General features: G+C 42.5%; 2 protein-coding genes across 6 annotated transcripts in view; both read left to right on the forward strand.

Moving 5' to 3' along the window:
* Window positions 1-4706: 4706 nt before the first annotated feature.
* On the forward strand, window positions 4707-36710 carry LOC118391267 (UDP-glucuronosyltransferase-like). Of its 5 annotated transcripts, none has more exons than XM_035782493.2 (6): window positions 4707-6444; window positions 8468-8660; window positions 15420-15551; window positions 33077-33164; window positions 33349-33568; window positions 35077-36710. In XM_035782493.2, exons 2-6 carry the CDS (start codon window positions 8538-8540, stop codon window positions 35360-35362), a joined length of 849 nt encoding a protein of 282 aa, XP_035638386.1. In that variant the 5' UTR covers window positions 4707-6444; window positions 8468-8537; the 3' UTR covers window positions 35363-36710. The 5 variants fall into 5 exon arrangements, with proteins under 5 accessions (XP_035638386.1, XP_035638387.1, XP_035638385.1 ...); XM_035782494.2 differs by lacking the exons at window positions 4707-6444; window positions 8468-8660 and adding exons at window positions 7334-8109; window positions 11450-11617; XM_035782492.2 differs by lacking the exon at window positions 4707-6444 and adding an exon at window positions 7335-8093.
* A 25519-nt stretch (window positions 36711-62229) lies between these two features.
* The window catches only part of LOC118391798 (sacsin-like), a 24620-nt gene continuing 14760 nt past the window's right edge, over window positions 62230-72089 (forward strand). The window contains 3 exon segments of the mRNA XM_052457566.1: window positions 62230-62489; window positions 62799-62886; window positions 63080-63191. Of these exon segments, the coding sequence (XP_052313526.1) occupies window positions 62230-62489; window positions 62799-62886; window positions 63080-63191 (460 nt within the window).

Consider the following 72089-nt stretch of genomic DNA (forward strand, 5'->3'; position numbering starts at 1 on the left):
AATGAACAAGACATAATGGACTGTAAAGGACAGTGGCGGCTCAGGTGAGAGACATTATCAAGGGCCATCCACTTTGAACATGTGCCATTGGGAGGTTGAATTGAAACACTATCTGAAGAAGAACATGAAGAAACACCAGAAGGATGATTGCCGGATGGGAGGGGGGTGGTCAACCGTGCCTGTAATTGATTTAGGCTTATCCAAAATTGTTTATTTGGGGTATCAGGTTGATTGTGGAGGTCTGCACACTGAAATATATAGTAATTTAGACTGTGAATGCATTGAGATACCAATCTGTCATTACCACAAGTGATGAGAAAGTTAATGCTAGAAATATAAGATAAATATACTGTATGTAAATGTACATTCTGCCAGTATCGGCGTGTGCTCAGTTGTGCACCAGGGCCTCCCACTCCTCTTTCTATTCTGTTTAGAGACAGTTTGCGCTATTCTGTGAAGGGAGTAGTGCACAGCATTGTACAAGATCTTCAGTTTCTTGGCAGTTTTTTGCTTTGAATATTCTTCATTTTTCAGAACAAGAATAGTCTGACGAGTTTCAGAAGAAAGTTCTTTGTTCTGGCCATTTTGAGCCTGTAATCGAACCCACAAATGCTGATGCTCCAGATACTCAACTAGTTTAAAGAAGGCCAGTTGTATTGCTTCTTTAATCAGGACAACAGTTTTCAGCTGTGCTAACATAATTGCAAAAGGGTGTTATAATGATCAATTAGCCTTTTAAAATGATAAACTTGGATTAGCTAACACAACGTGCCTTTGGAACACAGGAGTGATGATTGCTGATAATGGGCCTCTGTACGCCTATGTAGATATTTCATTAAAAAACCAGCCATTTCCAGCTACAATAGTCATTTACAGCATTAACAATGTTTACACTGTATTTTTAAAATCAATTTGATGTTATTTTAAAAATGGACAAAACATTTGCTTTTCTTTCAAAAACAAGGACATTTCTAAGTGAGTCCAAACCTTTGAACAGTAGTGAGCCTGGGATTTTAGTATGGGAACTGGTAGAAAGATATATATATATATATATATATCTATTTGGATTTGTAGAAATAAGTAAATAAATAGTTGCAACATTTGTGAGAAAAAAATAGTAACAATAGTTCAAATTGGAGTGTATTAGAGTGTGAGTGTGGAGATTTAAACACCCTGGATACCGTTTGGAGAGGTTTAAACCCTAAATTAGTAGATTAGTGCTCAGCTGCAAAGAGACTGGGTTCGTGAAAACATTGATAGAATATGTACGTCTGCTTTGATGGCAGGTTTGAAACCTGTTATCAAAACGGAAAATGCGGGGTTATTGGATGAAATGGAGCAGGATGCTTTGAGAGTGGAATCTAACTCTGCTCACTGCGCAGTCATGTGAGGGGTTAATACAGCCACAGTAAAAGTCACTAACAGTGGTTTCAATGGCCAAGGTAAGACAAACGTAGCGAAAAAACATCAAGGCTTAGGGAGATAGATCCCTGTCTTAGATATGTGGCCGTGGGTCATTGGAAGAATGAGTGTAGTGGTAATGGAGTCTACTACACCCGGTGCATTCGGAGGGAATGTAGCAATACAAGGGTTTTACATCTTTGACAAAAGAACAGAAGCAAACACTGTTAAAGGCAGCGGGACAGGAACATTTTAAATAGTGGTGCATGGCCTCGGTTCAATCAATATAGTGGTGCATGGCCTCGGTTCAATCAATATAGTGGTGCATGGCCTCGGTTCAATCAATATAGTGGTGCATGGCCTCGGTTCAATCAATATAGTGGTGCATGGCCTCGGTTCAATCAATATAGTGGTGCATGGCCTCGGTTCAATCAATATAGTGGTGCATGGCCTCGGTTCAATCAATATAGTGGTGCATGGCCTCGGTTCAATCAATATAGTGGTGCATGGCCTCGGTTCAATCAATATAGTGGTGCATGGCCTCGGTTCAATCAATATAGTGGTGCATGGCCTCGGTTCAATCAATATAGTGGTGCATGGCCTCGGTTCAATCAATATAGTGGTGCATGGCCTCGGTTCAATCAATATAGTGGTGCCTGGCCTCGGTTCAATCAATATAGTGGTGCCTGGCCTCGGTTCAATCAATATAGTGGTGCATGGCCTCGGTTCAATCAATATAGTGGTGCATGGCCTCGGTTCAATCAATATAGTGGTGCATGGCCTCGGTTCAATCAATATAGTGGTGCATGGCCTCGGTTCAATCAATATAGTGGTGCATGGCCTCGGTTCAATCAATATAGTGGTGCATGGCCTCGGTTCAATCAATAGTGGTTCATAGAGATTACGTTATATGTGAAGGGAGACATCTCACACAACTTTTTAATTGATGCCTGGGATCTATTTACCATGTCTTTCAACATAGGTCCAGTAACAATACACAGAATGAAGAATGGAGACGACTTTGGGGTTGGAAAATCCTTGCGAGATTCAAAGACAATGGAGTCTAAAAGGTCAATTAGAATCAGAACGGAAAAATACTCCTTGTAAACTCAGAAAAGCTTGTGGGGTTTCTAATCTCGTGAGACATTTTATTTGGTATTTTTCTGAAATAGATTTCTAGAATTGACAAAAGGGTGGATGGGTCAATGGAAATTAGATGAGAGTTAATATAGGGAGAAGGTCACAAGAAATTAGTTGGGGTAGCCAAACCTATAATTACCTTTTTCAAATGTTGTACTGCAGTGGTCATGGAAAATCATGGAGAAGAGAGACCAGTCATTACGGGAGTGACTCGGTGGCTAAATAAATGTCGCCGTGTCTAAGGGTAGTCATGCTAAATTAAGTCCATATAAACAATGGGGTGGATTAAAACAAATTATTAATGATTGGAGGGAGGACAGTGGATTTATCATTGAGTTTGGTTTGTAATTAAAACGTACGAGTTGCTGATTAAGATGTAGCATAGTGAATGCCAAGGAAGTGTACACTTTCTCTTCCAGGAGAGGAGAGGGTGTCATTAATTATTTTTTGAAGGATTAGGCCTGTAAATGAGCTCCCAGGTAAGTAAGGCCTGGCCGTGTGTGTTTTCACCATACGGTTTAACACACACACACCAGCATGCAAAAACAATTTACTGATAATGAATATGGGTTAGTGGTGTTACTATTGTCGGATTTATTGTTGGGGTCTTAAATTTAGATGGTTTCTGAAGGATAGGGAAAGAAAGCGAAAGAAAATAACTAATGGTGGTGAATGACCTTTGTCCTGACTTTCTGGTTAGGCCTGATCAATCTTACTAGAAATAATGGACTTATGGGATAAAATCATTTCCTTATGGAGTAATCAAGAGTTGTAATTCTAATTGGATGTTAATAACCTAAGTTGTTTATCTTTGATTGAACAGGCAGTGTTATGTCGGTTAGTGTTTCTGTATTTGTTTTGATACATATTTCACCAGATTGAGGATGTTGTATTGTTGGGATTTCTCCCGAGAGGTTAGTGATGTAACTCCCTGACCCTGTATCTGCTGTGATGTAGACACTATGATTAGGGAGTATAGGACCATTTGGAAAATGGTTTTAACAGTGTGTGGTTACGCTCTTTGGCATTAACGTTATAGGGAATTGGGAAAGCGAAATTGAATGTGACTGGCGGTGGCTCATACATTAAGTGGGTAATAGAGTCTCTGGGAAAAAGTACCACTCTGTATATTATTACAGGATATAACACATAGGAGAGGACAGCTAACTGCACAATATAGAATACAGAGACTAATATAAAGTAATCTGAATGTCACACAGACCCAGATCATGGTGACAGTAGCAGAGATACTATTGTCAACTTTCAATGAGGGGTTTGTAAAAGAAGGTGTAACGATTAAAATAAAAGCAACAACTTCCTGTATATAGCAGGTCACATCAACGGAAAGGAAGTTTGCTGTAATAATATCATCACATCTCCTGAAGAGTGTGATTAAGGAACATATGACTCAGAGTTTGTTAGGTTGGATACGATTCCAACGCTACCATAGGACTCATGCCACATGAAGGGTTAAGTGGGAGAACGATGGGACTACCGGGTGCTGTTATTCACATCACAAATGAGTGATTTGGACATGCTGGGAGAGTCTATGTTGTCATATTGTCAGGAAATGACCCATGCGTTGCAGTGTATATCTTCCCAGGTGAAAGAGGCCCACCGTAGACTCCCTCAGGATTGGAAAGCACACTCACTAGAGCCGGGAAACTACGTGTGCTTGAAGGTTCATCAATCGGGTACCTTTCAGCCCAGGTGGACCAGACCCCACACTGTCCTACTAGTGACTGACACAGCAGTGAAGGTGTCGGGAAGGAAGGCCTGGATCCACGTGTCCCAGGTGAAAGCTGTATCAACACCTACTGACTTGGGAGAGGCTAGAGCAAGTTTTGATAATTGATCATTAATTGTTTTGATAAATTGAGGATTAATTGTGACAGAAGCGGAGGGATGCCTTTCCGGTAAATTAAGAAATGGGTGATATTGTCACGCCTTGGTCTTAGTATTTTGTGTTTTCTTTATTTATTTGGTCAGGCCAGGGTGTGACATGGGTTATTGTGGTGTGTTTTTGTCTTAGGGGTTTTGTGGGGTGTCTACGTAGTCTATGGCTGCCTGAGGCGGTTCTCAATCAGAGTCAGGTGATTATCGTTGTCTCTGATTGGGAACCATATTTAGGCAACCATATTCTGTGAGTGTTTCGTGGGTGATTGTTCCTGTCTTTGTGTTTGCACCAGATAGGGCTGTTTCGGTTTTCGTTATTTCATTTAGTTATTTTTGTAGTTTCTGTATGTATAGTTTTCCTTCATTTAAATATCATGAATCATCAACACGCTGCATTTTGGTCCGATCCTTGTTCTACCTCTTCGTCAGAGGAGGAGATAGAAGAGAGCCGTTACAGATATACTCATTAGAGAATGATACCACTCCGCTGTGTAGAGTTATACACGGAATAGTGCGTTGTGTGGGAAAGACAGTGGTCTGTGTAGAGTTATACACGGAATAGTGCGTTGTGTGGGAAAGACAGTGGTCTGTGTAGAGTTATACACGGAATAGTGCGTTGTGTGGGAAAGACAGTGGTCTGTGTAGAGTTATACACGGAATAGTGCGTTGTGTGGGAAAGACAGTGGTCTGTGTAGAGTTATACACGGAATAGTGCGTTGTGTGGGAAAGACAGTGGTCTGTGTAGAGTGGAAGGACGACTATGAGGATAAGCCCAACTTGGAGGACTCTAGCAGGGTGATCATAACCGTTGCTGAAATATTTTTACAATTTCAGACTTTAATAGCCACATATGGAGACGGTTTTACTGATGAGGGAACAACAATTGAGAAGGTTGCCACAGACCCATGTATACGGGAAGCTGTATTCCCAGAGATAATGCTTGCAGTAGTGGTGGGCAGCCCATCTGTTTCAGGGGATGATCAGGAAGCATGTGACCCAGAGATATGTAGAACTGGACACTCTCTCAACCCCACTGCTCTCTCCTCCATGTCAAAGGGCATATAATTCATTGACATACCTCTCAGAGAACTGGGACCAAGACACGGTAACAAATCTGTAGAGGGATTGCGGAAAAACAATGAGGGTTTTCACAGGGGGTGGGTATGCTGTGGGATGAGAGATGTGATCCAGATCGGAGTAATGGTCATTATTGCCCGCCAGTCCCTACTGTAGCACCACATAAGGAGGCAATAGATAAGCTGGTCAGGAAAAGGTTAGGAGAGGACTGGGAAAAAGGCAGAGAATATCACAAACTCAATCATAGATCTAACGGCAAAGCCGTTACTGACAGTGACAGAGTTAATGATGTAACAACACTTACTGCTGTTACATTGGGAGTAATAACAAAAGAGACTCAAGGTTGTGGAAGGTGTTGTTGGAACAGCATGGTATTGGACTATTGATCAAATAAGGTGGATGTTGGAATATGCAGCATGGGCAGTGTTGGCAGTTACGGGTGCAGCTATGATGGCATTGTTAGGATTCCATATAGTAAAGCTTTGTTGTTCAAACACACCTATTGTGCGGATTTTCCACAAGATGAGGTGAAATTGATTCAGGCTACGGCTTGCGTCTTTAGGGCAGCTTTAGGAGGTGAACGCAGTGAGGAGGACTTGGCTGAAAAACATATATTGTGATCCTGTAGCCCTTGATGGAAGACTGAGGAAAAGCATAATGGGGATATTTAGAGACCTACTTTTTGTGGACCTGAGCAGAAAAGCATATCAGTTGGTATAGGGCTCAGGGGTAGCAAGATATTTTGTCAGTTGTGTCCCTCAAGCTGTGGTCAGAGATTTAGTTGTACATGTATCTACATAGATGCTTATGATAATCAGTAGAATTTAGGATTGTTTTAACTCAGTTTGTTTGTTTTGTGTCTTCTAGTCTTTTCTATGTCTATCAAGTCGGTTTCTATCACACTCTCAGGTCTGAAGAAAACCAAAAGAAGTAAGTCTACAGCTGGCAGTTGAATGATTGTTTAGTGATATTAAACAATAAGAAGTGTTTATGGTTTTAATAGGGGGGACTGATGGATTCTGTCAAAAATGTAATGTTTCAAATTAAACTGTAGTTTGTTTTTATCCTGTTTAGTGAATGATTACTGTGAGTTTAGGCCATGAAACTGTGTGTATGCTCATTTAGAAAGATTAGGTTAATCAGATAAGAGGAAATTGCCCAGGGTCAGAGAGCAGGGTCAGGCCCAGAACAGAAGATAGACGGGGTGTGATTCTGACATCTGGCTAAACAAAGAGAGGAGCATTGGACATTCCACAGGGGAAAGGAGGGACACTCATTGGGGTCATAAAATGTATGGCTGACGAGGTGACACCTACAAGGAATGAAGAGTATAAGATGTTTTCTGAACTTTCTAAATATATGCCCTCAGCTGACTATTCTTGGTATTAAACACTTGAAACTTCAAGCTTTTGGTCTCAATTCCTGATTGCAAAGAGGTTGTAATAGCATTTTTATTTTTAACATTACTTAAAAAAAAAAAATCCATTGTATTTTCCACTTGGATTCCACGTCACAATATGTTGACAAATTCCTGAAACACTTGATTCAACCAGTTTCTGCACAGAATGAGTATGACGTTGCATCTTGGTGCAGACAGATCCTTCTACAAACCCTGCATCAGCTCCCATTTGACAGAATGACACCCGGTTGTAGTAAACACATTTCTGAATGCACAGCTCACTGTTTGGCACTATGGCCAATGAAAAAAACTGTCAAACAACGTTTTGTATGTTTAGTGGTGAAGTCTTGATTTCAGCCGGTTGAATCAGGCCAGCCCCTGATAAGGACACACCCTTTTCTATTTAAACACTTGGTTCTCTGCTAGGAAGCACAGTTCAGTTACTCTAATTGGGTATACTGTTCTGTCTATCCTACAGTGTGACTGTACTGTACTGCTGTGTTATGGCTGGAGGAGGGGTAGGGTTGAGGGGAGCAGCAGCAGGCCTGGTCCTCTATCTGTGTCTGGTGGTGTCCTGCCGGGCCGGTAAACTCCTGGTGATCCCAGCCGACGGCAGCCATTGGACGGGCATGAAACCATTGGTGGAGGAGCTGGGTCGCCGCGGAAACCAGGTGGTGGTGGTGATTCCAGAGGTAAGTGGCTCTCTGGGTCCATCGGAACACACCATCACACTGACCTACCCCGTGCCCTACACCCGGACACAGCTCCAGACCATTCAGAGGGCCAATCTGGACACTATCATGGCTTCCGACACCTCCAACGACATCAGCAGGATGTGGAGCTACTACCAGACCCTGACGGTTCTCAGGAACTACACCCGTAAGAATTGTGACAGCTTGCTATCCAACCAGGACATGATGCAGACTCTGAGGGAGCAGCGGTTTGATGCCATACTGACTGACCCCTTTGAGCCATTGGGCGTGATTGTAGGAGCACTCCTCTCCCTGCCTGCCATCTACATTCACAATGGCCTGCCTTGTGGAATGGACTTTGAGGCCTCCCAGTGCCCCAGCCCACCCTCCTACACCCCTGGACGCTTTACTCACTTCACTGATCACATGACCCTGAGGCAGAGGAGCGTCAACTTCCTTTGGGCGTTGCTCCGCCCCCTGGCTTGCAGGTACCTGTTCTCTGATGTCAACCCTAACCCTAAAACAGGGGTACTCAAATACCATTTCAGAAGGTCTGGTCAGACATATTTCCTAGGTGGCAATGGTCCGGATGGATATTTATCAGTGTAGTAACAAACCCGCTCCTCGCAACCCATGCGATCCCAAACTGTTCACACCCCTCTTGTTGGCAGACAAAAATTGCAGTTTTATTGCTAGTTTCCTACAATTCTACACATTATGCCATGGAGCGAAGGAAATAAATCTTGACCAAATATTTTTTTTTAGGACCCACGGTCCGGTTTGACCCAGTTTTGGGTCTAGATCTGGTCCGTGGTCCGCCTATTGAGTATGGCTGCCCTGACCTCAAACCCTTGTCCTGCAGGTACCTGTACTCTGATGTCAACGTCATCGCCTCAGAGATCCTGGGGAGAGAGACCACCATCCCAGAGCTGATGAAGAAGGCATCACTGTGGCTGGAGCGCAACGACTTTACCTTCGAGTTCCCCAGGCCTCTGATGCCTAATATGGTGATGATCGGAGGAATGAACTTTGAGGAGCCAAATGAACTGCCAGAGGTAGCTATAAGCTAAAGACATTTTACATTTGTCATTTATCCAGAGCGACTTCTTATTCAGTGCATGTAACCAAGGGTTCTATTCAATCCGTATTGCAGAAGTTCAGTGCGATTGCAATATTCCTGCATTCACGTAGACTGCAATCACTGTAAATGCTGCATATGTCGGCACAATCGGAAATTACCTTTCAATTTCAATCACATTGAACTTTCGAGGTAAGGATTGAATCGAGTCCTGAGGTCAATTAGACAATAGTCTGAACTGATTATTTTTTGTCACTATAAAAAAAGGCCAGATAATATAATGATGTGTAGGACAATTGCAGATGGTGACTGATTGTGTCCTAAATGGCACCCTCAAAAGTAGTGCCATTTGGGACATATTCACAGTCTATTGATCAGATGAGCCAAACTTTTAGCCCTCTTCGCTTCTTCTCAATCATCGATTTATGTTTGTGTACACACATTAGGAAAAAAACCCAGACAGAGGCCCAACCTTTAGAACCGTCCAGAATAGAATCTCCAGCCTGGCCTCAGGGCATGGACAGATGTGTGTTCTGAATTAGACTGTTGGTTAATTGGGTGTTCTGTGTGGTCTCTCTTTACTCTGTTGAAGAACCATCATCTCAGTGAAAACAGATGGCCATTGACTTTATTGACTGTTGTATTGTCCCTGGGGGCCTGGCTGTATTCCTCAGCTAGTTGTTTACACTGTAGTGCCCCGATACCCCAGATACACAAACAAACATGGTAACAACACCAGTAAACGGTCTGATCATATCCAGAATGATGGGCACTGAAAGTCATTTTTATATTTAGCTTCCATCATTAGAAACCATCACAGTGAGTTAGTTGATCACCTCAACAGTTCCTGTTCAGGGAGTAAATAGAATGTGGTGTAGAGAGGCTCAGTCTGTGGGTGGGACTGTACTCAGGATAACAGTGTTATTATTGATTACAGTCCTTCATCTTTAAAATAGTTGATTAGCACTGTATACTGTATTTTATTGTAATATGTACTGTAATTCAAATATGGTTGATTACGTAACACTCAGCATTCTTTCAATGCTGATGTATTTTTGTTGATGTTCAAGGAAACAAATCTTTTATTCTTCATTAACATAGGAGGACAAATGTAATGTATTTGTGTCACTGTGATTAAAGGTGGTTTGTCAATAGTAATATTAGCTTTAACCGTAGGTGAAATACTGGTCTATATATCATATGTTAGATGTTATCTCCGTGTGAGTGTTTGTTTCCCAAGACAGCTGCCTTCGCACGCCACTGGTCTTTTTGAGTGTGTGTATGTGTGTTTGAGAAAGTGTGTGAAAGTATGTGAAAAGTATGTCAGTGTTTTGGGTGGGAGGAAAAAGGGGAGGAGATGAAGTTAATGTACTAGATTCCTCACGAAACATGAGGTCATACTCTGAGCTTGAGGATTAGAATACCACCATGACTCCTCCCATGGTACGGGTAACTTTGATTTACATGCTCTGTAATGACTTTTTTTTTCATTATCATGCTGCTCAATGGGAAATTAATAGTTTATTTTGTGGAAATAAGAAAACACTTTAAACAAGAAAACAGCCCATTTAAATTAGCCATGTTTACTTTTCTTGTTTCAGTACTTGTTAAAAAAATCTAATTGATCATAAATATCTCTGGTACAGTTTTGCTTTCAAAACTATTGCTTTATAAGTCACAAGCTTGCTAATCTCGGCACCTAGAACCAACTCAGCTAACCCACTGTTAAGGTTGTCACAAGAGATTACTGGCGAGCCAATCTTGTACCTCTCTCAATTGATCTTAAGGAATCATGAACCATTCAGCCTACAGATAAACTTTAGCCCACAGGAAGGACTGTCTGATCTTATATAACAGCCTGCCCATAGAGGCAGCGAGAATGAGCAGGGAGACACTCACCAACCCACCCATCCACAGTTTACTCTGAGGTCCAGCCCCCTCTCAGTAGCACTCAGTGCCAGATCTCAGGGAGGTATTGTCCCTTCTCACAGCAGCTCGCATTACTGAGCTGAAAGGCAGAGAGGCATGGGTTGGGGGGAGAATGTTCCTGTGCTGGGGTTGAGGACGGGGCTGAAGATGGGGCAGTGTCTGGGACAGGGATTGCTGGCCCTGCTGTACTGCCTGGCCCTGTGTCCGGGGACCGTCCAGGGGGACAAGCTCTTGGTGATGCCTGTAGATGGGAGCCACTGGCTGAGCATGAAGCTGCTGGTGAAGGAGCTGGCGGCCAGGGGCCATGAGATGGTGGTGCTGGTCCCTGAGACGTCCATCCTCATCCAGGGCTCTGACTACTACAGGACTGAGACTTTTAGGGTCCCTTACAGCAAGGCCCAGCTGGACGAGAGCGTCAACAAACTGAAGGACGGCGTGTTTCTCAAGATGCCGGAGGTAATGGATATATTTGTGAGCGTGCAGCATCTGGTTGACTTCACCACCATGCAGGTGAAAGGCTGTGAGGGTCTGCTGTATGATGAACCCCTGATGCAGCATCTCAGAGGAGAAGGGTTCCAGCTGATGTTGACGGATCCCTTCCTACCCTGTGGATCCATCATTGCTGACTCCTTCAACATCCCAGCAGTGTACTTCCTGAGGGGGATCCCCTGTGGGCTGGATGACAGGGCTGCCCAGTGCCCCACTCCCCCCTCCTATGTACCACGCTTCCACTCAGGCAACACTGACCACATGGACTTCCTAGGGAGGTTGAAGAACATGATGATGTACAGTCTGGAGAGCTACCTGTGTACATTCATGTTTGCCAGCTTTGACAAGCTGACCAGTAGGTATCTGGAGAAAGACATGACATACAGGGAGCTCCTGGGAAACGGTGCTATCTGGCTGCTGAGGTATGACTACTCCTTTGAATATCCCAAACCCAGGATGCCCAACATGGTCAACATAGGAGGCATCAACTGTGGTAAAAGAGCTCCACTGCCACCGGTGAGTGCCTTGTAAAGAAAAATAAAACAAACAAGTGGAGAAACTTCCACTTTGCGGAGTTGTGCACCTTATATGTTGTATGGATCCAGGTACAGAAACCTTAACGGAAAACTTCACCCAAAAACTATTTTGGTATTTGTTTCATTAGTCCATTCTTGATATAGTCCCAAAATGTTTTGCATGTCAGCAATCACACTTTCAAGATATATAACTTTCATAATACAGAAATACAGCCGGTGTGCGCGTTTTGCATCATATGACGTTAAATGCCACAAACCAGCTGTATTTCTGTATTTTGAAAGTTATACATCTTGAAAACTTGATTACTGACATGCAAATCATTTTTGGGACTATTCAAGATCTTTATGTTCTAACGTGTTCTCTGAATCACTTTTTTCTTTTTAATTATTTTTTTGGGGGGGGTGTTGTCAGACACTCAATTAGCAACCGGCTGTAACCTGATCTGTGTTTCCTCCATGAGGATTGACTTGACAAAGCTCAATGTTTGTGTACCATGTTCAGCTCCTCCTCACGTTATACAACATGCATTCCAACCTAATTTGCCTTCAAATCTGTGAACCGATCTAGAAACATAGTGTAGACTAGAGAACCAGCTACTTTCCTGTCAATTCTAAGTATCATGCATTGGGGAGAGTGAAGTAAGTTGAGCCACCCTTTTCCTCCCAAACACACACACACAAAATTAAGCATTTTACCAAATATTTAGGAAAGAGGTCATCATTTCATGAATCTGAAGGAAGAAACCACGTGGAAAAAGTGGTAAGCAAGTTAAGTCCAAAAAAAATGAATTTCCCCCAAGCCAATTGTGTTACAGGCATCATTACAACCTCTTATCTAAACCAAAGTAGATTATTTTAAGATTGTTCTATACATCAGTTGGGGTCTTTATAAGCTTCAATGTGAGGAGCTTAGACCTAGCATGAAAGTACATCCTTGTAACTTGGGGTAAGTTGAGCCGATGGTTGAGCCAATGGTTGAGCCAATGGCAGGTTGAACAAATTGATGCGTTTTCTTCCCAGGCATAATGCAAGGCATTATCGATTGGATATGAGGTAACAGGGCCTATGGCCTATGTTAAAAGTGGTCCAAAAAAGTGCAAAGTGTTTGTTAGGTGTTATTAAGCCTGTATTAATAGATGCTTAAAATGATCAAAAGACAAAAAAATGCGATGTTGTATTTGGGAAAGGTAGTGATAATATTTCATTCAGGACAGAAATTTGTGGGCACCTTAACTTACCCTATCCTGCAGTTCAACTTACCCCATACCGGTGTAAGTTGTGCCAAGTGACCACCTTTTTTAGACAAGCTATGTTTTCAAATTTGTAATGTTTACATTAATTCTGATTATTTCCCGATATACACAACGATAGTTGACAGAGTGATGCTGAATCTGAGAAATGGCTCAACTTGCCTCTATTGATAATGGATTTTTTTATTTAACTAAGCAAGTAAGTTAAGAACAAATTCTTATTTACAATGACGGCCTACCCCAGCCAAATCCAGACAATGCTGGGCCAATTATGCATCGCCCTATGGGACTCCCAACCACAGCCAGATGTGATGCAGCCTGGATTCAAACCAGGTACTGCAGTGACGCCTATTGCACTGAGATGCAGTGCAGTGTTTTAGAACACTGCAGCACTTGGTGTGCCAGAGTGCTATAGGAATCATGCGAAACATAAGTTATCCTGACAATGTTTTAGGCATAAAATAATCAATGCACCAATAGAAATTCTGTGTAATTACACTTTCAAATTGAGTTTCTGAAAACAGTTCTAGTTAAATCGAGATGTGTGTGGTTCTTCATATTTTGTAGAAAGAAGTATTGCTCAACATTAGTTTTGGGAGAGTATTCCTCGCTCTTCTCTAAACATTCTGGTTGTATCCCAAATGGCACCATTTTCCCGATATAGTGCACTATTTTTGACCGGGTCCATATGCTCTAGTCAAAAGTAATGCACTATATAGGGAATGGGGTGCCATGTGGGACACTGGCTCTGTGCAGCCAGTGAAACCTGAGCCAGGAACAGCAATTATTTCCTCCTGGACTGTGGCCATTATAATCTAACAGAGGAACTGAGGGGCCCTATTGTGTTCTTTCAACACTACAAACCTCAGGAAGGGAAACTACTCTGCAGGGATATTTCTGTAGGGTTGGGGTTAGGGTTTAGTATGCCTTTACCTTGTATGACTACAGGGTGTGCTTTCAAAGCATGGCCTCCTTTCATAACCTCACTCTTCAGCCAATGTTTTACTAACTAGACCAACTACTGTTGTAACCCTGATGTATGGAAGTTAAGACACATTGTCCAATGTCAACTATATGATTTAGTCCCCTACATGTTTTATTTTGTCCAATGTGAAATGTTGATGGCTACTATGAGGGAACGTTTCAGAGTCAGAGTACACACCAGTTGCTGTCCGTTTTCTGCCTGTGGACATACAATTCCATTGCATGGTGTGAAGATATTTCAAAGGATCTAGTAGCATAACTGTGATATGTGGTTGTACTTTCCCACTAAACTTAGTGGCAAGAAAAAGTATGTGAACCCTTTGGAATTACCTGGATTTCTGCATAAATTGGTCATCACATTTGATCTGATCTTCATCTAAGTCACAACAATAGACAAACAGTCTGCTTAAACTAAAACATTTATACGTTTTCATGTCTTTATTGAACACACCATGTAAACATTCACAGTGTAGGGTGGAAAAAGTATGTGAACCCTTGGATTTAATAACTAGTTGACCCTCCTTTGGCAGCAAAAACCTTAACCAAACGTTTTTTGTAGTTGCGGATCAGACCTGCACAATGGTCAGGAGGAATTTTGGACCATTCATCTTTACAAAACTGTTTCAATTCAGCAATATTCTTGGGATGTCTGGTGTGAACCGCTCGAGGTCATGCCACAGCATTTTAAAATCGGGTTGAGGTCAGGACTCTGTCTGAGCCACTCCAGAAGGTGTATTTTCTTCTGTTGAAGCCATTCTGTTGATTTACTTCGGTGTTTTGTGTTGTTGTCCTGTTGCATCACCCAACTTCTGTTGAGCTTCAATTGGCAGGCAGACAGCCTTACATTCTCCTGCAAAATGTATTGATAAACTTGGGAATTCATTTTTCTGTCGATGATAGCAAGCTGTCCAGGCCCTGAGGAAGCAAAGCAGCCCAACCATGATGCTCCCTCCACCATACTTTACAGTTGGGATAAGGTTGATGTTGATGTGCCGTGCCTTTTTTTCCTCCACACAAAGTGGTGTGTGTTCCTTCTAATGCCTGTGTGTGTGGTGTGTTCCTGAACCATGCCTTTGTTCGAGGCATGGTTCACATCAGGCAATGCTTCTGGTGAATAGCAAACTCAAAATTTGTCAGTGTTTTTTTATAGGGCAGCTCTATCCAACATTTCCAATCTCGTCTCATTGATTAGACTCCAGGTTAGCTGACTGGAAAAGTCATTATCCTAGGGGTTCACATACTTTTTCCAACCTACACTGTGAATGTTTAAATTATGTATTCAATATAGACAATACAAATACAATTTGTGTGTTATTAGTTTAAGCAAATTGTGTTTGTCTATTGTTGTGACTAAACTAAAGATCAGATCAAATTTTATGACTAATTTATGCAGAAATTAAGGTAATTCTAAAGGGTCCACATAGTCATTGCATTCAACTACAGTGGCAAGAAAAACTAAGTCACTGGATAAGCGCAACTGCTAAATGACTCAAATGTTAAATGTAAAATGTCCTTGTTAAGTAACCATTCACCCCCGTGCCTCTTCAGGACCTGCAGGAGTTTGTGGATGAGTCAGGAGAGGATGGCTTCGTGGTCTTCACCCTGGGCTCTTTGGTCTCCCAGATGCCAGAGGAGAGAGCCAAGCAGTTCTTTGATGCCTTCAGCAGGATCCCTCAGAGGGTAAGGACAATGCAAATACATCCCAAATGGTACCCTATTTTCTACATAGTGCACGACTTTTGACCAGAACTGTCCAAATGTAGTGCACTGTCGTTCTACAGAAGTGGTGTAAATCTAACAAACTTTCAGCACACATCTTCCAACATACAGTACGTCAGGTAGACATATACTCACACAATTTGTATAGCATATTTTAAATATTTACCTGAATTCCTTACCACTCCACTAAATGTGTCACTACTGAAACATACCAAAAAAGTTGCAATAAAGGGAGAACCATGCACAGTAGTGATCATTTTGATTTATTAACCTTCTATTAGATTAATTGTAATATTTTTATTTGCATAACAAAATATTAAAAAACATGATTTTTAACCTGATTTTAAAAACCTTTAAATCGAATGTAATTGTTTTCTGTTAAATGTTCAATGTTGATTAATTGTTAGATGTTTAAAATATCACTTTACCCATCTTTATTTTGGCAAAACAAACTGCAGTTTCAGTCTTAAGTGTCAATCATAGAGATAAAAGAGCACTCTAGATGGAAATAACTGTTCTGTTGTAGACATTTCCATTGAGGGCTTCCACCATTTAAAGAGGAAATGCCTCCTAGAACCAACTTCCCTGGTTATAAATGGCCTATGTGGCATCGATAGGAATCAGAAACATTCATTATAGTGTCAACATTTACTACAATGTGTAAAGAGGATAATTTTGGTCATAAAGTGAGTCTCGCCCAAAACGAGATTTGGAAGTCAATGGGTCACAACGGGTATGGATGGGTAGGTTTTAGATTACTTACATGTCGAATTTTGTCAGTGATGTCCAATTGCCCAGAGACGACAAGGTGTGGTCCGCCCCCAGCTGCCATGTGTAACGCATGCACACTTGCAAACTTCTAATGCATTCAACAATATTGCAAGGAATGGATTACAAACGACAAGATGACTGTGATGTGTGTGGTGAGTAGCTAGCTAGCTATGATACTGTGATGTAACTAGCTAAATACATATCCTCTCTTTATGTGTAATGTCATATAGAAAAATTTGCATAGTCAGTTTGCTATCAATAAGGTTTCAACTTGAATTGGCTAGTTAAGCTCCCTATTAGCGAACGTATGCTAATTCATTTAAATTAGGATAAAGATATAACTAACCTGGATTTGCAAGTTATGTAGCTAGCTAATATCCTTTTTTTAAATTTTTATTATTTGACCCCTTTTTCTCCCCAATTTCATGGTATCCAATTGTTTTTAGTAGCTACTATATTGTCTCGTCGCTACAACTCCCTTACCGATACACAACCCAACCAAGCCGCACTGCTTCTTAACACAGCGCGCATCCAACCCGGAAGCCAGCCGCACCAATGTGTCGGAGGAAGCACCGTGCACCTGGCAACCTTGGTTAGCGCACACTGCGCCCGGCCCGCCACAGGAGTCGCTGGTGCGCGATGAGACAAGGATATCCCTACCGGCCAAGCCCTCCCTAACCCGGATGACGCTAGAGGTCAATTGTGCGTCGCCCCACGGACCTCCCGGTCGCGGCCGGTTACAACAGAGCCTGGGCGCGAACCCAGGGTCTCTGGTGGCACAGCTGGCGCTGCAGTACAGCGCCCTTAACCACTGTCTAATATACTTTTTTGAGAACAGGAATGTTATTTGGGTGTTCTCTTGATAACTCTGGCCCAGACGGAATTCTGCCTTTACTGTAATGGATCTCGGAGTAATGATCAATGGCTAGGTTAGTTAGCTAGCTTTCAGGGGCTTCGTCTGCTACTAGTGCTAAAACAAAATGCCTGTTATCATAAAAGTATATTGTGTATTTTCTAGCGCAAAAATAAATGAAGGATGGCATTTGTCTAGCCCGAGTACCAGTCTTTTTAGCGAGCATGCTACAAATGAGTGTCAGCAAGCATTCAGCAATGTAACTTTACACACCTGGTTGCATAGAAATGACGTCAACATCACTGGCCTGAATCTATTCTGTACTTACTCACTATTTGTATAATTACTTCCAAACTAGAGAAAAGTATTTTTTCTTCGCTGTATGTTTATTGAGTGATGATATTTTTATTCTATTCACAGACTACTTACAAAACCTGGTGGATTTGTTGTTCAGCAGTGTTATGGGAACCCTCTTACCATATCAGGAGCAGAACGCCCCAGTCTCTTTATTGTACATGAAACTGTTACACTTGAAAGTTATCAAAACACTTTGTTTAGAATATCTGTAGTGCCTCCATAAAGTATTCATACCCCTTGACTTATTCCACATATTGTTTTACAGCCCGAATTCTAAATATGTTTTCTTAGCCATCTACACACAATACCCAATAAATTACAGTGAAAACAAGTTTTAGAAATGTTAGCTAATTTCTTGAAAATTAAAGACAGACATATCTAATTTATCCAACTATTCACACCTCTGAGTCAATACATTTCAGAATCACCTTTTGCAGCAATTAGTCTTTCTGGGTAAATCTAAGAGCTTTGCATAGCTGGATTCTTCAATATTTGCCCATTGTTCTTTTCAAAATTCTTCAAGCTCTGTCAAATTGGTTGTTAAATCATTGCTAGTCTTGCCGAGCAATATGTCAAAAATATAATTCTATCACTCAGGAACATTTTATTAGCTTTATTAGGATCCCCATTAGCTGGCGCAATGGCGACAGCTAGTCTTACTGGGGTCCGACATATAATGAAAGACAAAATACTTTACATACATTTAAATCATTGACATGTAGTGTGTGCATGCATTTATCAGTTACACATGCATGTCAGTACAAACATACAACAAGTAGGTCACATGTGGGAGAGGCCTTGTGCCGTGAGGTGTTGCTTTATTAGTGTTTTGAAACCAGGTTTGCTGTTCACTTGCGCTATATAAGATGGAAGGGCACTCATGGCTCTGTATAATACTGTACGTTTCCTTGAAATTGTTCAGGACCTGGGGACTGAAAATACCCCTGGTGGCATGTCTGGTGGGGTAAGTGTTTTCAGTGCTGTGTGTAAGTTGACTATGCAAACAATTTGGACTAACACGTTTATTATAAAAAACAAGTGACGCAGCCAGTCTTCCCTCAACTCTTAGCCAAGACAGACTGGCGTGCATAGTACTAATATTAGCCCTTTGATTACATTGAAAAGCAAGATGTGCCACTCTGCTTTGGGCCAGCTGCAGCTTCATTAGGTATTTCTTCGCAGTACTTGACTATATGACTGGGCAATAATCAGGATAAGATAAAACTAGAGCCTGCAGGACTTGCTTTGTGGATTGTGGTGTCAAAAAAGGAGAACATCTCTTTATTACGGACAGACATCTCCCCATATTTACAACCATTGAATCTATATGTTTTCACCATGACAGTTTACAATCTAAGATGACTCCAAGTCATTTAGTCTCAACTTGTTCAGCAGCCACACCATTCATTACCAGATTCAGCTGAGGTCTAGAATGATTTCTACCAAATACAACCAAAACAGACTGAACTCTTTAAGGGTTTCATTTACTTCATTAGTTGTGGCTGCTGATGACTGACTATATGGTTGAATCGTTAGCAAACATGGACACACATGCTTTGTTTAATGCCAGTGGCAGGTCATTGGTAAAAATAGAAAAGAGTAGAGGGCCTAGAGAGCTAACAGTACAGCTCCCACAATTTCTTTCAACCCATCAGTAATTTGTGTCAGTGCAGTACATGTTGAGTGCCCTTCTATACAACCATGCTGAAAGTCTGTTGTTCATTTATTTACAGAGAAGTAGCATTGTATTTGGTCAAACTGTTTGCTAAGAGTTAGCAAGTTGATAGGTCTGCTGTTAGAACCAATAAAGGCCGCTTTACCACTCTTGGGTAGTGGAATGACTTTTGCTTCCCTCCAGGCCTAAGGTCAAATAATTTCCACCAGGCTTAAAGATTAAGATGAGACAGATAAGAGTAGCTAAAGAGTCAGCTACCATCCTCCGTAGCTTTCCATCTAAGTTGTCAATGCCAGGAGTTTTGTCATTATTGATCGATAACAATATTTCCACCTCCCACACAAACTATAAAATTCAAACTTGCAATGATTTAAAAAAGAAATTATGAGAGTGATGGCTCATTGTTGGCATTTCCTGCCTAAATATGCCCACTTTGCCAATGAAGTAATCATTAAGATAATTGGCAACATCAAAATTGTGATGAATAAGCCATCTGATTCGATAAAAGATGGAGTTGAATGTCTTTCTGCCCATCATTTATTTTAAAGTACTCTATTTTTTCCCATCATTCTTTATCATTGATCTTGACTTCATAATATACTTTATTATTTTTGTTGAGTTTAGTCACATAACTCCTCAATCTGCAGTAAATCAGACAGTCAGATTAGCAACTCCTTTTGCCCCATCTCTGTCAACCATACACTTCTTCAATTCCTCAATCTATGGAGACTTAACAGTTATCAGTCAGTTTCTTAACAGGTGCATGTTTATCAATAATTGAAGAAGCAATTTCATGAATTCATCAAGTGCAGCATCTGTATGTTCCTTATTAAATCACATCAGACCAACAAATATTTTTAACATCCACATAAGTCACAGCTAAATCTTTTGTATGATATCTTACACTATTTTAGGCCCAGATTTGTATTTTTTTTTTTAACTTTGGCTTTCCTGGATATTGCCACTGCATTCAATGGGTACAAATACAAGTTCTACAGTATTTGTAAAAATGTTATCAGTACATGTGGATGACATTCACTGTCTTCTTGGTAAGCAACTAATGTAGAATTGGCCTTTTGTTTTAGGTTATTGTCCAGCTGAAAGGTGAATTCATCTCCTAGTGTCTGGTGGAAAGCAAACAACCAGGTTTTTGCCTGCGTTTAAATTCCATTCAGTTTATTTTTTATCCTGAAAAACTCCCCAGTTCTTAATGATTACAAGCGTTAGGTTCTTATTTTTCAGAGTAAATAACTCACGGACACTAGAGAAGCTTTAACCACATTTAATTATTCCGAAAGGTTCTGTACAGCTGTAATGAGACAGCAAAACATTTCTTTCTTCACATTTATATACATCCTACTTAAAACACATCCTTACAGTTTATGGCTCCACAAGAAGCTAATACAGAGGGTAACGGGATGACAAACCTTTATTACTGCCTTAAGAGAATCTGTCCTCACCTCCTGACCTCAACACATTCCTTCATCTAATCCATAGATGTCCATTGTTTTTCTTCAGAGAACCATTAACTTCTGACATAACACAATCTAAATTATCAAAGTTTAGCCGATTCCAGCACAAGCATACCCATAACATGATGCAGCTAGCAGTATGCTTGAAAATATGGAGAGTGGTACTCCGCAATGTATTGTATTGGATTTGCCCCGAACATAACACTTTGTATTCAGGACATAATTGTAATGTCTTTGCCACATGCTTTGCAGTATTACTTTAGTGCCTTGTTGCAAACAGGATGCATGTTTTGGAATATTTTTATTCTGCACAGACTTTGTTCTTTTCACTCTGTCAATTTGATTAGTTTTGTGGAGTAACTACAATGTTGGTGATCCATCCTCAGTTTTCTCCTATCACAGCTATTACATTTTACATTTACATTTAAGTCATTTAGCAGACGCTCTACGTGGGGCGGTAGCGTCCCACCTGTCAACAGCCAGTGAAACTGCAGGGCACCAAATTCAAATCAACAAAAATCTCATAATTAAAATTCCTCAAACATACATGTATTTTACACCATTTTAAAGATAACATTCTCGTTAATCCAGCCGCAGTGTCTGATTTCAAACATTCTTTACAGCGAAAGCACCAAACTATTATGTTAGGTCACCACCAACTCACAGAAAAACCAAGCAATTTTTCCAACCACTGAGAGGAGTCACAAAAAGCAGAAATATAGATCAAATTAAATCTCTCCATCAGATGACACTCCTAGGACTTCATGTTACACAATGCATGTATGTTTTGTTCGGTAAAGTTCATATTTATATCCCAAAATCTGAGTTTACATTGGTGCATTATGTTCAGTAGTTCCAGAACATGCAATGATTTTTGCAGAGAGCCACATCAAAATGACAGAAATACTCATAATAAACATTGATAAAGATATACGAATATTATACATGGAACTTTAGATAAACATCTTCTTAATGCAACTGCTGTGTCAGATTTAAAAAAAACTTTACGGAAAAAGCCAATCATGCAATAATCTGAGTACAGCGTTCAGACGACAAAATCAAGCCAAATTGATATCCGCCATGTTGGAGTCAACATTAGTCAGAAATAGCATTATAAATATTCACTTACCTTTGATGAAAATCAGAATGCACTCCCAGGTCCATATTAAATGTTTGTTTTGTTCGATAATGTCCATCATTTATGTCCAAATAGATCCTTTTTGTTAGCGCATTTGGTAAACAAATCCACACTCATGAAGCACGTCCACCAGTTGCAGATGAAATGTCCAAAAGTTCCGTTATGGTCCATAGAAACCTGTCAAACTAATTATAGAATCAATCTTTAGGATCTTTTTAACATACATCTTCAATAATATTCTAATTGGAGAATTCCTTTTTGTCTGTAGAGAAGCAATGGAACAGAGCTCGCGAGATTGATGTCGAGGCTGCTGGCAGACACCTGACTCAATCCCCTCTCATTCGGCCTCACCTCACAGTAGAGGCATCAAACAAGTTTCTAACTAGTTTCATCTAGTGGAAGCCTTAGGAAGTGCAACAACCAATATCCCACTGTAAATTCAATAGGGGCTGAGTTAAAAAACTACAAGACTCAGATTTCCCACTTCCTGGTTTCTTTTTTTTCTCAGGTTTTTGCCATAGGAGTTCTGTTATACTCAGACATCATTCAAACAATTTTAGAAACTTCAGTGTTTTCTATCCAAATCTACTAATTATATGCATATTCTAGCTTTTATGGCAGAGTAGCAGGCAGTTTAATTTGGGCATGCTTTTCATCCAAAATTCCCAATGCTGCCCCATACCCTAGAGAAGTTAGTCTGCAACTGTTTTAAAGTCACTATTGGCCTCATGGTGAAATCTGAGCAGTTTCCGTCCTCTCTGGCAACTGAGTTAGCAAGGATGCCTGTATCTTTGTAGTAACTGGGTGTATGAATACACTATCCAAGGTGAAGTTATTAATTGCACTCTTTTTTTTGTTGACCCATCTACCAATAGGTGCCCTTTGGATTTATTAGGGACCCCATTTGCTGCTGCTAAGGCAGCAGCTACTCTTCTTGGGGTACATATACAGTACTAGTCAAAAGTCTGGACACCTACTCATTCCAGGGTTTTTCATTATTTTTTACAATTTTCTACATTGTAGAATAACAGTGAAAACATCAACACTATGAAATAACACAGTAAACAAAAAAAGCATTATAAAATATAGTTTGATTTGATTTTGAGATTCTTCAAAGTAGCAACCCTTTGCCTTGATAATAGCTTTGCACACTCTTGGCATTCTCTCAACCAGCTTCATGAGATAGTGACCTGGAATGCATTTCAATTAACAGGCGTGCCTTGTTAATGTAATTATTTTGAATTTCTTTCCTCCTTAATGCATTTGAGCCAATCAGTTGTGTTTTGACAAGGTAGGGGGGTATACAGAAGATAGCCCTATTTGGTGAAAGACCAAGTCCATATTATGGCAAGAACAGCTCAAATAAGCAAAGGGAAACGAAAGTCCATTATTACGTTAAGACATGAAGGTCAGTCAATCCGGAAAATGTCTAACTTTGAACGTTTCTTCAAGCGCTATGATGAAACTGGCTCTCGTGAGGACTGCCACAGGAAAGGAAGACCCAGACATACCTCTGCTGCAGAGTTAACTGCACCTCAGATTGCAGTCCAAATAAATGCTCAAAGTTCAAGTTGCAGACATATCAAAATCAACTGTTCATTGGAGACGCGTGAATCAGGCCTTCATGGTCAAATTGCTGCAAAGAAATCACTACTAAACGACACCAATAAGACGACACTTGCTTGGGCCAAGAAACACGAGCTATGGACATTAGACGGGTGGAAATCTGTCCTTTGGTCTGATGAGTCCAAATTTGAGATTTTTGGTTCCAACTGCCGGGTCTTTGTGAGACGCAGAGTAGCTGAACAGATTATCTCCGCATGTGTGCTTCCCACCGTGAAGCATGGAGGTGGTGTGATGGTGCTTTGCTGGTGACATGGTCAGTGATTTATTTAGAATTCAAGGCACACTTAACCAGCATGGCTACCATAGCATTCTGCAGTGATACGCCATCCAATCTGGTTTGGGCTTAGTGGGAGAATCATTTGATTTTCAACAGGACAATGACCCAACACACCTCCAGGCTGTGTAAGGGCTATTTGACCAAGAAGGAGAGTGTTGGAATGCTGCATCAGATGAGCTGGCCTCCACAATCACTCGACCTCAACCCAATTGAGATGGTTTGGGATGAGTTGGACTGCAGAGCGAAGGAAAAGCAGCCAACAAGTACCCAGCATATGTGGGATCGCCTTCAAGACGGTTGGAAAAGCATTCCAAGTAAAGCTGGTTGAGAGAATGCAAGGAGTGTGAAAATCTGCCATCAAGGCAAAGGTTGGTTACTTTGAAGAATCAAACATATTATTTTGATTTTAACACTTGTTTGGTTACTACATGATTCCATGTGTTATTTCATAGTTTTGATGTCGTCACTATTATTATATTATGTAGAAAATAGTAAAAATGAAGACCCTTGAATGAGTAGGTGTCCAAACTCGACTGGTACTGTGTGTTTAATATACTACCCAGATACAAAAGTGTCTGATCACAGAAAATTCCATAGAACTCTAGAAAAATACCACCATTACTAAAACATTTAACTCATTCATAATAAAAGCTATTACTATTCTGATTTCAGATTATCAATCCTTGCAAAATAAGGAAGGCTCAATATGCTCCATCTTCATTAGGGAGTTGTGTTAATTGTAGTTTGGGAAGAAAGCGTATAAGACACACTGTTCCTGTTATTGTCTCCTCCCACCTCCAGGTGTCACATGTTTTCCTCATTAGTCCCTGGGTATTTATTCCTGTGTTCCATGTTTGACTGTTGCCAGTTTGTCTGGTCAAGTCAACCAGCATGTTTTTCCGTGCTCCTGTTTTTCCCCTTCTCTGTTTTTGCAAGTCCTCACAGTTTTGACCCCTTCCTGCCTCTACTCTGAACCCGCCTGCCTGACCGTACTGCCTGTCCTGACCTCGAGCCTGCCCGTCACCCTGTACCTCCTGGACTCTGACCTTGTTATGATCATTTGCCTGTCCACGACCCTTCTCTTGCCTGCCTTTTGGATTATAATTAATATCAGAGACTCAAACCATCTGCCTCCCATGTCTGCATCTGGGTCTCGCCCTGTGCCCTTATAGTCGCATAGTAATGAACGTGCCGGGACGAGATAGGCAGGCAACATGACCCTAAGGAATTACCTTCCAGTGCATGCATTATAACATTGGCTGAAATAGTACTCACACACAACTACTTCATGTTTCTAAATTATTTCTTTATTCAGATGAAGGGTACTGCTATGGGATCCCCCATGGCTCCTTACTATGGTAATTTGAGTTACATGGAGAAACCATCTATTTTCAATCCTCTCAAAACTGTTTTCTTGCCTAACATCATTATTTGGAAACGGTATATTGATATTTTTATTCTATGGAGGGGTGATGTAAAACAGCGCCAGGCGTTCCATGCTTTTCTTAACTCCTGTTCTGAGCATCCTACTGATTGTAACAATTTGATGAGTGCTGATAGCAGTCACCCACTTCCCCTGAAAAACAGCTTGCCCTACAGCCAATTCTGTCGAGTCAAAATAATTTGTAAAAAAAACAGATCGACATAAATATGGCTGAGACTAAGAAAATTGAAGGAGAGGGGGTACAAAAATGGTCAGATTAATACTACGAGACATGACTGTTTCAGTATGATATGTTAGATAAAGGAATAACGACAGACACCAATGTCAGGTTCAATAGCCTTGTTTGTGCACTGTACGAATGGCTACAACTGGAGTCCGGGGAACAGTCCGGCTAGTCGATTACCTATCAACTAGACTCCGTAACATCATCCTTTTCAGTAGAAAGTGCAAACATAAAGGCATAACATTAAATTCTTAACAGTCAGGTCATAACAATACATTACATTTTCTTTTTTACTTCAGTTGTCATCTTCCTTTTTTAATTTCAATTTAATTATTTAAGAACAAATATAGATTTTAATTAACCGAGGGCAAGTTAACAGTCCCTTGCTTACAGAGTAAGCCTGTCCGGTGGCTTGCACAGCCGACCCACCCGTGAGTAAGTATTGGCTCTGACAGGGGTAGGATTAGGGGCACGAGCTGGAGAGCTTGGTGGGGTAGAAGCCTCACCTTCAGTTGGCCCATGTCTCAATTCTGCACCCCTTACCCTTAGGCCTGGACTGTGATCCAGCTCATCTAGGTGAGTGTATGGCGTGTTCTGGTTTGTCTGCTCTGCTACGCGCAGATCCACCCGATTGCGATGATAGAGGGAGCCACCAACATCCACCAGGTAAGAACGTGGTGCAACTCTCTGCAGGCATGTGCCCAGACTCCAAAGTCCTGGGTGGTCTCCCGGCAGCGGTTTCATCCTTATCGTTTCACCCACCTCCAGCTCTGGTAGGTCCCGAGCAGTCCGGTCGTAGAAGCACTTAGCGAGCTGCTTTCTGTGACGCAGTTTGTCCGTGACGCCAACCATGACACAGGGCTCAAGTAGCTTGTTAGCTACGGGGATGGTAGTCTTCAGACGTCTGGACAGAAGGCGTTGTGCTGGGCTGCTGTCCATGTTTTCAGTGGGTGTGTTCCTCCACTGTAAGATCGCTTTCCATGGGTCGTTGCTTTCGCGCAAGGCCCTGCTTAACAGTTTTTTTGCAATCTTGACAGCTGATTCTGCCTTGCCATTTGCCTTTGGGTGTCTTGGAGAGGAGGTCACGTGGTCAAACTCCCATTCCGAGGCGAAACGCTTGAACTGTGCAGTGAATTGTGGGCCATTGTCCGTGATTACCTTGTCAGGCTGACCTTGCCTTTATGACCGTCTCTGCAGACAAGTCAGGGAGCAGTTCAATTTCCCAAAAGTCAGAGTAGTGATCAACGATAAGAAGATAGTCCTTTTGTCTGTGGCTGAATAAGTCCATGCTGACGATTTGCCAGGCCCTTGTGGGCAGTTCGTGTGACATCATGGTTTCCTTTTGCTGTTCATGAGCGTACTCGTTGCATGTGGTACAGTTGCTGACAAAGTCTTTAATTTCTGCTTGCATGTTTGGCCAGTATGTTTCACGAGCCTGGCGGTAGCATGCATCACCTCCAACGTGACTGGAGTGTATGCGGGTAAGCATCTCTGGACGTAGTGATTTGGGAATAATGACCTTCTGACCTCTGAACAAGACGCCGTTTCGCACGCTGATCTCATCTCGAAAGGTCCAGTATCCTCTCAATGTGAAAGGTGTCTCCTCTTTCAGGTATGGCCAACCTGAGAGAGCCATGGACTTCAGTGACTGTAGGCGTTCGTCCTTGTCAGTGTGTTGCCTTATCTGGGCTAGGCGGTGATCTGTGACGTTTAAGTAGTCTGCCTGATTGATCTGTTGAACATCTTTTTGTTCCTGCTGTTGCGAACAGATGGCCTGCCGCTGATAGACAGTGCCTCTGCCTGTACATTGTATTGTTGCCCTGCTCAGTGTGTCGCTGATGTACATCTCTGGTCCTGGCTTGTAAATTACCTTCAGGCTGTAGTTTTGCAGAGTCAGGAGCATGCTTTGAAGCCTCTTGAGCGCATTGAGGAGAGGTTTACTGAATATGGCAATGAGTGGTTTGTGGTCAGTTTCAGCGATGACCAGGTCTCGCCCATATAAGTAGTGATGGAATCGCTGGCAGGAGAAGATGATGCTGAGGCACTCTCTCAATTTGTGCATAGTTTTGTTCGGTGGGGGTGAGCGCTCGAGGCAAACGCAACGGGCTGGCCTTCCTGCATAAGGCAGCATTCAAGTCCCCTTTGGCTGGAGTCGCTCTGGATTGTGACAGGCTTCATGACGTCGTAGTAGCGCAACACTGGCATGGATTAAGCCAGAGATTTCATCTCCTGCACTGCGGCCTCGTGCTTGGGTAGCCAGTGCCATGGTGTGTCTTTGTCCAGCAACCCGCGCAGAGGCTCACAGACTTCTGATAGGTGTGGTATGAACTTTGCAAGATAGTTTGCAAAGCCGATGAGACGCTGTACTCCTTTTGCATCAGACGGGTTTGGCATGTCGAGGATCGCTCTGACCTTGTCTGGGTTCAGGCCTTTTGCCGAGAGAATGTGGCCATGGAAGTGGACGTCTTTCACCTTGGACTGCAGCTTCTTCAGGCCAAGGCGAAGCTTAACTGATCGGCAGCGCTCCATCAGTGCCAGGAGCTTCACATCGTGGTCGCATACTGCTTCTTCGTCTGTGTCACCACAGCCTACGATCAGGACATCATCTGCGATGGGTTCAATGCCCTTGAGCCCAGCCAGTAACTCGTGCTGCTTACGTTGGTATATCTCAGGCGCCACCGAGACACCAAACGGGAGCTTGAGCCAGCGTTTCCGACCCCAGGGGTCCAGAAGGTAGTCATGAGGCTGCTTTCTTCATCCAGCTTGCATTGAAGGAATGCATCTCGGGCATCCACCAAGGTGAAAATCCTGGCCTTGGGAAGCTTATAGAGGACATCCTCTAGTGTCGGCATGATGTAGTGGGATCGTTTCAGTGCTTGGTTCAGATGCTTTGGGTCGATGCAGACCCTCAGCTTCTCTGGTTTTTTCACTATGACCATATTGCTGATCCAGTCAGTTGGTTCAGTCACAGATGTCATGTGGACGTCGGCCTCATACTTGTCCAGCTGGGCCTTCACAGCCACTTTCATTGCAATGGGCACATTGCGAGGAGCACACTGGACTGGAGTGATGCTCTCATCCACTTCAAAGTGTACCTCCCCAGGCACAGATTCAACGGGCATGTTGAATACATCGTCATATCTGCTAAGCAGTTGTTCTTTGGATAGGAGTCCATGCTGGACATGATCCACAATGTGCAGGTCATTTGGTACAATGAACTGCATCAGTCCCAGGCGTTCGCATGTAGAGTCTGAGAGGAGAGGATGTTGACTGGTTTTTACAATCTCAAACTCCAGCTTGTGTTTGCGTCCCCGAATAACACATTCGGTCTCAAAGGTGCCCATAGAGCTCATTAGCTCTCCTGAGTAGAGCTTTAGTCTAGTATCGCTGGGCAATAGATGTGTCAGGTGCCAGATTGGATTCTGGTGCTACATGCAACGTAATGAGCTACAAAGACAAAATCAGTTGACATTGTTGTTGCTTGTTGTGTAATCGTAGTGTCACAAACCATTTCTTCCCTCTTGAGTGTACAGCCCCAATGGATTCATGCATGTAAATGTCACTTTCACTTTTCAGCTCTGAACATTGAATGACATCAACACAGTGAATCTTGCCCTCACTCACCCTTCTTTTGCTTTTGAGACACACTTTTGCAAAATGATTATTAGTTCCACAAGCTCTGCATGGTTTTCCGTAGGCAGGGCAGTGCTCTTTGCCACGTGTGTGTGTGTATTCCCACAGTATTTACATGCTACGGGGCTCTCTGTGTTCACCGTTCGTGGTGAATTGCTCTGCCTCGATTGGTTTAGTCTGAATGTCTGCCTAGCAACAGCGTGAACGGTATCAACGTCGGAGCGTGGGGTTTCAATTTCCATTGCTCTCATTCTCATGTCAGTGACTTCAGCAGTGCGGCACATTTCAATGGCAGTTACTAATGTTAAGTCTCCCTCTCTCAGTAGACGCCGGCGTGTATCCTCATTTGCAATTCCCAGCACTATTTTGTCACGAATCAATTCATCTTTCAATCCCCCGTATTCACAAGTGGCGGATTTCTCTCTGAAACGGGTTACAAAGTTGTGTACTGACTCACCCTCTTCCTGTTTACAGCTTCCGAAAACGAACCGCTCATAAATGACGTTTCTGGCGGGTTTCAAGTAATTCTCCAATGCATCCATATATAGCCTTTGCATCACACTGTTGACGTGCTGTGAGGGTGAGATTGTGCCGGTAGATATGCCTGCATTCGCTGCCCATTAAACTCCTCAGAGTTGCTGCTTGTACCTCATGTAGACCGGTCGCCAGCGCATAGTCCTCGAATTCATCCCTGAAGTTGTCCCAATTAGTATTCCAGCCCCCTGTGAGAACCATGGGATTTGGTGGCGGAATGTTCGCTGCCATATCAATGGAATATGAGATTTCTTTGCCTTCAGTCATCGACGTAGGTCGTGATGCTAGCTAGGCAGCTAACAACGAGTTGATCAGTGTTGTGAGTAGGAAACGGCGTGTGTTCGCATATGGAACGTAACTGCGCCTATACTGTACTTAGCTACAAAAATAACAAACGTGTGTTTTCCGAGCCACTTCTGATACCATGTTTCAGTATGATATGTTAGATAAAGGAATAACGACAGACACCAATGTCAGGTTCAATAGCCTTGTTTGTGCATTGTATGAATGGCTACAACTGGAGTCCGGGGAACAGTCCGGCTAGTCGATTACCTATCAACTAGACTCCGTAACAATGACCTTTTAAGGTCAGTCTCGCAAAAGAAGCATCCTTGCGTTCTAGCTACCCGCTATTCAAAGTGCTCTGAGCAAGTTAAGGGAATCATTCAAACATTGGCACATTCTAAGATCCGATGATAGTATTGGTAATGTGTTTTCGGACCTTCCCTTGGTTGTATTCTCGCAGGGGCAGAAATCTCAGATCAATTGGTAAACTCTGATTTATCACCCCAAGATATCCCTGCACAACGTGCATTTGCGCCCCTACTGGATGGAAACTACAAGTGTAATGGCTGTGCTCAATGCAATGGCACTTAAATGTAGATCATTCAAATACCCCCAAACAGGGAAACAGATCACCAATCAAAAGGTGTTATCAGGTGCTCCACTAAGGCAGTTATGTATCTTATAACTTGTCCTTGTGGTAAAAATGTGGGTAAAACAAAGCGCAAATTAAAAGTACGAATCTCTGAGCATCATTAGGTGTAAAAACTCGACTTACCCAGTTGCGGCACACTTTTTGGAAGCAAACCACTCGATTTCGTCTCTACGTTATATTGGCATCGAACATGTCACCCTCCCTAGGAGAGGGGGTGACCTCGACAATTTATTGTTTAAACGAGAGCCTGCCTGGATCGTTAATTTAAAGACCCTTGCTCCCTTCGGTCTCAACATAGACTTTGATCTGAAGCCATTCTTGTGATTTTGCTATTGTAAATGGTTGTTGGCTTCTGTAGCCAAATTGTATCTATGATCGTACACTATCCATTTGTTTTTTGTATGTTATATGAGAATTAACTAATGACACCAGGCCACGATTACAGACAACTGAGTGTGTCTTGACATGTATATATTTTTTAAGCGAGTTACCCTGCAGTGTGTCATTATACCCTGATGAAGACAGCTTCTGTCGAAACGTTGGACAATAGATTTTTTTGCATCTGAGCTCCTAGACTGTGCGGCTCTCCTTTTATTTTTTTTTAGGCAGCGTTTCTCAGCCAGTCGAAATCATGAATCAGCTGGCATCATTTTTATGGATATATACAGAGAAATGTAAATTGAAAAAATGTAAAACGAAGTGCATCTAGTTTGCAGTTTTTCCAGCTTCAGTTTGAAGTGATTGTGTTAGCTGTGTTGTTGGCTAGCTCCACTGAACAACAGTGTACTGACTGGTGAGCACATTTTCTATGCCAGGTGAAATCGTGCCTCATTATTAGGTCATTGTTATGGATGTATCCAAATAAATGTCACTAGAAAACAGCTCAAACAAATACAAATGCAGCTACTTTGTTATTTTGGTTGCACTGTTTAACGTGACTGTAAGAACCGTAGTTGGCGGGCTAGCAAGCAAGGGATAAGAACGTGGCCAGCCAGCATGGCAATAGAACTTTTAGGCCGAACGACTGTCCATGGATACAGAACAAAAAGATAACTACTGGGTTGCATCTCTGGCATCCAAACCGATATAACCCTAGATGTGTGTCGGGACTATATCTCGTGGAAGGATGAAATATTACGAATGAATTCATCAAAATAATGTTAATGAAAATGTTGGTAACCTGTTGTATAAAAATGATAATGCACTCAACAGGTTCTATTTAAGTGAATGCGCCAAAGCCGGTGTTGAGGATATTTTGTCATGGTTATATCGTGCCAATATATCCTCCAAACACCGGCTTCGAGGGCATTATCACTTAAATAGAACATAAGTTATATTATTACATTGAAAGATATTGATCTAATTATTAGTTTGGTTTATTTTTAAAAAATTTCTCTGAAAAATGATGTCCCCGCTAAGTCAGCAACGAAACACACACTTTAAAAGACTGTAGAAATAATGTGCCACAATCCTACAAATATCACTAGGTAGACACTTAAAACATTAGTGCCTTGAAAAGCACCAGAAATGGACGGCTTTCCCATAGAATTATATTTACAATTTTGGGACAAAGTAAAGACCTTTTTACACATAACACGTCACTCGATTCCGTGCTTCCTAGTTTCATGTATCAAACAATTATTTCAGTTATATTTACTACCAGGAAAATCTGGAGAGTCCCCTGTTAATTACAGAACCATACATTTAATAAACTGACAAAATAACAAAGCTCATAAGCAATAGAATGTCAAAAGTCTTACCAGACTTGATACATAATCAAACAGGGTTTATTAGAAATAAACACTAACAAACACATAAGAACATGTTCCAGCTGAAATACATTATATGATAAAATTGCTTTTGAAAGGGGCACAAGAGGGATGTCTTCTCTTTCTCCCCCAATTCTCTTTGCTCTGGCAATTGAACCGCTTGCAGAAATAGTTAGACTGGACCCAAAACGTATAGGTTGACATGAATATAAACTGAACTTATTTGCAGATGGTCTTCTGATACATCTGACCAATATTGAGAACTCAATGCTCCCCTTGCTAAAAAAAAAAAAAAACACAGAACACTAAAATCTCAGGATATAAAATTAACGTGGAAAGAAAACAAAATGGCAAAATGAAAATAACTCAACTCAAAAAATCTAATGCTTAATAATTGCCCAAATAAATGTAAAACTGTATCCCATTAACAATATGAAAGCAGATGTCATTAAATGAAACAATGTTCCCATAAATCCACCATGCTGCCTTGTTGACAAAATGACAGTGGCACAGATTACTGTTTGATTTGAGAATGGCACTTCTCCCTGCCCGATGGTCCTTTGCCTGGCCCTGCATCTCAGCATAATCAAATCCACCCAATGATCATAAGAGCAGCTCCTCACCACTTTGACAGCTCAAACACAGTTACCAGTGATTTACACCCCCAGACACTGCCAAAACAACAGCTATGCGGGTGTCGTCTGTTGCCGATTAACACTTGATCTTATTGAATCTAAGCCTTGATTAGCTAAATAAACTGTTGTCTCTGTTTTTCAGGTTGTGTGGAGGTATACAGGGGTGGTGCCTGAGAATGCTCCAGCCAACGTCAGAGTGATGAAGTGGCTTCCTCAGAATGATTTGCTGGGTTGGTTTAATCAGTTAGTGTTATATATTTATAATAAACCATATAGGGGAAGTTACAGAAGGGCACTTCTCAGTGAACCCAACACACTGTTTATGTTGTAAGATAAATAGTTAATCTTCTCGTTTATTTTGATGTCAACACCCTTGTGGTGAATGTTCTGTGTTCATAAGATTTTATGTTCTAGGCCACCCAAAGGTCAAGGCCTTCATCACCCACGGAGGAACCCACGGTATTTACGAGGGGATCTGTAACGGCGTTCCCATGGTGATGCTGCCATTGTTTGGTGACCAGGGTGACAACGTACACCGCATGGCAGTGAGGGGAGTAGGGGAGGTGCTCAGTGTGTTCGACGTCACCTCAGACAAACTGGTGGAAGCCCTCAACAAGGTCATCAATGACAAGAGGTCAGACATCATGCTAACATAATACTAGGACATCATGTTATAGGAGAGAGAGAAGTGAGATTGCGGGGTTGTCCAGACTGTTTTCACAGTGTTGCTTTAACCATCAGACGACAGAAAACATTTGAGCTGAACAAAGTATGCCAGTGAAAGGGAGGACAGTAGCATGTGACCCAACTGTGGCTTGACTACTATGATTTTGCATGTTAGCCAATTTAATTGAAAATCCGTTAATTTTCTTTCTGTAATTCCGTTACCGGTTTGGGAACAGAATTCAGAGTTTTAATCACTTGATACCACTAAAAACAAACTAATTGGTAAGTCTACTTTTACTTGTTACTTCTATGAATTCATTATCCTCCCTCATGAGGTTTTTGGTAACGGAATTAAGGCACAAGGAAATGTTTCTTAAACGTACAGAAGACAAATAAATACATTTGATTATTTGAGAAATTATATAGCCCATCTTACATCAGCTGACATATCAAAGTGCTGTACAGAAACCCAGCCTTAAACCCCAAACAGCAAGCAAAGCAGGTGTAGAAGCATGGTGACTGGGAAATACTCCCTAGAAAGGCCAGAATCTAGGCAGAAACCTAGAGAGGAACTATGCTATGAGGGGTGGCCAGTCCTCTTCTGGCTGTGCCAGGTGGAGATAACAGAACATGGCCAAGATTATCATAAATGACCAGCATGGTCAAATAATAGTAATCACAGTGAACAGGTCAGGGTTCCATAGCCGCAGGCAGAACAGTTGAAACTGAAGCAGCAGAACGACCAGGTGGACTGGGGACAACAAGGAGTCATGCCAGGTAGTCCTGAGACATGGTCCTAGGTCTCAGGTCTTCCGAGAGAGAGAGAGAGGGAATTCGAGAGAGCATATTTAAATTCACACAGGACACCGGATAAGACAGGAGAAATACTCCAGATATAAGACTGACCCTAGCCCCCCAACCCACTCAAATAAGTGTTGATATTGGGAGGGTTCAAATCAAATCAAAATATCTGTAATTTAACATTGTGTTTTGATGTATTTCTAAGACTTTTTCTGGTAGATGATGTTTAAGACCCCTTTTCCATCTGTTTTACCAGAAATAAGTGTTTGCTTATTCCTAATTATTTGGATGGAAAATGGTTGAAGAATGTATATATGGCTTGACTTAAAAAAAAAAAAAAATGTACGCTTAGCTTTCATTTGACATGCTCCTATGAACTTCACATGTTGGTCGTCATGCGTCCTTTTAGATGGAAATGTCTTTATATAATAGGAGATACTGTGAACTCAAGAAGCAGTGCAAACACTATAGTGACCAAATCCTAACTTTAAATCCACACACATTGCATTTCAGTACAAATATATGGTCACCAATCCATTATTGGAGGTGACAGTCGGAGTTCCTCGTTAGAGGAACCCACTTCCTTCACTGGTACAGTATTAGCAGCCATGAGTGGTCTATGAAGAGATGGCAAACCTTGATGCATTCCTCATGTTCTCCATCCTTCCTCCTCAGTTACAAGCAGAAGATGATACAGCTGTCAACGGTGCATAAGGACCGTCCCATTGAGCCACTGGACCTGGCCGTGTTCTGGACAGAGTTTGTGATGCGCCACGGAGGAGCCGACCACCTGAGACCCGCTGCTCACAACCTGAACTGGATCCAGTACCACAGTCTGGATGTGTTCGCTCTGCTACTTACTATAATTCTCACTGTTGTCATGGTCACCGTTAAATGCTGCAAAGTCTGCTTCCGCAAGTGCTGTGGAATGATTTGGACAATGAAGATGAAGAGTGAGTGAATGTCCTTCCTGTGGCTTAGGCTGGGATTCAATCCAAGGCTGGTTGTAGTGCACTGTCACCAATAATGTGCCTTTTACAGGCAATGTTTCCGTGTTTGCTGTGATCGCATTCACGTTATATGCTGCAGATATCAACTCAAATTATCTTCAAATGTTAAGCGACCTACAAAGCTATGCTTGAATACCAGCCAAGCCTTAAGGCACTAGAGTCCAGTGAAGCTATACTGCCACCTCTAGGGCCTGTGTGTATAACAGGGAAGATATACTGTAGGTTGAAGTAAAGGAACACCAAAAAACTGCTCAGTAAACCCACACCTGGGTTTGTATGGTGTGTGTGAGTGAAGGGTTTGTGTGCAGTGGGGGGAGCTTACGTCATGTTTGATATCTCAGGATAATGTCAAAGTAACTTCATGCATCTGTTATCAATAATGCCTGAACCCAGCAAGACACAAGTCCCATTTCTCAGCCACTGTGCCTTTGGAAGAGTATGGCCTAGATGAAATCCGTATTGTGGAAGATCAGTGCAATAGCGCGATTGCCATTTAAAAACAATGTTCCTGCATTTGCGGAGACTGCGTTCACACGTGTCTCAATCGGAAATTTTAATTGCATTATAACGCAGCTCTTCCGCGATATGGTTGAATCTCGCCATGACTCTGGCCTTTCTAGTTCAGCCTGTCATGCTGATTCAATACCCTGTTAAAGGCCCAGTGCAGTCAAATTTGATTTCCCTGTATATACATACACACACACAGAGTTTGGAATAATACTGTGAAGAGAAAAGTATGATCATGTCCTTTTAGTATAAGATCGGTTTAAAAAGACCACCTGAAATGTCATCCTATTTAGGTGGAATGGAGTTATGGCCTGCCTGTTGACATCTCCATGCTGCAAGTTAGTTAATAAACCAATAAGAAAGAGTTCCAAACCTATTTGCCAATAACAGCTAGTTTAGTTTCCCACACCCCACTGAGACCACTCCTAGACAGTCCCAGCTAAATACTTGCTTGAGAAATTGATCTTAGCTAAGAAGCTGTTTGTTTAAAATTAAAATGGTAAAATAATCGCAGTAATGTACTTATTTGTTACCCAGAAATTATTTGATATTGAGATATAAATGGCTACATTGGACTTTTAACAACCAAATTGGTGACAGGAGAGAATATCTCAGTCTTTGAAATGCATTTTTCACTGGTAAAAAGTGATGTCTTCCATGCGATGTCAACATGTTGCTAGATGTTAAGACAAAGAATAAGTATTTTGCTTATTTGTTGTTGTACAGTATTTTGGATCACATTGTGAAAAAAAATAATCTACAAATACATTTTAATAAAAAGTTGTCCCTTTCCATTGCCGTCAGAGTGAGAGGAAATAACTTTCCAATGAGCACTTGAACACAGCCAAATAGAGAACTACAGTAGTGAGTGCACACATTTTTCATACTAGTGCCCCGTGGGAAACAAACCCACAATCCTGGCGTTACAAGCACCATGCGCTACCAACTGAGCCACATTACCCTACGCAAACCAATAATAGGTCTGTGGAAATAGCCAACAGTTTTGATTGTTAGAAAGTTTATGATTCTACCAGGATGCATCAGGAGGGTAAAGATGACAACTCCACCCGATGAGTTTATTAGCTTAACTGACTTCACGAGCTGCGGTAGCCACCAAACTTATCAAGTAGTGTAGTAGGGTTGTTTACCATTGAAAGAAGTTCTACTCAGCGTAAGGGGTGGCTCTCCTGTAAGCACCAATACAATAGCAGCTGGGTCTGGTCTACTTAGTTCATTGACCGTATATGAACCAGAAAGAAAGAGGAAGTGGGATGTCGCGCTTCCTCTTCTGCCACAAAATAAAACACTGTTACGAAACCCGTAACTAGCCTACGGATATTGTTGAACTTGGTTTGTCTAGGGGTCCTAGGCCTAGTTACATGGTCTGTAACCTGAATGAATATGTGCATTTATGTGGGAAATCAGCATTTGAGGACTGTTGGATACACATGTGCCCAGGGAGACAGCAATCTTACCTTAGGTCCAGGACCAGCTCTGTCTCTCTTGACATCTTGGTCGGCCAGGTCAAGCGGAATATTAGTTGTTCAAAGATGACCAAAATAAATATATATAAACAATGAAACTACAAAAAGGCATACATAAACTCAAGATTAAAAACCAAATGGTCACCAAACAACCCATCAGCCTCACAGCTTCAAAGCTGTGACACTGACTGACGATTGATTCACCGTCATTGGCAGCAGCTGATGTGCTTATCAACCAGGCTTAGCATCTCGACAAGGTTTCTTGTAACAACAAAACGAAAAGAAAAAAAAATGTATGTTACTCTCATTGAAAGTATTTTCTTGAGAACTAAGATTTATCATAAAGAATGTGAAAATGTAATTGGATACATTTGCTCTTTTTAAAAACCCCTCAGTCGTTGAGGGTGTGGCTTTAATGAACCATCAGTATGTTGGCAGCAGCCACTCAATGTTAGTGGTGTCTGTTTAACAGTCTGATGGCCTTGAGATAGAAGCTGTTTTTCAGTCTCTCGGTCCCTGCTTTGATGCACCTGTACTGACCTCGCCTTCTGGATGATAGCGGGGTGAACAGGCAGTGGCTCGGGCGGTTGTTGTCCTTGATGATCTTTATGGCCTTCTGTGACATCGGGTGGTGTAGGTGTCCTGGCGGGCAGGTAGTTTGCGTTGTGCAGACCTCACTACCCTCTGGAGAGCCTTACGGTTGTGGGCGGAGCAGTTGCCGTACCAGGCGGTGATACAGCCCAACAGGATGCTCTAGATTGTGCATCTGTAAAAGTTTGTAAGTGCTTTTGGTGACAAGCCGAATTTCTTCAGCCTCCTGAGGTTGAAGAGGCGCTGCTGCGCCTTCTTCACCATGCTGTCTGTGTGGGTGGACCAATTCAGTTTGTCCGTGATGTATATGCCGAGGAACTTAAAACGTACTACCCTCTCCACTACTGTCCCATCGATGTGGCTAGGAGGGTGCTCCCTCTGCTGTTTCCTGAAGTCCACGATCATCTCCTTTGTTTTGTTGACGTTGAGTGTGAGGTTATTTTCCTGACACCACACTCCGAGGGCCCTCACCTCCTCCCTGTAGGCCGTCTCGTCGTTGTTGGTAATCAAGCCTACCACTGTAGTGTCGTCCGCAAACTTGATGATTGAGTTGGAGGCGTGCATGGCCACGCAGTCGTGGGTGAACAGGGAGTACAGGAGAGGGCTCAGAACGCACCCTTGTGGGGCCCCAGTGTTGAGGATCAGCGGGGTGGAGATGTTGTTACCTACCCTCACCACCTGGGGGTGGCGCGTCCAGTACCCAGTTGCACAGGGCGGGGTCAAGAACCAGGGGCTCGAGCATGATGACGAGTTTGGAGGGTACTATTATTGTTAAATGCTGAGCTGTAGTCGATGAACAGCATTCTCACATAGATATTCCTCTTGTCCAGATGGTTTAGGGCAGTGTGCAGTGTGGTTGCGATTGCGTCGTCTGTTGATCTATTGGGGCGGTAAGCAAATTCAAGTGGGTCTAGGGTGTCAGGTAGGCTGGAGGTGATATGGTCCTTGACTAGTCTCTCAAAGCACTTCATGATGATGGAAGTGAGTGCTCAGGGGCGATAGTCGTTTAGCTCAGTTACCTTAGCTTTCTTAGGAACAGGAACAATGGTGGCCCTCTTGAAGCATGTGGGGACAGCAGCCTGGGATAAGGATTGATTGAATATGTCCGTAAACACACCAGCCAGCTGGTCTGCACATGCTCTGAGGACACGGCTGGGGATGCCGTCTGGGCCTGCAGCTTTGCGAGGGTTAACACATTTAAATGTTTTACCCACGTCGGCTGCAGTGAAGAAGAGTCCGCAGGTTTTGGTAGCGGGCCGTGTTAGTGGCACTGTATTGTCCTCAGAGTGAGCAAAGAAGTTATTTAGTCTGTTTGGGAGCAAGACATCCCGGTCCGCGACGGGGCTGGTTTTCTTTTTGTAATCCGTGATTGACTGTAGACCCTGCCACATACCTCTTGTGTCTGACCCGTTGAATTGCGACTCTACTTTGTCTCTATACTGACGCTTAGCTTGTTTGATTGCCTTGCGGAGGGAATAGCTACACTGTTTGTATTCGGTCATGTTTCCGGTTACCTTGCCCTGGTTAAAAGCAGTGGTTTGTGCTTTCAGTTTCGCGCGAATGCTGCCATCAATCCACGGTTTCTGGTTTGGGAATGTTTTAATAGCTTCTGTGGGTATGACATCGCCGATGCCCTTGCTAATGAACTCGCTCACCGAATCAGCGTATTCATCAATGTTGTTGTTTTGACGCAATGCAGATCATATCCCAATCCGCGTGATGGAAGCAGTCTTGAAGCGTCAGATTGGTCGGACCAGCGTTGAATAGACCTGAGCGCGGGGGCTTTCTGTTTTAGTCTCTGTCTATAGGCTGGGAGCAACAAAATGGACTCGTGGTCAGCTTTTCCAAAAGGAGGGCGGGGAAGGGCCTTATATGCGTTGCGTCGCGGAAGCTAGAATAACAATGATCCAGGGTTTTACCAGCCCCGGTAGCACAATCGATATGCTGATAGAATTTACGGCATCTTGTTTTCAGATTAGCCTTGTTAAAATCCCCAGCTTCAATGAATGCAACCTCAGGATATGTGGTTCCAGTTTACATAGAGTCAAATGAAGTTCGTTCAGGGCCATCGATGTGTCTGCTTGGGGGGGAATATATGCGGCTGTGATTATAATCGAAGAGAATTCTCTTGGGAGATAATACGTTCAACATTTGATTGTGAGGAATTCTAAGTCAGGTGAACAGAAGGACTTGAGTTCCTGTATGTTGTTATGATCACACCACGTCTCGTTCATCATAAGGCATACCCCCTCGCCCCTCTTCTTACCAGAAAGATGCTTGTTTCTGTTGGCGCGATGCGTGAAGAAACCAGCTGGCTGTACTGACTCTGATAACGTGTCTCGAGTGAGCCGTGTTTCCGTGAAGCAAAGAATGTTACAGTCTCTTATGTCTCTCTGGAATGCTACCCTTGCCTGGATTTCATCAACCTTGTTGTCAAGAGACTGGTCATTGGCGAGTAGTGTGCTCGGGAGCGGTGCGCAATGTGCCCGTCTCTGGAGCCTGACAAGAAGACCGCTTCGTCTGCCCCTTTTACTGCGACGTTGTTTACTGCGACGTTGTTTTGGTTTGCCAGCTGGTATCCGATCCATTGTCCTGGGTGGTGGGCAAAACACAGGATCTGCTTCGGGAAAGTTGTATTCCTGGTCGTAATGATGGTGAGTTGACTTTGCTCTTATATTCAGTAGTTCCTCCCGACTGTATGTAATAAAACCTAAGATTACCTGGGGTACCAATGTCAGAAATAACACGTAAAAAAAAAAAATACTGCATAGTTTCCTAGGAACGGCGCCAGAAGTATTTTGGGACATAGACTGTAATGTAAATGTGTTAATATTGTTGTCTGTGTTTCTGCTTACCCATAGGCTTCACCTGGAGATGCTGAGTGACCGTGTGAGGATGGAGGCGTACCGCCAGGTCACCTTGACCAATGGTGCTCCCCTCAGGGAGAAGGTGGTCATGGACCTGGGCTCTGGCAGCAGAGTCATCAGTCTCTTCTGTGCCCGCCTGGCCCATCCATGATTATAATATATTATTATTAATGTTAACAGGGTCACTGTGTCACATCCCTCCTGCAATATAACAATATTTAGGATATTCTATTAACTGAATTAGTGGATAGAAGCTAACTTTTCTTTTGAGCCTTGTGTTCACTTGGACATTACAATGCCTAAACCTCAATCTAATGGACAATGTTAGTTAGAACACTGTGCGCTAGGTATTTGAAACTCCTCTGTTGTTCTGTTCTGTGTTGTAGGTGTATTAAACCCCTGTTTACTCCTGTAGGTGTGTTAACTTCTGTTGTTTTGGTTTGTGTTCTGTTCTGCATTGTAGGTGTATTAAACCCCTGTTTATTCCTGTAGGTGTATGCAGTGGAGGTCAGCTCCATAGCAGAACACACTGAGACCGTGGTGAGGCAGAAAGGCTTTGAGAAGGTGGTCAGAGTGTTCCAGTGCCAGCCTGAGGAGCTGAGTCTACCTGGCAGAGTGGATGGACAACTGTCTGCTGGTAGGATACTGTCTTCTGGTAGGATACTGTCTGCTGGTAGTAGTTACAGTGCATACTTCCCAAATGGTACCCTATTCTCTAGGTAGTGCCCTACTTTGGCAAGTGCACAAAAGTAGTGCACTACAAAGGGAATAGGGTGCCATTCGGGACGCAAAGACAGCACGGATGGGATGAGAACCTTCTTGATTCCCAGCTGGACGTACATTTCCTGTATTTCCCATAGCTCACATTCTGTCCCGGTTGTGTCAATGACGGCTGTCTCTCCTCTCTCTTACATTTTAAGTTCATGCTGTCTCTCCTCCTCTCTTCCAGTTTCAGTTGATGCTTTCTCTCTCTCTTGCTCCAGTTTGAGTCAAATCCAATCAAATGTAATTGTTACATGCGGAAAATACAACTGGTGTAGACTTTACTGTGAAATGCCTGCTTACATGCCCTTCCCAACGATGAAGAGTTTTAAAATAATAAATAGTAACAGAAGAAAAGAAAATACACAAGGATGTAGCTATATACAGGGAGTACCAGCACCAGATCAATGTGCGGGTGTACAAGGTAGTTGAGGTAGATATGTACATGAAGGCAGGGTAAAGTGACTAAACATCAGGATAGATAATAATAAGAGGAAAATAAAGAACAGAGTTGCAACAGCAGATTATGAGTGTAGAAGTGTGTGTGTTTGTGTTATGTGTGTTTGTGTGTGCGCGTGGGGGGGGTTGTTGTTTGGGAGTGTCAATGTAGTGTGTGAATGAGTGTGTACACTGAGTGTACAGACATTAGGAAGACTGACCAGATGAATCCAGGTGAAAGCTTTGATCCCTTATTGATGTCACTTGTTAAATCCACTTCAATCAGCATTATACCAATAAGATCCTCTCAAATCTCCACAAGTGCATATAGGGTCGTAGGGTTTAGGGGTCGATTTCGATTTGGGCCTGTGTGTGGCTGTAACCAAAGTCAATTTGGCAACATGAGTATACTTTGTTCTGAGTCTCAGCCATTTTAACACAAGCATCTTTATCTTCCTATAAACTGTTTATCTGTTTTTATCTGCTGGTAGTTTAGGGGATGAAGCTGTTTTTGCTGAAGATATTATGAATCACCGATCATATAAAAACATGGGGGTCTGATGAAGGCCTGATGATTACGACATTATATTACATGCTTTCTTTAGAAGAATGATCTAATAAGTGAGTGGCTATTACATCCATTCTGTTTCCCTACCATCATCCATCATACCTGCTATGTAAAGACCCCTCCTCTGTTTTCTTAGCGCACCACGTCGGCCCAGGTATCCTGCTGTAAGGGCTCTGTATCACTGTATCACAATCTGGATCACTGAAGCTTTAAATTTAAAGATGATTTCTGATGGACTGACATATGCAGAGTTTACTGTGAATGTAGTCTCTGCTAATGTGGGAACATTGCCTTTCAATTCTAATCACACTGTAACGCTGATCTTCCGTGATATGGATTGAATAGTGGCCTAAGTATGTACGATGTTATGTAAGTTATTATTATTATTATTGGATTCCAGATAGAGGCTCCAGTGGAGGGGTCATGGTGGGTATACGTTAAGATTGAAGATGATTCAGATGAACCCCCAGACTAACCACAGATTAACATGTTTCTGTCTACATTTTGTATGAACACTGGTGACTGCAGAGATACAGCATTTACATTTTAATAATTTAGCAGACACTCTTATCCAGAGCAACTAGGGTTAAGTGCCTTGCTCAAGGGAACATCAACAGAATCTTCACCTAGTCGGTTCAGGGATTCGAACCAAACTGTTCACACCCCTCTTGTTCAGAATTTTGCAGGTTAAAGCTTGTGTCCTGCAATTCTACACATTTTGTCATGGTGTACAACGACAATTTTGCAGTTTTATAGCACATTTTCCCATGTCTAATGTGTATTCATGTAATATTTGAGTGACAAAAAAATTACACAAATATCTGTGGGCAATTTTTTTTTAGCTGACATGGGGTAGTTGATCTGGACATTTATGACAAGTTATAAATAGTTCTCTAAGGTACGCAATGACTAACATGACAAGAGGAAGTGATGATGCACTACCCAATTTTGAAATTGCACCTTGTGCATTCTACTATTACAACTTACAAGAGTAAGTTTAAAGCTGGCCTAATTCACGCTGCAGATTTTCCAACGTCATTGGTGCTAGAGATGGAACACATCCCCCATTCAAAGACCCTCTGGACCAAATGAAGGAGACTACTGTCACACCCTGACCGTAGAAAGCTTTTTATGTCTCTATTTTGGTTTGGTCAGGGTGTGATTTGGGTGGGCATTCTATGTTCTATTTTCTATGTTTTTGTATTTCTTTGTTTTGGCCGGGTATGGTTCTCAATCAGGGACAGCTGTCTATCGTTGTCTCTGATTTGGAATCATACTTAGGCAGCCTTTTTCCTTTTTGTGTTTGTGGGAAGTTAACTTTGTTAGTGGTACTTAGCCCTGTAAGCGTCACGGTTGTGGTGTTTGTTGTTTTGTTGGTGTCATTTTAAAATAAAATGTACTCTCACCACGCTGCCCCTTGGTCTCCTTCTTACGACGCCTGTGACAACTACGCGAAAAATGTTCACAGCATAAATACATGAATACTGTAACCTACACTTTCACCAAATCATTTTCAGAAACAGTCATTCAATTCAATGATCTTTCTCACTTCTTTTATCTGTGACTCCCTTGGGGTTACAACTAAACATATAACACATTGTTGCCCGTGTTGTCACGAAAAGCACTATGAATTCAATACATTATTTTTCACCCTACATAGGCTATGGAATGGGCCTACCATTACAAGTGTGACAGACTACTACAACTTACAGTACATATTAAACCATAGCCTTGACACATATCACCAGTGTTGCAATAAAAGTGCTCTATAAAGTGAAAGCATTATTACTAATCAGGCATGTGTGTCTGCTAGGTCTATTAGATATTGTAATTGTGCCACTTCACTTGCACATTTGCTCTGTCTGCAATTTCTTCCCAGGCTCCCTCTCTGGTTTTGGCAGTGTCGTTTAATCAAACTTGTCTGTACGTGAGTAAAATAACTGCTAACGGTGTGTCTTTATGAAGGCACATTTATTGCTTACTTGACGTTGCTTCACATTACAAGCCACAAGAGAGAGATGCTTTCCTCATGAACACCACATCTCCCCTTTTCAGAGAACAAATGGTAGACTGCCTTTGTCGCAACAGACCTCAAGGGATTATTCTGCCCTTATGTTGGTAAGTCTGTTCCTGCCCAGTTCTTCTGGAACATGTCAACATAGTAATCAACATATATTTTCTGTCAACTTTAACCCAAAATGCATCTACATTCTTTTAACACAAATCTACCCCAAAGGTATGTTAGAACTGTAACGATTTGACAGGTGTTTTGTCATTTTGTTTAACTTTGAGCTCAGTCTTTTGTTCTTGTTGCTTTGACTTATAAGTCCAGTCTTTAACTATTGCTCACCCAGACCTTGTTCTGGGTGTAGCAGGAATATCCATGATTACTTTTGGTGTTGGTGGTTCTGGTAATGCGGTGTGTCATTATGGGGTATTGTGTGTAGATTGACAAGGGAAAAAATCTATTTAATATGTTTTAGAATAAGTCTGTAACATAACAAAATGTGAAAAGTCAAGGGACCTGAATACTTTCCAAATTCCCTGTATTTCGCTAAGTGTGAAGACACTTGAATCTTCTCCTGCGTAGCGTTGTTGTTCTCGGGTCCATTCATAGGGATGAGGTGATGTCTGTTCCTGCGGACAGACCCGTGGGAAACTTCCACCATGTAGGATTGTGGTGCTGCATGTTCCCTCAGCACTGTTCCTGTGACTTTTGAGTTAGTCACACACACCTGTTTTCCAGGTGGGAGTCTACTGAGATTGCTAACTCTGTGACGCTCCTTTTCCTTTGAGCTGACCATAGCTGTGTTTAAGAGTGATGGGTCTAGCAGCGATGGGAGTGTTGGCACTGTGGTATGAAGCTGTCATCCCATCAGCAGCTGAGCTGAAGCAATTCTAGAGCGGAGTTGACCGATAGGCCAGCAAAGCAAGTGCGGTCTGCCTCCGTTGCTTTGCGGGAACATTGGACTACTGGTGACATTGCAAGTAACCAGGACCTCAGGTACCCCATGGCAGGCGACGATGGACTTCAGATGAACTATGACTTCCACAGACTTTGTTAGTGACATGTTTGCGATTTCCACATACCTTGAGAGGTAGGTGGTGATTTTCAGAGTGAACAAGTCTGTTCAGTCTTTGACAGGGTCTCTCAGGAAGTTGTGATGGTATGAGTGGGTGTGGATGTCAGCTCCTCCTTCAGCTCTTTGAAGGCTCTGACTTGGTCGGCCCCCCAGAACCAGTGATTTTTCTTTGAGAGTAGGTCTCTGAGAGGTTTGTCATTTTCTGCTAACTGGGGGATGAACTTTCCCAGTTGGTTCACCATTCTTCAAACTCTGCAGCTCGCTGATTTTGGATGGCTTCGCTTTCTCCTTGGCAGCCTCTGTCTTTGCCGGGTCGGGCTGTCCTCCTTTGTCCGAGATGTGACCCAGGAACTTCACTTCCTCCTTTGACAGGTCACAGTCCATGTTCAGAGTTCAACCGGCTTTTTCCATCTCCTGCAATGCGGCATGAAGTCTTGTATCATGCTCCTCCTGTGTTTGGCCCAAGACCAACACTTCATCCATGTGACAGACCACACCTTCCAGGCCTTCAGTGACCTCTTTCACCATTCTGTTCTGGAAGTGTTCAGGTGCTGAAGCGATGCCAAAAAGCAGACGGTTGAAGTAGTAATGTCCGAAAGGTGTGATGAAGGTTGTTAGTTTAACTGACTCCTCGGCTAGCGGGATCTGCGAGAAGCCCATGTTCGCGTCGAACTCACTGAAGATATTCGCCCCGGCTAGTGAGCCAAGGGTCTGTTCGACGGTGGGAAGTTTGTATTTTTCTCTACACACTGACTCATTGAGACTGGTGAAGTTGACACATATCCTCACGTCCCTGTTCTTCTTAAGGACAACCACCATGCCGGCGCACCAGTCCGTGGGCTTCTTTACTCAAGTGACAATCTTGAACCCTTGAACATGCTCTAGCTCTATCTTGACTTGTGGCAGCAATGTCAGAGGAATCTGTTGTGGAGTAAGCAGGGCTCTGCACCAGGTTTCAGCTTGATGGTATATGGTTGTTCTACTGTGCCAAGACCACTGCACAGCTTAGGATAGCTTTCTTTCAGTGTCTGTAAATCAATGCTGTTGAGTCGAGCATCTAGCTCAAGCTTTATGATCACTGGTCTGCCTAGTAAAGCTGTGTGTAGATCTCTGACATATACCTCCTCCAGTGTCTCCTTTTCTCCCTTTCTTAGATCCACACTTGTGTCACGCCGATCACATCCAGCGGCACTCTTCCTGGTCCTATCAGAGGTTTTGTTGGTTTTTGTAGAGCTGGCTTGCTGGTTCCTATAAAAATGTGATTGAACACATTGTCTGTGATAGCAGTCACATCGGCACCAGTGTCTATTTAGAATTTGACATTTCTAAATGTGATCCCAGACAATGTGTTCATGAGCCGTAAACAACATTTCTTCTCGTTTACGGCTCATGATGACATACACACATGTTGGTAATGTCCATTTTTCCCACAGGAGTGACACACTACTTCATTAGCTGTGCACTTTGACTGCTTTTTGTCATTAGCATTTTCATGGCTAGCTTTCTCAAGCTGGAATTTCAGTTTCCACTCGCTGCCTTTCCACCTCGCAGGCAGCCTTACTGCTTTTTCAATTTGGCTTGCAAAAAAGTCCATAGTTGCAATACTCTGCTATGGCATATAAGGCCAAAGAAGAAAAGATTCCACTGTTTTAATTTTCATGTTAAAGTGTGCTCTCATATATCACATTCTTTTTTACAATAAAGAATCCATGAAATCCGTCTCTTTGTCCATACTGTTTTTGCTCGAGTTCATTTAGGTTTAGACCCCTCAAAACGTAATCTGCTTCGTCGCCTATACAGTACGAGAGTATTTATCTGGTTCTCCTCAGTAGATGTGTGAAGATTACTCACATTATGAAAGTGCTCAAACCTCCTAATCCTTTTGGTTCATTGTTGAGGTTTAGACAAATCTAACCGCTCCGGCGGCTGTATGATAAATGTAACACTTGGACCTGTATGTGCGTGTATCTGTGCCCCTCCTGCTACACCTTGCACGGGTGGCTAGCCTCTTCAGGCACTGCTCCTGGTGGCTGCTGCACTTCTGCCGCAATGTCTTCCATGCTGATTAGCCTCCTTGATTTTCTTCCCCAAACTTTTCAACCCGGTACTGTAAGCTAAACTCTGTTAGCAAATACACTCATTGTAGTCCACTTCTGATACCATGTCATGTAATCAAACTTGTCTGTACGTGAGTAAAATAACTACTAACGTTGTCTTTACGATGGCACATTTATTGCTAACTTGACATTGCTTCACATTACAAGCCCCATGAGAGAGAGAGAGATGCTTTCCTCTTGGACCCCTACATTCCCACAGGCCAAGCAGGATGCAATATGCAAATAACACTACAGACCGTGGCAGATGTATTACTTTTTTTTGTGAATTTGTGAACATATTTGTATATTGTTTCTTGTTCTAGATCAACCAACCTGCGCTTCGCCTAATACAGTGCATTTGGAAAGTATTCAGACCCCTTGACTTTTTCCACATTTTAATGTTACAGCCTTATTCTAAAATGGATTAAATAAATTCCTCATCAATCTACACACAATACCCCGTAATGACAAAGCGAAAAGATGTTTTAGAATTTTTTTGCAAATGTATAAAAAATGTAATACTTTATTTACATACGTTTTAATACCCTTTGCTATGAGATTTGAAATTGAACTCCTGTGCATCCTGTTTCCATTGATCATCCTTGATGTTTCTACAACTTGATTGGAGTCTACCTGCGGTAAATTCAATTGCTTAGACATGATTTGGAAAGGCACCACCTGTCTATATAAGGTCCGACAGTTATCAGTGCATGTCAGAGCAAAAACCAAGACATGAGGTCAAAAGAATTGTCCTTAAAGCTCTCTCAGAGTATTGGGTTGAGGCACAGATCTGGGGAAGGGTACCAAAAAATGTCTGCAACATTGAAAGTCCCCAAGAACACAGTGGCCTCCGTCATTCTTAAATGGAAGACGTTTAGAAGCACCAAGACTCTTCCTAGAGCTGGCAGCCCGGCCAAACTGAGCAATCAGGGGAGAAGGGCCTTGGTCAAGGAGGTGACCAAGAATCCGATGGTCACTCTGACAGAGCTCCAGAGTTCCTCTGAGGACATGGGAGAACCTTACAGAAGGACAACCATCTCTGCAGCACTCCTCCAATCAGGCCTTTATGGTAGAGTGGCCAGACAGAAGCCCCTCCTCAGTAAAAGGCACATCACAGCCCACTTGGAGTTTACAAATAGGCACCCAAAGACTCTCAGAACATGAGAAACAAGATTGTCTGATCTGATGAAACGAAGATTGAACTCTTTGGCCTGAATGCCAAGCGTCATGTCTGGTGGAAACCTGGCACCATTCCTTCGGTGAAGCATGGTGGTGGCAGCATCATGCTTAAGGGATGTTTTTCAGTGCAGGGACTGGGAGACTAGTCAGGATCGAGTGAAAGATGAACGGAGCAAAATACAGAGAGATCCTTGATGCGCTCTGCTCCAGAGTGCTCAGGACTTCAAACTGGGGGGTGAAGGTTCACCTTCCAACAGGACAACGTCCCTAAGCACACAGCCAAGACAACACTTGTGGCTTCAGGTCAAGTCTCTGAACCTGACAGAGCATGAGAGGATCTATTGAGAAGAATGAGAGAATCTCCCCAAATACAGGTGTGCCAAGCTTGTAGCGTCATACCCATGAAGATTTGACGCTGTAATCTCTGCCAAAGGGGTTTCAACAAAGTACTGAGTAAAGGGTCTGAATCCTTATGTAAATATGATATTTCAGTTGTTTATTTGTACCTAGGGTAGAAACCTGGTGGGGAGGATGGACAGGAGACATATCTGGATCCACTGGGCATTGAGGATTAGGTCCTGCTGCCCTAACCCCAGTTCTGACAGAAAATCCGGTAATGACTTTTAACCTCAGGAACCTGAGGATGGGGCTATTGGAGCCTTAACCCCAGTTTTCGCAGGGGAACGCCAGTTTAGGGGAAGGCTGAAGAGAGCCTATCAGGAGATGAGTGAAGGGCTAGGATAGAGGCCGGTGAGCTAGCGGCCCTTTCAGTTAAAATTGCAGAGGTGATGGAAATCTTGAAGGAACTCCGGCCCTATCAAAAAATAAGGGATATTACTGACCTAGAAACTAAGACTCAGTTGGAGGGAGAAATGGATGTTGAATCGCTGGAGATACTGAATATTTATGACTAGTCAGGGGAAGGTGTGAGCCAGGTGAGGATGACATTTTAAGGAGTCTGCCCGGGGTGGGGTGAAGGTTTTGCTTTGATTGATTTGTATTGCTTACACTGGCTATAAATATAAATAATGAGTGATGAAAATTATGGAAAAAAATGTAATGACAATGCTTGTATATGTGTACTGGATTGTTTCATGGAGAATGTGGCCAATGTGGGATCAGGCAGATGGAAATTGGGACGATAAGGCTGACAGAAGTTAAGGCCTATTGCACCAGATGCCTAGAGACCAATGAAAATCAAAATCAAATGTATTTTTCTCTCTCAAATCAAATTTATTTATATAGCCCATCAGCTGATATCTTAAAGTGCTATACAGAAACCCAGCCTAAAACCCCAAACAGCAAGCAATGCAGGTGTTGAAGCACGTTGGCAAGGAAAAACTCCCAAGAAAGGCCAAAACCTAGGAAGAAACCTAGAGAGGAACCAGGCTATGAGGGGTGGCCAGTCCTCTTCTGGCTGTGCCGGGTGGAGATTATAACAGAACATGGCCAAGATGTTCAAATGTTCATAAATGACCAGCATGGTCAAATAATAGGTCTGGGACAGGTAGCACGTCCGGTGAACAGGTCAGGATTCCATAGCCACAGGCAGAACAGTTGAAACTGGAGCAGCAGCATGGCCAGGTGGACTGGGGACAGCAAGGAGTCATCATGCCAGGTAGTCCTGAGGCATGGTCCTAGGGCTCAGGTCCTCCGAGAGAGAGAAAGAGAGAATTGGAGACAGCATACTTAAATTCACACAGGACACCGGATAAGACAGGAGAAGAACTCCAGATAAAACAAACTAGCCCCCCGACACAAACTACTGCGGCATAAATACTGGAGACTGAGACAGGAGGGGCCAAACAGGAAGGATATAACCCCACCCACTTTGCCAAAGCACAGCCCCCACACCACTAGAGGGATATCTTCAACCACCAACTTACCATCCTGAGACAAGGCTGAGTATAGCCCACAAAGATCTCCGCCACGGCACAACCCAAGGGGGGCACCAACCCAGACAGGAAGATCACATCAGTGACTCAACCCACTCAAGTGACGCACCCCTCCTAAGGACGGCATGAAAGGGCACCAGTAAGCCAGTGACTCAGCCCCTGTAATAGGGTTAGAGGCAGAGAATCCCAGTGGAAAGAGGGGAACCGGCCAGGCAGAGACAGCAAGGGCGGTTCGTTGCTCCAGAGCCTTTCCGTTCACGTTCTACACTCAATCATATGACCCACTGAAGAGATGAGTCTTCAGTAAAGACTTAAAGGTTGAGACCGAGTTTGCGTCTCTCACATGGGTAGGCAGATCATTTCATAAAAATTGAGCTCTATAGGAGAAAGTCCTGCCTCCAGATGTTTGCTTAGAAATTCTAGGGACAATTAGGAGGCCTGCGTCTTGTGACCGTAGCGTACGTGTAGGTATGTACGGCAGGACCAAATCAGAGAGATAGGTAGAAGAAAGCCCATGTAATGCTTTGTAGGTTAGCAGTAAAACCTTGAAATCAGCCATTTCCTTGACAGGAAGCCAGTGTAGGGAGGCTAGCACTGGAGTAATATGATCAATTGTTTTGGTTCTAGTCAGGATTTTTTAAATCCCTGCAAACCACCAATAAAGAAGGTGATTGCGCTGACGACTCCCTAAACCCGGGGACCTATCAACAGGGGCACAACAGGCGCAGATGGAGGGTTTTGTCTTGGAAAACCAAGCGTTCAGGGTAAGGGATATGCTCATCCTAATCTGCCTAATTCAAGCCAATTTGGCTATGTACACCCTGTGAGTGTACTTACTCGGGGCACGCCCTATCATGTTAAAGTACGTACAGTCCATGATGAGACGGGAAGTGGTATATATTAATAACCCCCCCAAAAAGTTTGTTTCCAATGTAAGGGTAAGAATCCAAGCCTAAAACGACTAAAGGAGCCACAGGTCAAAGAGGGAGTGTCGCGAATGAGCCTGGTCAATATGACCTGATGAGTCCTCCAGCCCGCTGACAGGACTCTGGTAACACTGAAACAAGGAAGAATATGAAGAAGCTTAAGAAGGACAAGAAGAACACCCAACCACAAGCAGCTAGAGAGCAGCATAAACGCAGGGAGGTGATGGGTGCGAGGACACTGTATGAAGATGTACCTCTGCTGGAGGGCAGAGGTTCATCTTATGTGGCAACACCCCTGTCGAACTCAGGCCCTGGGTTAGAGCTGGTGGAGCTGCCGAATGAAACATGGGCCATGAACAGATGACACCGTGGATTGCCGTAACATATGAAGGAAACAATGTGTTACAAAAGTCTGTGTAGATATCACGTGTAAAGGAGACAATGTGTTATGTAACTTTGCTTACATTACATTTACATTTAAGTAATTTAGCAGACGCTCTTATCCAGAGCGACTTACAAATTGGTGCATTCACCTTATGACATCCAGTGGAACAGCCACTTTACAATAGTGCATCTAAATCTTAAAAGGGGGGTGAGAAGGATTACTTATCCTATCCTAGGTATTCCTTAAAGAGGTGGGGTTTCAGGTGTCTCCGGAAGGTGGTGATTGACTCCGCTGTCCTACATGTCATGTGCAAGGGGGATGATGTCTTGTGTCTAGTCAAGGGCTTGGACAAAATGTATAAATACCAATGTAAAAGATAGGGAAAGAGCAGAAGCTGATTGATGTATTAGAAGAGTGAAGACTTTGGGGCAAGGTGAGCATAGTGCTTCATTACTATTGTTAGAAGCAACTGTAGAGTGCAATTGCTATAAATAAAATTGATAAAATCCATCAGCTGTAAAGCTGGGGAACCAAAAAGAGAAGTGTTACTGGGTTTCATTTACTAGTTAATTTATTTGTTGAATAATCTGTTAAGAAGTAAAGTAACATTATAACAACTATAGGCTTAGGGGGTTCACCTTAGGTGGCCTTCTGCCAGACCATATTGTGGGCTCGAGCAGGAAACCAAAGGGGAGCTTGAGGGTAACTGTGTCAAAGGTACAATAATGGAGTACTGGGAGTCTAGCCTATAGGACTTTTGTCTACCCAGACAAAGGGCTGAACCCCTGCCTTCAGCTAGAGGATTTAGTTGAAACCCTATACTTGGGACTTAGCGAGCATGACTCACCTGTGAGGGTGCTGTCCGGTCAATTAGAAAGGAAGGACCAGCCGCTAGCAGGAGTGTCTGAGATTATGCTGCGCTTGTAATAAATAGTGTAAGCCCGTCGTGGAACGTGACCTCCATGCACAGTGAGAATGAAGTAGTAAGAGCCGCGCCACTAATGAAAATAGTACAGAGCGGACTATAAATAAATATTGGATTGCTCATTGGTGTTATACACAAACATAGCCCTCACTGATTGTATACCGTGTCACAAACTACCTGTGAAGTGTAATCAGTAGGAAGGTGTGAGCTAACCTCTGTGGCAAGCAGGGATAGACCAAGATGGATGATCAGTTGTTAAAGTGGAGTTTAGGGCTCTACTGTTAAAAACAGTTTAGGGTAGGAAGACAGGGAGACTGACTCCCCTGGAAAGAGGCTCATACCACAGGTGGGAGTTGACCCACCCTGAGAGGTCAAGAGAAGATCCACAGGCAAAGACTACCCACACGTGAGTGAACCTAATAGGATCGCCAGGGTGGCCCGTACTAGTCACCTCGACACTAGCTAACAAAACATACAGTACAGATAAATTATTCAAATTCATTATCTTACACAATATTTTATCACAGCACTGGCAAACCATGGTTGGTGAACACTCTGACCTTTGTCCCATCATAAGAAGGTTTATGTCCATTCTAATATTCTAAATCCTAATTTATAATTCTATACCCATGTGGCTCAGTTGGTAGAGCATGGTGATAGCAATGCCATGGTTGTGAGTTTGATTCCCACAGGGTACCAGTATGAAAATGTATCCACTTGCTATTCCCCACCAGCTGTCATCACGCTGGACCATGTTCCTGAAGCTGAGAGGAGATGACTGAATGTAACTTTGTAGAGTTTGATGTTTTAGTCTACTAAGGTTTTGTAAGATGATCTAGACTGGTCTAGCCTGTGAACCAGTTTTGTCTGGTTCAGACTGGCTTACCTTGACATACTCATGGTGATTCTGCTCCAGTGTCTCCAGATTCATAGGCAGGTAGAGAAACAGAAACAGTAAAAAAAAAGAAAGTCCAAGTCTCAGACCGCATCTCCCTCCCTGTCTTACCAGTGATGACTGTACAACAGGGTTGTCGATAGCTCAATGGCTGGGTGCGTGCAGCAGTTTGCTCCCCGTGACGGGCCCTATCCAGTCACCTTGAACTCTCCCAGCTCTTGCCCCCCTTGAACACAGAAAGTCTTCAAACACACACACTGCAGTGCTGCACATCTGCGGTCCATACACAGAGCACGAACAATTCAAGTAGCTATCAAGCAAACACATCCTCACATAACTAGCTAGTAGCCTATAAGTAAGTAACGTTAGCCTGTGTATAAATGGTTAGCTAACTAGACACACAATACAATATCAAGTAGTTACTTAGCTAGCTAGCTTCAAATGCTAGCTAGAGATTGTAGTTGTCACGTGCACAGCCGCTAGGTAACAATAGCTGGCTACAGAATTACAATTATCAAGTCACTCAACTAACAGTTGTAATGATTTGACCAAGAACACAAATTACACTCAACGGAGACTGTGTGGCTAGCTACTGTAGCTGCACTAGGAACAATAAATGCACCCAGTTCGGCAACACCCTCCCTTTCCCCACCTACCTTGATAATGCTTGTTTTACAATATCCAAAGTGAAGAAAGCAGAACGAAAAAGGCAGATTTCTGTAAATTTCGCACATCTTGAAATAACAGATGGTGGTGGTGGTGAAATGTGGTGAAATGATTATGTCATGCTGCTTAATGAAGGATACCCATTGGCCACAATATACACTGACCTAATTCAGTAGTCAATTCAACATCATATTTTCTCTCCTATTAAGTCCTGTAGCTAACTACATGTCAGAGCTGTGCCTATACCCGACAACCCTCGTCTCACTGCCTTGACCTGTTGCTGCGACTCTTCCTAGTCTCTGTGAATGAGTAATTACAAATGTTGTTACAACCAGCAGCACATACAGAATGTCTGTCTCTCTCGGTCTTGTCTACAAAACAGACACTAACCTAGACCAGTGTGCAAAATTAAATAATGAAATGTAGTGTTGAAACCAATTCACCCAAACCAAGCCACGTTCAATCTGACCCAGAACGCAGTTCCACCTTGAAATTCTAGCCCTGGGTTTACCAACCCCTTGGTGATCAAGGTGCTTTACCCTCTCTGATGAATAACTCTGTTCTGAAGCAGTACTCTAAAATCAGTATAATCTCTGTGACATACCAGTCTGTTGTCTTTCAGATCACATCTTTTGGACTGGCTGGAGGAATGACCACCAAGGGGACTGTGTGGAGAACACTAACACAACTCCTGACAAATGCCATGAACTGGAGAGGGGCCAATGGGAAGGAGGCATTCGAACCACTTGCCCTGGTGGCACTGTTTCTGTCACAAGGTATGGGTCTCTCTCTCTGGATTTGAATTAAACTAGTGCTTCTATTTAATGATTTTACCTACCATATTTCTCAGTGTTGAGGCAAAATACAAAACCTCTCTTTTGGAAACAAAATGATCACATGATATGATTGTATTCATATACAGGTTTAAGCTCATGATATTATTGAGTTGATGCAAAAGGGACAAACTGGCTTTTCCATAACAAATGGAAGAAGAAAAAACATTCTGGATTCAATGACCAACAGTGGGAATAGATTAATACTCCTTTAAAAGTGCCTTCCCAGTAAAACAATCTTGAATCCTCCCTCTGTTGTCTCTGTTTTCTGCAGGTGCCAACATCAACGCTCAGATAGAGGAGACAGTAATCAGTGATGGTCTAACATGTGTTGAGTCATACTGCTTTTTTTAATAACTCATGGGTGAGTTGGATTAATGGATGGTCCATTGTGTGTCTACAACGGTCTCCACACTGACAGGAAAAGACATGCACTGCTGTGAAGGATCCTGCCTGACCCAAATGCTTCAAATGGCACAGTTACTGGCACAGGCTGTCTGTTTGACAGGCATTTATCAAAAGGAAACCACCAGAACACTATCCCTAAAAACAGTGAATAAAGTGATTGTTTGATTGAACCCGTTTTATCATAGACTAATTACATGTAGACTACATATTTTGTTACCCTTTCCTGATATAATTTCATAAATCCTGACTGCTAGCTCTAGTTTAGACTTGTCTGGCACAAACACTTGTAGCTGAATGCATTGCTAATACCGCCATTCCCATCCTGTTTCATTTTATGTATCTCATTAATAATTTACATAAACGTCTGTGTGTGCTGCATTGTGGTATTTTTTTCCCTGTGTTGACAGTTGTAATGGTCAAAATAATAAGCATTAGAAATGTATTTATACATTTTCTTTCTTTGATTTTGGTCTAGGTGCCAGTTCCCACATCATAAGTTGTGTACTCTGCAGTTTGTACCCTTTATATAATATTACTTGTTGATGAAAAGGAAATTATAGGATGTAAAACAAGGATCATCAACTAGATTCAGCTGCGCGACTATTTTTTATTGAGTGGATGGTCAGAACATAAGAAAAATATTTTTAGAATGCATATTGACCGCAAGAAGCCAAAACAGATATATTTGACTAAAACATAACATTTTCAAACCTTGATTACATTGCCCTCTGAAGGGTGCTGTCTTTCGGATGGGACGTTAAAACGAGTGTCCTGACTCTGTGACTCTGTGGAGATGGTTGTCCTTCTGGAAGATTCTCCCATCTTGGCAGCACTCCACCAATAAGGCCTTTATGATAGAGTGGCCAGACAGAAGCCACTCAGTAAAAGGCACATGACAGCCCGCTTGGTTTGACAAAGGCACCCAAAGGACAATTGACCATGAGAAACAAGATTCTCTGGTCTGATGAAACCAAGATTAAACTCTTTGGCCTGAATGCCAAGCGTCACATCTGGAGGAAACCTGGTGTAACAGTATAACTTTAGACCGTCCCCTCGCCCATACCCAGGCGCGAACCAGGGACCCTCTGCACATATCAACAACAGTCACCCACGAAGCATCGTTACCCATCGCTCCACAAAAGCCGCGGCCCTTGCAGAGCAAGGGGAACCACTACGTCAAGGTCTCAGAGCAAGTGACGTCACCGATTGAAACACTATTTAGCGCGCACCGCTAACTAAGCTAGCCGTTTCACATCCGTTACACTGGCACCATCCCTACGGTGAAGCATGGTGGCAGCATCATGCTGTGGGGATGTTTTTCAGTGACAGGGACTGGTAGACTAGTCAGAATCAAGTGAAAGATGAACAGAGCAAAGTACAAACCTTCTGGACCTCAGACTGGGGCGAAGGTTCACCTTCCAACAGGACAACAACTCTAGGCAGACAGCCAAGACAACACAGTAGTGGCTTCGGGACAAGTCTCGGAATGCCCTTGAGTGGCCCAGCCAGAGCCTGGACTTGAACCCGATCGAACATCTCTGGAGAGACCTGAAAATAGCTGTGCAGCGACGCTCCCCATCCAACCTGACAGAGCTTGAGAGGATCTGCAGAGAAGAATGGGAGAAACTACCAAAACACAGGTGTGCTAAGCCTGTAGTGCCATACCCAAGAAGACTCAAGGTTGTAATCACTGCCAAAGTTGCTTCAACAAAGTACAGAGTAAAGAGTCTGAATACTTATGCAAATTGTGATATTTCAGTTTTTGTATCAACCAATGTAATTTATATGGAAACGGCCGAAGCTGCTTTCTATAGCTAGCTAATGCCCGGTGTACACTAGCCTTCCCATTTATTTCCAATGGAAGGAAAGCGGCGAGGGATCTTTGGGGCGGTGTGAACGTGGTGTGGGAGGTGGTGAAAAATAAACTTTATCCAACTTTATGACAATGACTAATCATATCGAGTGGTTCCCATGACGGATTTGACGTTATGCGACCCAACGCAAAGATGGCTGACAAAAATACTAGGATGGAAGCAAATGTAAGTGATTATAACATCATAACAAATGCAAAAAAGGTACAGTTGAGAATAATGTGTTAGTTAGTGTAGAGAAAAAACAATTATGCATATTTTTTAAATCATAAAGTTAATTTATGAAAATGGCGATTCTGCAAGCTTAGCTGGTTGCTTTATGGGTGTTGTGACAGTATGAAATTGTAATTCTGGAAACAACCAGCAAACCAGGCTGTCATCTTGTGAACAGTGGATGTAAATAATCTAGCTAGCTAAAGCAGTTATTGCAAATTGAATGTGCAATTTTGTAAGCTTTTCTTGTTGATATTTGCCATGCAATGCAGATATATGAAATAACGTAGCTAGCTAACTATTTTCTTGCTTATTGTGCTGTGGAGGATAAAAATACCTGTATGCCTATGGATGTGTAGCTAGCTATGTAGCCGATCTGTGTATGGACCCTAAAACGTTTGGTATACATATTAGTTTGGGCGGTGCACAATTGACCCAGCGTCGTCATTGTAAATAAGAATTTGTTATTTAACTGACTTGCCTAGTTAAATAAAGGTTAATATATATATATATATAAAGAATTCTGAATGTGAGTCATTAGGGCATGGTCCGGGGTGAGCAGTATGTCCTGCGCAGCCAAATAATTGTAGTAGTAATCTTCATCCAAATCGAGGTTATTGATCACTGTTGTCCAGAAGCTATTTTCGGTCATAGGAAACTATTGCAAAAATATTATGTAAAAAGCTCAAATTAAAAAAGTAGCCGGTAAAACGTCCTCTATACATTCTAGCGCCATTCTCATTCACAAGCGGCTCCTGGCATTATGCTTAAAGCGGACATTGCCATTGGCAAATTTGAACACTGGAATATGAGATGTAATCTACACCTCAATTAGGATGCTAGACTCTGTACATTGACTCTGTACTGGTACCCCCTGTATATAGCCTTGCGACTGTTATTTTGCTGCTGCACTTTATTTAAATTTTTTACTTAACACTTATTTTTATGAAACGCTTTGTTGGTTAAGGGCTTGTAAGTAAGCATTTCACTGTAATGTCTACACCTGCTGTATTCAGCATTTCACTGTAATGTCTACACCTGCTGTATTCAGCATTTCACTGTAATGTCTACACCTGCTGTATTCAGCATTTCACTGTAATGTCTACACCTGCTGTATTCAGCATTTCACTGTAATGTCTACACCTGCTGTATTCAGCATTTCACTGTAATGTCTACACCTGCTGTATTCAGCATTTCACTGTAATGTCTACACCTGCTGTATTCAGCATTTCACTGTAATGTCTACACCTGCTGTATTCAGCATTTCACTGTAATGTCTACACCTGCTGTATTCAGCATTTCACTGTAATGTCTACACCTGCTGTATTCAGCATTTCACTGTAATGTCTACACCTGCTGTATTCAGCATTTCACTGTAATGTCTACACCTGCTGTATTCAGCATTTCACTGTAATGTCTACACCTGCTGTATTCAGCATTTCACTGTAATGTCTACACCTGCTGTATTCGGTGCATGTGACAAATACAATTTGATTTGAAATCCTCATTATTTAGTTTCGTGATTTTTAAATTTAAGTGGAATGATTTCTATATAGCCTACACTTCATGGCTATCGCCAGTTAATGCTTGAACTGATTGAATCTAGGCCTAAGAGTCCCACACTTTGTCATGTATATTTTATTTCATTTCAACATTAATATAAAACCCCAGAGGGAATGTCATAAAAACATTGTCAAGGCACATATAAATTAAACACAATGTAATGCTGTTATTAACCCACCCCTTCATTTGTCTTAGCCAAACCCATGTTAGGTTGCCTCTGACCAGAAAAGACACCTCTACGTCTGCATCTGTCATATCTCTGACTCTACATTTTAAAAATGACACTGTCTGAAATAAATTCCATAAAGTTATTTCTGTCCCAGCCTCTTCCCTGTGTGAAACAGTGACTCCCACCAGATCTAAGAGCCTGTATTGTACTGTATTACTAAGCAATGCTCCACATGCTCTTGTTTAAATTTGGGGTGGCATAGGTCATCGACACACTTATACCTCTACAGCTACATATGTAAGTACATTTTACATCAGGGTTCCCCAGCTGGTGGACAGAATTTGGCACATGGGTGGTTTTATTTTCAGAAACACCAGGAAATCAGTTCCAATGGATTTGAATTTGGAAATATGTTCCAAGCATTCCCTTGCATAATAGAGAGACATACAGTGCATTCAAAAAGTTTTCAGACCCCTTGACCTTTTCCACATTTTGTTACGTTACAGCCTTATTAGAAAATACATTCTATTTTTCCCCTCAATCTACCCCCATAATGACAAAGTGAAAACAGGTTTTTAGAATGGTTTCCAAATGTGTGTGTGTGTGTGTGTGTGTGTGTGTGTGTGTGTGTGTGTGTGTGTGTGTGTGTGTGTGTGTGTGTGTGTGTGTGTGTGTGTGTGTGTGTGTGTGTGTGTGTGTGTGTGTGTGTGTGTGTGTGTGTGTGTGTGTGTGTATCCATACGTAATAGTAAAACTAACTTAATCCACCCTAATAAAAATAGTACATTGTCAAAACAAAGAAAACTCCTACTTCTTCCTTCTTTTAGCTCTAGGACCTGAGAGGGTGGTACGGCTTGTGCCAATATTGCATGTAACTCCTTCGCTGAGAAATCTTTCAGCCCCAGGAGCCGCAATTACTATGATTTCTATATTCCTGGACTTTCTCTACAACTTGGCAGTGCCACTGATTACCATAGCTATAAATGCCACAAATTCCACTTTCTTACCTTTGAAATGTCAGGATCCTGCTGGTGAAAGGCAACCCCTGCCTCCTGCATTGTAGGCCTATCCACTACCATGGACTCTTCTAGTGCACCATTCAAACCCTCAACCCTTTTCACAGCTGCATATTAAATGCTCTGTACAACCCTGACTTTGGCCACATCATTCTCTTTCACCCTTGTGGGGCATTCAGAAGACGTGGAGTCATGGTTCCCACCTGAATTGCAACATGTCACATATTCATCACCTTTATAACACATAATATGATCCTTTCCACAACTTGGACATCCTAGCTTCTCACTTCTGCAAACACTTGCTACATTACCAAAAGCTTTACAATGATCACACTGTATTGGTCTTGGGATAAATGCTCTGACTATGTAGTTAATATACAGGTACCTTAACTACACTTGAGTAGGGTGAGACTCCATATCAAGAAACAAAAGAACAGATAGACTTCTCTTGTTCACCATTCACCACACGATTCATCGACGTGCTTCAATCACTCCAGGAATATCTTTTAATCTCTTCAAAATCGACTTCCCACCAGGTGCCAGATATAACCCCTTTGATGAGTGCCCTGTTCCGAAGAGCCACACACGACACTTCAAACTTATCAAATCCGTTAAGATATAATGCACGTTCCTTCTGATCTGCAGAAGCACAAGAAATCAAAACAAGCCTGCCTCTCGTGATCCTCACAGCCATCACTTTACCCAGCACTCTCTCCACCAGTTTGGATAACTCATATGGTTTCTTCAAGATTGGTACTCTGCTCAGCTGCTCCTCATTAACAAACCGTACTCCTACTAGATACAAAAGGTCATTCTCATCACTGTACACTACTTTGCTCCGGACAACACTCCAATTCTCCTTTATTCTACCGCCATTGTATTCAGAATCCACTTCATCATCCGCTTCCGCCATCTTTCGTTCTCCTCAAGACCGCACTCAATACGCTGTGTAGCGCCATAAGCAAAGAATTATGCTCATCCAGAAGCAGCGCTCCTAGTGGCTGTTTATTTTAATGCAATCTGTTTTACCTTATTTATACCAGCATGTCACCCCAGTTTTGAAAGTGCAGTAACTGCAGTTGACTGTGGTATTTTGAAGACAGTAATTGCAGAATAACTGCAGATGTAAATGTATAGAATTTAAACATAATTTCTTCCTGCTTTTAGTAGATACACGGTATAGATTGAGAATAATGTGGTTTAATTTCCAACCATACAGTGAAAACTAAACCACAGTTTCTAAATCCAAAGGCGCAACATTGCAAGACTTCCCGGAATGCTTGCGAAACAGACCAAACAGACCAGGCCAGCGTTTGAGAAGTGAACAATTCTTCCTTAGTTGTTAATATTCTTGATATCTAAAGGCACAGCCTATATTTGAGCCAATGTCTTAAAAGTTGAAGATGTTATTACTCCAACCTCGTGAAAGTGTCAAACTGACCCATTTTTATTTTAGTCAAAAAACAACTTTATATTGTAATGGAGCAGGTCTCGGACCATCGAGCCCGAGGTCCGGTGCGCTATCAACTGTGCAGCAAAAGCATGCTCGATTTCCGCGCTTATAAACCCAGGGTCGTAACACTACTCTCTCCTTTCAAAGAGCGCGTCCTCGCGCTAGCCTGCGACTCTACGTCTTACAAGAACGCGCTCACCGGCCAAGCACACACACTGTCGTGGATGCAAGGTCCGATCAATGTAATGAAACAGCAGAGAGCAGGTCTCGAACCTTCGAGCCCGAAGTCCGGCGCGCTATCGCCTGTGCCGCAAAAGCACGCTCGTGCGGCAGGGTCGATTACCGCGTTAATAACCCAGGTTCGTTACACTATTGAAGGAATGCCTTTGATTGCCTGCACATGCGCAGTTCTGCATGAGACGACGAACGTTAGACCCAAGACGTGTTTCTACGCATGAGTTTAGCTAGCCAACGTCGCCATGACATCGCCTACAAGTGTGATCAGGGATTTCTATTGGAGAAACAGTTTTAGCCTATCTTCATACTGTAATGTCTTTGACTAAACTATCCAACTTCTTCACTTCCTATGGTTTAGAAATTCATTTGCTGCAACAGTTCCCCATTTTATTGATTACCTGAAGGACATCCTGCGGAGGTACCCTGATGGAGGACAGATATTAAAGGTGACTTTGATAATCAATCAATCATGTAGTCATCTGTTCATTCTGTACACTTACGGTAAATGCCATTAAAGCCACTAGATTTAAAGAAGTAGTGTGAAGATCTTGTATTGTATAAGTTTGCCATAGCCCAATGTACTATCCAAGTTAAAGGAACCTATGTAAACGTCCCTACCCCTATCTGTGCTGTGACCAGGAGCTTATCCAGAATGCTGATGATGCCGGGGCGTCGGACGTGGTGTTCCTCCATGATGAGAGATGCTACGGCAGCCAGAGCCTCAAGACTGAAGGTTTGGGAAAGTACCAAGGTAGGGTTGTTTCATATTTGTGGAAGATTGAAGAGGGTCATTACATATCTGCACCCATTTTGATTTGAACAAAACCTTTCATACATGTTTGCACATGGTGGAAGTGGTCAGAAAGTGACCTTTTGGATCTGAATGCCAAAACAAAGTTGACCTGTTTTGCCTACCAAGAGACCTCCATGTCTTCATCACTGAAAAGATGAAGGTTTGAGTTTGATGTCGTTTGAAAGTTTACAAACAGAGTTGTCAAACTATTCTACAATTTCTTGCAAAACAGTTTTATATTTTAAAAAATGTAATTTTTTCAAAACCTTAATGTCAATAATCTACAAACCCGTAAACTAAGATTTTTCACATCTTCACAAATGTTGTAGCTTGAAAATGTTTGTATTGTGCCTGTCTTCGGTTGAGACACAGCATACTAATGAATACAGGGTGGGTGTTATTTCAATCATAGAATTAATAGAAAATACCTATCCATTCAGATCCCTGTAATTCAGCTAGTACACCATTTGACATTTAAATTGAATTAAACTTTAATTTCCAATTACTATCAGAAAGATGGCAATCGGTCCACAACACTGTCGAATGTCAACTTGAATGGGAATGTCTATTATTTTACATTTTAGTAATTTAGCAGACACCCTTATCCAGAGCGCATTCATCTTAAGATAGCTCGGTGGGAGAACCACATAACACAGTCATAGTAAGCACATTTTTCCTCAAAGTAGCTATCAGCAAAGCCAGAGCTAGTAAGGAGAAAAGAGTCACGAGCCAGTGTTAGTTCTTTTCAAATTGTAACTTTGGGGGGGGGGGGGCTGACAAATTATTTAAGATACTCTTTGAAGAGGTAGGGTTTCCGATGTATTCGGAAGATGGGCAGGGACTCTGCTGTCCTAGGTTCAGGGGGAAGCTGGTTCCAACATTGGGGTGCCAGGACAGAGCAGCCTTTTTATTTATTTATTTATTTATTTTATTTCACCTTTATTTAACAAGGTGGGCAAGTTGAGAACAAGTTCTCATTTACAATTGCGACCTGGCCAAGATAAAGCAAAGCAGTTCGACACATACAACAACACAGAGTTACACATGGAGTAAAACAAACATACAGTCAATAATACAGTAGAAAAATAAGTCTATATACAATGTGAGCAAATGAGGTGAGATAAGGGAGATAAAGGCAAAAAAAGGCCATGGTAGCAAGTAAAACACTGGAATGGTAGATTTGCAGTGAAAGAATGTGCAAAGTAGAGAGAGAAATAATGGGGTGCAAAGGAGCTAAATAAATACAGTAGGGGGAGAGGTAGTTGTTTGGGCTAAATTATAGATGGGCTATGTACAGGTGCAGTAATCTATGAGCTGCTCTGACAGCTGGTGCTTAAAGCTAGTGAGGGAGATAAGTGTTTTCAGTTTCAGAGATTTTTGCAGTTCGTTCGAGTCATTGGCAGCAGAGAACTGGATGGAGAGGCGGCCAAAGGAAGAATTGGTTTTGGGGGTGACCATATAGATATATACCTGCTGGAGCGCATGCTACAGGTGGGTGCATGGTGACCAGTGAGCTGAGATAAGGGGGGACTTTACCTAGCAGGGTCTTGTAGATGACCTGGAGCCAGTGGGTTTGGTGACGAGTATGAAGCGAGGGCCAGCCAACGAGAGCGTACAGGTCACAGTGATGAGTAGTATATGGGGCTTTGGTGACAAAACGGATGTGATAGACTGCATCCAATTTGTTGAGTAGGGTATTGGAGGCTATTTTGTAAATGACATTGCCGAAGTCGAGGATCGGTAGGATGGTCAGGATGTTTGGCAGCATGAGTGAAGGATGCTTTGTTGCGAAATAGGAAGCCGAATCTAGATTTAACTTTGGATTGGAGATTTTCGATGTGAGTCTGGAAGGAGAGTTTACAGTCTAACCAGACACATAGTTATTTGTAGTTGTCCACATATTCTAAGTCAGAACCGTCCAGAGTAGTGATGTTGGACAGGCGGGCAGGTGTAGGCAGCGATCGGTTGAAGAGCATGCATTTAGTTTTACTTGTATCAAAGAGCAATTGAAGGCCACGGAAGGAGAGTTGTATGGCATTGAAGCTCGTCGAGAGGGTTGTTAACACGGTGTCCAAAGAAGGGCCAGAAGTATACAGAATGGTGTCGTCTGCGTAGAGGTGGATCAGAGACTCTGGTTCGTGCCCAGGCTCTGTCGTAACTGGCCGCGACCGGGACGCCCAGCGGCGTCCGGGTTAGGGAGGGTTTGGCCGGTAGGGAAATCCTTGTCTCATCGCGCACCAGCGACTCCTCTGGCGGGCCGGGTGCAGTGTGCGCTAACCAAGGTTGCCAGGTGCACAGTGTTTCCTGACACATTGGTGCGGCTGGCTTCCGGATTGGATGGCGCTGTGTTAAGAAGCAGGGCGGCTTGGTTGGGTTGTGTATCGGAGGACGCATGACTTTCAACCTTCGTCTCTCCCCGTACGGGAGTTGTAGCGAAGAGACAAGATACTAAACAATTGGATACCACGAAATTGGGGAGAAAAAGGGGCAAAAAATAAAAAATAAAAAAAACTGAATACGGACACAGTATTGTTTCTTATCGATGGCGGTTAAGATATCGTGCTTGAACTGGGATGAACGGGACCTGCCCTTCCGTAGGGGGGAGGGCCAAGAGACCAGCGGTGGCATAACGAATGACTCTTTTTGGGGTGTGGGGTTTGGAAAGGAGGATCTGATGGTTCACGGTGTCGGAGGCAGTGGATAGATCTAGGAGAATGAGAACAGAGGAGAGAGAGTCAGAGAGCCTCCGTTACACAGAGAAGAGCCATTTCAGTTGCGTAGCCATCTCAGTTGCGTGACCCATCTTGAATATTGACTGGTTAGGGTTAAGAAGATCGTTCTGTGAGAGATAGCGAGAGAGTTGGTCAGAGACAGCTCAAGTGTTTTGGAAAGAAAAGAAAGAAGGGATAAGGTCTGTAGTTTTTGACGTCAGAGGGGTTGAGTTTCGGTTTCTTGAGGAGGGGATAGGGCTGTGGTGGTCATGAAATATTGTCAGAAGGTAATTATCATGCAAATGAGTGCTGGTCTCACGGTAATTTACTGTTAATTAACCAACATGTTTAGCATGCCTTTGGAACATCTACATTTAAAAAAATAATTCATTTTATATAGCCATCACAATAAAATCCATTATTTATTTAGTTGTGATAAGCCTATAAACCTGGGAATGTCTTAGAAATCAAAACATGAGGGCTGCATGATGCAACTCTATATTGATGATTTGGAAAAAGATGCACAAAAAAAGCATGCGTTCTGATCCAAGTGCTTCCAGTGAGAGAGCGAGAGAGAGGATTGCATTGCTGCTATGCTTGTGTAGCAAGAAAGTTCGGGTATATCTAATCAATAGAAGATGGAATTAAAATGACAGAATGAAAAGAAAGGCTACAACAACCAAAAGCCAACAGGTAGGTGTAACGGCGTTCTTCGTTTGTCGAAAGAGAGTCGGACCGAAATGCAGCGTAGTGGTTACTCATGTCTTTAATGAACAAAGATCGTGATACATGAAATAACTTATACATATACAAAAACAACAAACGGAACGTGAAACCTATTACAGCCTATCTGGTGAAACTACACAGAGACAGGAACAATCACCCACGAAATACAAAGCGAAACTCAGGCTACCTAAATACGGTTCCCAATCAGAGAAAATGAGAATCACCTGACTCTGATTGAGAACCGCCTCAGGCAGCCAAGCCTATACAACACCCCTAATCAGCCGCGATCCCAAATACTACAAACCCCAATACGAAAATACAATAACATAAACCCATGTCACACCCTGGCCTGACCAAATAATATAACGAAAACACAAATACTAAGACCAAGGCGTGACAGTAGGCTGCTATTTAGGCTATAATCCAGAGTTATTTGTAGGCTAACTGTAGGATGGTGAGAAGCGCAGTAACATTATGGCTAGCCTCAATTAGCCTAGTTAGCTAGCTTCTCAGTTTAATGCTGTCAAGACAGGTACTATGTAATCGGATGGGATGATAAATAACTAGCAAGAAGTTAGTCTAGTGCGAGATAACAGTGGTTGTGGTCACTCACGGTGCTCTGAGCATCTGGCTTCCGGCCAGCCAAACTGATTGAGTGTGCTCACATGCTCCCTAAAAAGACATTAGCTAGGCTAATGAAGAAAAAAAACTGGAAAGCGGCGGTATTACCCCGGGACAGTAGAGGGCAATGAGTTAGTAATAGCCATCTATGACCAAACAAGGAAGTGACGACACACCCAGACAAGGAACAGACGGGCGGGAGAATACAATTGTGTACACAGAGAGAAACTTGACTGGGAGGGGAAGATGGCGGAAGTGGATGCTGAGTTCGAATTTATCAGCGTGTTGTGTAAATTACTGAAGACGAATGTTTGAATGGACAACAGTAATATTGAAAACTGTAACAAAAAGGAAATTGTCAAATTGGACTAGACGAAACGTGTGTAAATGATGATGGCTTCTTGTTGAGATGCGTTTGAGTAAGGATGCATATGAGAAACCTGTTTGAGGTGTGGAAAATGGTGAAGTGTGTGCTTGGAAAAGTGGAGTCTGTCAGAGTGACCAGGAGTGGTCTTATTTTGATTAATTGTATTTCTGAAGAGTAGAGGAAGATTGCAGTGAGCCTCAAAATAATCCAGACAACAGAAGTTTTGTGTGTTGAACTTTGGAGTAGAGCACCCTTCAAAGGAGTCATCTCAGGGGTGACAACAGGTATTCAGGTTGAATACCCGAATTGAATTCGTGGTGTGATTGGTGCCCAGCGTCTGACCCGCTGGGTGAATGGAGAAAAATAAGAAAGTCTGTCGGCCCTGTTTTTTGATAAAGAGCAAATACCATGGGTGTTTTCTATTAAGAGAATGTGCCTTGTTAAAAGGCTAAATAGCACTAAAGGGGTAGGCAAAGGCACTATGTGTAATCCTGGGATTAAGTGTATTTATTGGTATAATTCTATAATGGCCTATAGTTATCTGTACTTAATCCTATAATGGCACATAGTAATATTATAGTCCAATAATGTCATGTAGCAATCTTATAATTGCCTATATTCATCTGTAGTTATTATTTTCTTGGAAATAATGTATAGGCGCGGCACCAATATAATTGATCCAAAGAACTAGAGGGGAGCGGAAACCCCGCCCAGAGGAAATAACTTAGATTTGGAAACAATGGTGGAGTAAAGCCGAGGGGATATGGTTATTTGCATAATGTGGAGGGACTATGAAACTTGAATACGCATGAAACTGTATAAAAGGAGTGGACTGAGAATGAGTCCGGCAGTTTGTCCATGGGCCAGCTCGGCTTGTTACTTTGTAATGAAGTCTATTTCAATTCAAAAGTTCCGGTACCTTAGAAATAGGATTGAGCGAATATTTCCACGACAATACCTACGGATGTGAAGCTTGGTTATGTAAGATACGCCATAAGAACTTTCGTCCCCAAACCCCTGCACTGTAAGAATGGTAAAGGATTTGGCCATGTTTCAAGTGTGTGCAGACGAACAGAGTATACTGAAGAAAGGTGCGTAGATTGACTACTGTGTTGCAATTGTGGTGGGGATAATGAGTTCCTAGAGTGCCCTGAAAGGATGAAGGAAATTGAGGTGGCAAGTTAGAGCGGTCAATCAAATCTCCTATGTGGAGGCGATTAAAATAATTGAGAAAACATGTGATGCTAGTGAAGAGATGGTAGTGGATACACCACAGCCTGTAGTAAATGTTTGCTGTCAGACAAAAGATACTCAGTGTATTAAAAATATGGATTTTGTTGCATTCATTGCCACAGTTATAAACTGTACAGCACAAGTCTCAAAGAAGTCGAAGAAACTAGACGTTATTGTGGCTGCAACAGAAAAGTTTTTGGCACTCATGGATTTTACATCGGCTCCAGAAGACCAGCCCTCCCAGGTCCCCCTTGAGCCTGTGTAGGGATCAGATCTGTTTTATTTATTTATCACAGGTGTCCATCTCAATGAACCTGGGCATACCTACAACTACTGCCACACTTGTTGTCGGAGAGTCATAGAGAATGCATTCAGTATCATGGCTGCGAGGATGAGGATTCCTGGTCGTCCAAATGAGTGTACACCTGAAAAGACTAAGGACATTGTGAAGGCAAGTGTGGCTCACAACTTCCTGTCCTCCACAGATGAAGCTCATGAGCTGAACACAAGATACTTGCCTCCCGCTTTTGCTGACACGCCCCTCCCTTATGGCAACTACCAACCTGGAGAGTTGAGAAGTGTTGTTGCCTGCCACAACCATCTCCAAGAGGCAAGGAGACTCTCTCGTTCCAGGACGACATGGCTTGCAAGTGAAACAAGTTTAGGGACTACTTCCTCTCCCCCCTGGACGTGTGCCATGGCAGGAAGACAACTCAACCCAACGCCAGCAAATCATGTAGAATAGGCCTTCATTTGGAATGCTCACGCACGCCTTGATGGATGCATATAGACTCAGTTATTTGTCTGCACTGTCAGCCAAAGTACTAAAATGTACCGTTTCATCTTAATAAAATTAAACCTGATTCTATGATGTCTTTGTACATGAATTTAGATTGAACTATACCACACAAGTAGAAGCCACAAATCTACATTGCCAGCACGTGAAACACCTTGTATTGAGATGAAGAAATGACAACAGCTTTTTCAGCACACAAACATTTATCTTGCTTCTGAAAGTAAATCACAATGCAATGTGTCTATGAACAGACATGTAAATAACAAGTGTCAGGAATAAAATGAGTCAGTGTAGATACAAATATTTATTCATAGAAAAAATATTACAAGTGTCTGCAACTTTGCTCCTTTCGTCTTTTCCTCAATCAATATTCTCCCAGTCCCTGCTGCTGAGTCCTTTAGATGCTTTTTGGCAAACTCCAAGCGGGCTGTCATGTGCCATTTACTGAGGAGTGGCTTTTGTCTGTCCACTCTACCATAAAGGCCTGATTGGTTGAGTGCTGTAAAGATGGGAGAACCTTCCAGAATGACAACCATCTCCACAGAGGTGGAGCTGTGTCAGAGTGAACATCGGGTTCTTGGTCGACTCCCTGACCAAGGCCGTTCTGCCCCGATTGCTCAGTTTGGGCGGGAGTCTAGCTCTAGGAAGAGTCTTGGTAGTTCAAAACTTCTTCTATCTAAGAATGATGGAGGCCACTGTATTCTTGGGGACCTTCAAAGCTGCAGAAATGTTTTAGTTCCCTTACCCAGATCTGTGCCTCGACACAATCCTGTCTTGGAGCTCTATGGACAATTCCTTCGACCTCATAGCTTGGTTTTTGCTCTGACATGGACTGTCAACTTATATAGACAGGTGTGTGCATTTCCAAATCATGTCCAATCAATTGAAGTGGAATCAAGTTGTAGAAACATGGATGATCAATGGAAACTGGATGCACCTGAGCTCAATTTTGAGTGTCAAAGCAAAGGGTCTGAATACTTATGTAAATAAGGTATTTCTGTTTTTTATTTTTTATACATTTGCAAAAATGTCTAAACCTGTTTTGTCTTTGTCGGGTATTGTGTGTAGATTGAGGAATATTTTTTTTGTTCATCCATTTTAGAAAAAAGGTTGTAACGTAACAATACTTTCCAAATGCACTGTATGTATGAAAGGTTTCTTTAAAATCACAAGGGATGCAGTCGAAGTGATTGAAATCATATGGAACGACCCAAAATAAATAACTTGAAATTGAACCTTACATTACAAGGGCTCACTGTTGATTAGACAGCCAACATGGTGAATTTTCTCTTTAACAGTGGTTTATGAAATGTCCATTTTACTTCAACATTACACTACAACACTAATACATACATCAGAAATTAATAAAATACAGATCAATCTATATGTCTGAGGCTGACTTGGTCTCATTGCATGCTGACTGCTAGGCAGAAAATGTAGTAAGGGTTTTCCACAACATCAGATTAACAGCAGGGCAACGTGCCCAGATTAATGTGTATACTACTATGCAAGCTAGATATACTCAGGGTTTTTAAAGCTAGCCAGCTTCTGTTAGCTTCACATTCCAGCTCAGGCTTCATCCATGTTATGAAGGTGGATATTGATTGTGTACCTGCCTCTTACTCAAGCCTGGGCAGTAACTGCTCGTTCATGTCGCACGTGGCTAGTCGAATGCCAAACTCTAAATTGAAACGTCAATTCATGGGTGAGTCAGTGCCACTTTTTTTCATTTGTACTGAAATCAAAATGAAAAAAAAGTTATCTTGAAGATTCAGCAGGCTATGGTATGAAATAGACTGTTAGAAGTGCCTTCTTTATTTTATTACGTATTGTTAATGCTGTCTTTTTTGTTAGCTTTGGTGTACTTATCAATGCACGAGCACCTTTTTTCACACTCCTATCGATAAAATAATTGTATTAATTCATACAAAAGTAATACTGTGCTGAAGTTTCAAATGCATTCTGTCATTACTAAATGTGTAATGTGATAGGTATTTTAACATGACTATTTTTTTAACACAAAAAAAACATTACACAATATTTTGTCAGTTGTCTTCCTCAAATGAAGGGGATGATGACACAATCCTTGCGAGATGGAGGGAATGGAATAACAATGGTCCTTCATTCAGGATAAATGGAGTTAGCCCTTAGCCTGCCTTGGAGCAGGTTAGTTCTGAAGGATTTGTTGCCATAGAAATGTACCTGGCTAAAAGTTGAGCCACTGGTTATCCAGAGTTGAACTCCGAGTGGACCAAAGTTATCTCGCTAACTCGTCAAATCTCATTTATAGTATACCGCTTTGATTTAGAATTTTAATCATCATGCTGGAATGCAGAAATATTAGTGGTCACTTGCTCTGAGCATCAGGAAACATTCTCTCTCTGGCTCACACAGAGCCACCA

Source organism: Oncorhynchus keta, chromosome 12 (assembly GCF_023373465.1).
Source record: "Oncorhynchus keta strain PuntledgeMale-10-30-2019 chromosome 12, Oket_V2, whole genome shotgun sequence".
NCBI lineage: Eukaryota > Metazoa > Chordata > Actinopteri > Salmoniformes > Salmonidae > Oncorhynchus > Oncorhynchus keta.

Coding starts and splice junctions, on each gene's coding strand:
- LOC118391267 (XM_035782491.2), top strand. CDS start 10,709: ATGGGTTGGGGGGAGAATGTTCCTGTGCTGGGGTTGAGGACGGGGCTG. Junction 15,552..33,076: donor TCAGCAGGATCCCTCAGAGG/GTAAGGACAATG, acceptor TCTGTTTTTCAG/GTTGTGTGGAGGTATACAGG. Junction 33,569..35,076: donor AAGGTCATCAATGACAAGAG/GTCAGACATCAT, acceptor CTTCCTCCTCAG/TTACAAGCAGAAGATGATAC.